General features: G+C 59.8%; 5 protein-coding genes across 5 annotated transcripts; 3 read left to right on the plus strand and 2 right to left on the minus strand.

The window, feature by feature from the left end:
• The first annotated feature begins 3,170 nt into the window (after positions 1–3,170).
• Positions 3,171–8,820, plus strand: C1QL1 (complement C1q like 1). Its single transcript, XM_008495345.2, has 2 exons — positions 3,171–3,737; positions 8,346–8,820. Exons 1-2 carry the CDS (start codon positions 3,171–3,173, stop codon positions 8,523–8,525), a joined length of 747 nt encoding a protein of 248 aa, XP_008493567.2. The 3' UTR covers positions 8,526–8,820.
• Positions 8,821–10,436: 1,616 nt separating this feature from the next.
• On the plus strand, positions 10,437–20,068 carry KIF18B (kinesin family member 18B). Its single transcript, XM_030465745.1, has 15 exons — positions 10,437–10,755; positions 12,578–12,735; positions 13,013–13,117; positions 13,398–13,508; positions 14,173–14,370; positions 14,458–14,634; positions 15,341–15,415; positions 15,531–15,637; positions 16,174–16,300; positions 16,515–16,633; positions 17,325–17,479; positions 18,200–18,701; positions 19,392–19,487; positions 19,600–19,679; positions 19,903–20,068. Exons 1-15 carry the CDS (start codon positions 10,437–10,439, stop codon positions 20,007–20,009), a joined length of 2,436 nt encoding a protein of 811 aa, XP_030321605.1. The 3' UTR covers positions 20,010–20,068.
• Positions 20,069–24,306: 4,238 nt separating this feature from the next.
• Positions 24,307–25,551, minus strand: FAM187A (family with sequence similarity 187 member A). Its single transcript, XM_008495347.1, has one exon. It carries the CDS (start codon positions 25,549–25,551, stop codon positions 24,307–24,309), a length of 1,245 nt encoding a protein of 414 aa, XP_008493569.1.
• A 1,617-nt stretch (positions 25,552–27,168) lies between these two features.
• On the minus strand, positions 27,169–31,835 carry CCDC103 (coiled-coil domain containing 103). The gene is made up of 3 exons (XM_030465746.1): positions 31,696–31,835; positions 29,754–29,886; positions 27,169–27,654 (listed from the first exon to the last, which is right to left on the minus strand). The coding sequence occupies exons 1-3, from the start codon at positions 31,833–31,835 to the stop codon at positions 27,178–27,180; spliced, it is 750 nt and encodes a 249-aa protein (XP_030321606.1). The 3' UTR covers positions 27,169–27,177.
• An 877-nt stretch (positions 31,836–32,712) lies between these two features.
• EFTUD2 (elongation factor Tu GTP binding domain containing 2) lies at positions 32,713–57,132 on the plus strand. Its single transcript, XM_030465994.1, is given in 31 exon segments — positions 32,713–32,826; positions 33,053–33,158; positions 34,036–34,201; positions 34,624–34,702; positions 36,608–36,683; positions 36,925–36,990; positions 37,653–37,688; positions 38,835–38,925; positions 39,971–40,020; positions 40,022–40,057; positions 40,506–40,672; positions 41,804–41,928; positions 43,504–43,520; positions 43,522–43,568; positions 44,461–44,551; positions 45,697–45,832; positions 46,109–46,236; positions 47,331–47,544; positions 47,640–47,695; positions 47,697–47,759; positions 48,371–48,511; positions 48,830–48,931; positions 49,884–49,966; positions 51,476–51,562; positions 51,834–51,960; positions 52,629–52,716; positions 53,169–53,287; positions 53,841–53,935; positions 54,726–54,879; positions 56,042–56,149; positions 56,681–57,132. Coding segments are annotated over 30 exon segments (2,949 nt in total). The 5' UTR covers positions 32,713–32,826; position 33,053; the 3' UTR covers positions 56,777–57,132.
• The last annotated feature ends 1,026 nt before the right edge of the window (positions 57,133–58,158 follow it).

Consider the following 58,158-nt stretch of genomic DNA (forward strand, 5'->3'; position numbering starts at 1 on the left):
CAGGACACACCCCAATGCCACCCCCTGCACATCCTCTGGGCTGTCACCCCGTGTCACCGCGCATCCCTCAGCTGTGTCACACCATCTGCTGTCACCCAGTGTCACTGTGCACCCACGGCTGTGTCACACCATGGGCTGTCACCATGTGTCACCTCCGGCTGTGTCACCCCCTGTCCCCACCATCCATTTGCACCCCGAGGACCCCGCAGCAGGTCCCGGCAGCCCCGGTCCCCTGGGGGACACATCCCCACCCCTGTCCCCTCCTCGTCCCCAGACGGGTCCTGAGCAGCCGCTTCCCGTCCCTCTGCGCTGTCCCTGTCACCCGCGCTGTCCCTGTCACCCGGGCTCTTATTAAGCCGCGCTGTCTGCAGCCCTTAATTGCCGCGCGGCGGGAGGGTGGCGGGTCCCGCGGTGGCCCTAATGAGGGACAGGGACAGGGACAGGGACAGGGACAGGGACAGGGACAGGGGGGAGGTGCCACCCCTGGTTTGTCCCCTCCTGCAGCTGGGCTACCCCGTGGGACAAGGGACGGTGCCCGGTGCTGGGCTGGGAAGTGCCTGCACTAACCCAGCTGGCCAGCTAGCCACCGGGCCACCACTGGCCAGCCAGAGAGCCCCCAGGGCAGCGGGCTAGCCACCAGCCAACGGGGCAACTGCTCGGCCAGCCAGCTAGCCAAGCAGGAAATGAAGCAGCCAACTGGCCAGCCAGCTGACCCACCACCTAGCCAGCTAGCCAAGCAGCTAGTCCCCTGCCAGCTAGGCAATCAGCTGCCAACCACCCAGCTAGCCAACTGGCCAGCTAGGTAGCCAACCGGCCAGGGAAGCTGCGGAGCGGGCACCAACCTGCCAGGCACCCAGCTCTCTAGCCCAGTGGCCAGCCACACATCCAACTTCCCAAGAAGCCATCCCAGTGCCACACCAGCCAGCTAGCCACCTGGCCACCAGCCTGGCCCCCAGCCCTGTCCTGCAGCTCTGTCCCCATGGGTTCCTGTGGTGTGTCCGTGTCACCTCCCTGCTGCCCCGCTGAGCCCTGGCACACTCAGCACAGCCCAGAGGAAGCCCCCAGCCCACCCTGCCCAGAGTCACCCCCGGGGGCTCGGGGTGTCCCCTGGATTGTCCCCACCCGGGCACCAGGAGCTGGGGGTTCCCTCCTGCTGGAATCATCTCCACCTCCGGATGCTCCGGGGGGGCTCCCCCTGCTCCCCTCCTCCAGTCCTCCCAGTGACCGTCACTGTCCCCACCCCGTGCTCGGGGTGTCCCTTCTCAGAGCTGGAGGGGACACAGGGCTGGGGTGGCTGATGGCCCCAGAGGACAGGCTGGTCCTGGACAGGGACCCCCGGACACCCGGAGGGACTCCTGGACAGCGGCCACCACGGTGCCGGGCAGCAGCAGAGGGACCCCTGACCACCTCCCCCCCCCCTTCTCCAGCCCAGGCTGCCCCCACCCCTGGGTGCTCTGCCCACCCCGGGGGGCACAAGGACCCGGCCCTGGATCCCCTCCCAAGCCCCACCTTGGGGACACGGGGGGGCTTTGGGGGACAGGACCCATCCCCACCAGGGACAGCCCGTGGTCCCCAGCCCCCCCCCGCCTCATCTCCAGCTCTGAGCATCAGCACTGACCCCGGGGTGGGGCACGGTGTCCCTGTCCCTGTCACACGGGGTCCGCCGGGCAGAGAGGGGAAACTGAGGCAGTGGGGTGGCCTGGGCTGTGGCACCACCATCAGGACGCAGTGGCCGGGACCGGGGATGTCCCCTGATGCACCCAGGGGGGTGTCCCCTGTGTCCCCACTGGAGCCACCACGGATTCCCCCGGGGTGACCTCTCCGGGTGGGTTTTGAGGCTCTCGTTAATGAAGAAAGATAATGAGGGGGGGACAGTGACAGGGGAGAGGACCAGGGAAGGAGCCGGTGACAGGCCGGTGACAGCATGGGGGGACAGGAGGGGTGGCAGCTCCCCCACCCCGGAATAATCCCCCTTCCCCAGCAGTACTTGTCGCTTTGTCACCAGTTAATTGATTTTCCCACGCTGATTAAATTAGAGCCTCGGCGGGGGGACACACGGGGACAATCGATGGGCGGCCAAGTGTCCCCTGGTCCCCTCTTTTCTGTGCTGGGGGCTGTCCCCTGGGTGTGGGGACACGTGTGTGGCACCGCACGGGGACACACGCCCAGCGTGGGGGGTTCTGGGTGGGGACAACGAACCCCTGGACCCCACAGGGGTGTGACAACCCGAGGCCACCAAACCGCTGGGGCAGGCGGCACTGGGGTGGGTGGCACTATGACCGTATGTCCCCCCCCTGCCCCCGCCGTGTCCCCTTCCCCCTACCCCCGTTGTGTCCCCTCCCCCCCAGCCCCGTTGTGTCCCCCCCGGCCCCGCGTCCCTCGCTCACCCCCGGTGCTGGCGGCGGCTGTCACTTGCCATCGCGTCCCGCTGTCCCCAACGCGGGTGACACAGATGGCAGGCGACAGCGGGCGCAGCCGCGCGGCCCCGTGTCACGAGCCCTTTTTGGGGCTGCTACCCCAAAGCGGGGCCCCGCTGTCCCTGAGGTGGCCCCGGTGTCCCACGGAGGTGCCATCTGGTCCTGTCACCTCGCGGTTAACGCCAGCGGGTGCTTGGTGTCACCTGGGCTGTCCCCAAGCCTGCGCCCTGCGGGAGGGGAAACTGAGGCACGGGGGAGGGAAGGGCCTGGAGGTGCTGCCGGGACCCTCCCCACGAGGACACGGGTGGCAGTGCCGGGGGTGTCCCCAGCCCCACGGGGACACGGGTGGCAGTGCCGGCCGAACAGGGCGGGGCTGGGGGAGACCCCGGGGGTCCCAGCCAGGGGGGAGGGGCGAGCCCCCGCTGGGGGCATGGTCACGGTGTGTGGGCGTGGCATCCCGGATGGGCGTGTTCTGTGACTTGTGGGCGTGGTTCTCGGTGGAGCCGGGGGGCGTGCCCGCCGCTTGGAGGGCGTGGCCTGTGCCGAGGGGCGTGTCTGGGGGCGTGGCCCGGGCGCGGGGCGCTCGGAGCCGGCGGAGCGCAGCGGAGCGGAGCCGCCGCCAGCCCCGGTTCCCCCCGCCCCGGTCCCCCCCCAACCGGCACCATTCCCACCCCCGGGGGGCAGCGCGGCCCGGCCGGGCGGCGGCTCAGCCTGGGCCGCAAAACTTTACTGGCGGCGGCGGCGGGGGTGGTGATGGTGCTGGGGCTGGTGGTGCTCATCCCGGTGCTGGTGAGCTCCGCCGGTACCGACGGCCGGTACGAGATGCTGGGAACCTGCCGGATGGTTTGCGAACCCTACGGCCCCGCCGCCGCCCCCCCGCCGCAACCGGCCGACCGCGGCCCCCTCCCGCCGCCCTCCACCCTGGTGCAAGGTCCCCAAGGCAAACCGGGGCGAGCGGGGAAACCGGGACCGCCGGGACCGCCGGGAGAACCGGGACCCCCGGGACCGGCGGGGGCGCGGGGCGAAGCGGGACGACCGGGACCCCCGGGATTACCGGGACCGGGGGCTACGGGTGCCGTGAGCGCGGCCACCTACAGCACGGTACCGCGCGTCGCCTTCTACGCCGGCCTCAAGAACCCCCACGAGGGCTACGAGGTCCTCAAGTTCGACGACGTGGTCACCAACCTGGGCAACAGCTACGACGCCGCCTCCGGCAAGTTCACCTGCGCCATCCCCGGCACCTACTTCTTCACCTACCACGTCCTCATGCGCGGCGGCGACGGCACCAGCATGTGGGCCGATCTCTGCAAGAACGGGCAGGTAAGGGCTGGTCATCCCCGAGGCTACCTGATCATCCCCGAGGCTACCTGGCCATCCCCGGGGCTACCTGGCCATCCCGGCTACCGGCCCCACTGCGGGGACAGGAGCTGTCGCTGACCCCCAGGCACCGCAGAAGGGCTCTGCGTGCTCCCTCTGGGTGCCCCATCCTTTTCCCAGGGTGCTGGTGGGCTCTGGATGCTCCCTCCGGGTGTTCCAGCCTTTTCCTGGAGGTGACGATGGGCTCTGGGTGCTGTCCCGTCCTTTTCTCAGCCTCAGGGATGCATCCCCAGGATGCTCCATCCTTTTCCCGGTGGTGCTGTTGAGCTCTGGGTGCGTTCCTGGGATGCTTCATCTGTCTCCTACACCCCGAGATGCACCCCCAGAGTGCTCCATCTTTCTCCTGGCCCTGGAGATGCCCTCCTCTAGGGTGCTCCATCCTCCTCCCAGTGGTGCTGATGGGCTCTGGGATGTCACATCCTTCTCCCTGCTGCACAGATGCACCCCTGGGGTGCTCCATCCTTCTCCTGGCCTCAGGAATGCACCCCCAAGATGCTCCATCCTTTTCCCAGAGGCGATGGTAGGCTCTGGGTGCATCCCTGGGGTGCTCCATCCTATTCCCATCCCTAGGGATGTATCCCAGGACACTCTGTACCTCTCCTCGTGGGGATTATGAGCTCTGGGTGTATCCCCAGGGTGCCACATCCTTCTCCTGGTCACGGTGATGCACCACGAGGTGCCCTGTCCTGCTCCCAGTGACATGATGGGCTCTGGGTGCAGCCCCGGGGTGCCCTGTCCTGCTCCCAGCTCCGGAGATGTTCCCCCAGGATGCTCGATCCTTCTCCTGGTGACAATGATGGGCTCGGGTGGGTCCGCAGGGAGCCCCATCCTTCTCCTGGTGACAGTGACAGGCTTGGGGTGTGTCTCCGGGGTGCCCCATTCTTCTGGTGACAGTGACAGGCTTGGGGTGCATCCCTGGAGTGTCCCCTCCTTCTTCTGTTCCCAGAGATGCCCCCACCGCGTGCCCTGTCCCCCGGCCACCTCTGGGGAAATTCTCTGCAGCCATTGCCGTGCTGCCCTGATGTGTCCCCTGGGGTCCCCTCCGTCCTTTCCTTGGCCCCCCTGTGCCTTCGGGGAGACTTGCAGTGTCTCCTCCGTGTTCCCGAGGTGCCCTGCCCTCCCCGGCCGTGCCGTTGTCCCCTCTGGGACTCTCCGGGGGGGTGGGCACAGGGGACAGTGTCTGCGGTGGCCTGGGGGACACCCACAGCCCCTCCCCTGCCGCTGGGGTGCTGCACCCCCAGCCCGGGGACAGCTCTGCTGCTGTGTCAGGAGAGATGTCCCCATCCTGGGCCGGGCTGCGAGGGGACATTGCTGGGGGGACACTGTGGGGTGGGCACCTCGGGGCTGGCTCTATCCTCCTCCCCCCCCAGCTCCAGCATCCCTCTGGAAATCCTCCCCATCCCAAGCCGCAGCCCCTCAATCCCGGCGGCTTTCGGTGTCCCTTCCCCACGCCGTGTCCCCCTCCCCGGCCACCACTCCAGGCACGAGCCACGACCCCCGGAATGTCACCCCGGCTCAGTCCCCTGGGGTGGTACCACAACCGGGATTCATCCCGCTCCTCATCCCGTTGTCCCGGCACCGAGCCCCGCGTCCCCATCCCGAGGACTTCGAATTAACCCACAACTGAGTTATCAACCCCAAAACTCGGCCGGGGGCAGGGGGGGGGTGCGGGGGCACCGCGCTTCACCCCTCAGCTCCGCAGCCCCTGAGCCGGCAGCGCCGCGGGGGGGGCAGGAGCCGCTCACTGGGATTTTCCATCCCAGCACTTCGAATTTTCTTTTATTGGGTTTTTTTTTTCTTTTTTTTTTTTTTTTTTTTTTTTTAATGTGGTTTGGGGTTTTTTGTTTGGGTTTTTTGTGTTTTTTTTCCTACCTCCAGCCCTAAATCGGGGGGGGGGGGAGGTGTTGTGTCCCGGTGTCGCTTGTCCCCACCACCTCTTTCTCTCAAGCACCCTCCTCCTAACTCCGGACCGAACACCCCCCCAAAACCACCCACCCACTGTTTCCTCCCCCCAGATTTTTGGAGACCCCCAAAACCATTTTTGGGGACCCCTCCCCACCCTTCCCAGCTCCGGCCCCCCTGGCTCCGCGGGGGATCTCGCACCCGGATAAATTTCCAGCAGCTCCGGAGAGAGGAACCGCACTGGGTCGGGCTCGCCATGCAGCTTCATTAACCGGTGGTTAATTACCACCCAGCTCTCCGGGCTGCGGGAGCGGCTCAGGAGAGCGGGGAGCGGGCCAGCCCAGGTTCAAAAAGGTCCCCCCTAAATTGCCCCAAATCGTTCAAAAATGGGGTTAATTAAGGCTTTGTTACCAAAAATAGCCCATCGCCGGCAAGGCTGGGGGGTCCGGGGGGGTCCCCGCGGATCAGCGGCGATCCCGGCATCGCCTGAGGGAATGGTGGCTTCGGGGGGATCCTTCTGCCCCCCCTCTACCTCTGGGCGATGCAGGGTTGGGTGCAGCCCATCACCGCTGCATCGGGGCTGGAGTTAATGAGAGCCTGGGGAGGGCCTGGCTCCTGTCGGGTAATTAGCATTAATTATTATTTGTATTGAGCGGGGCGGAGGTGGAATGCTGGACGGAGGGAGAGGCGGGGGGGTCAGAGCAAGGAGGTTCTGGGGTCCCCGAAGTGGGGGTGACAGCGGAGCTGGGGGGGCCCCACTCGGGAGGGGGGTGTGTGTGTGTGTTTGTGCCTGGGGACGGTCCCCAAGGGACTCATCTGCAGGGACACCGGGACCTGCTGGGGGGAGGGGCGCCTGCCATTGTTTCGGGGGGTCCTGGGGGGCTCTCGCTGCTATGCCTGGGGGTCCTGGTGACACGTGGGGCACATGGTGTCCCCGAGGCGCCGAGTGTCACTGTGAGCGGCTCAGCCTGGACAGGGGACCACCCCACTATCCCCCTCTGTCCTCTCTCCCCCCGACCCCCTTGGGTGCAGCCAGCCACCCTAACCCCATCCCGCGGGGTCCCCGGGTTGGTGACACCCCCAGTGGTGCCGCTGGGATGGGTGACAGTGGCTTCATCATGGCTGTATCCCACACACACACTGTCCTCACCTCCTGCTCTGGCATGGGGAAACTGAGGCAGGGAGGGGCCGAGGCCATCAGGGGGGGTGCAGTGGCCCAAGATGGTTCCCCCCCCCCCTCCGCTGTGCGGCGGTGCCGGCCCTGGCGCTGCCATTTGTCTTCCCCGGTCAGCTCCAGGGCCGGCGGGTGCGCGGTGACGAGGCGGCTCCTTAACGAGGGAAGACGGATGGCACCGGGTGGCAGTGGCCGCGGGGGGGGGGACGGTGGCGGCAGAGCCCGGCGCCAAACAGCTTCTCCTGGTGCTTCTTCCCCGCTGCTTCTCCTCCCCCCCCTCCTTTTCCTCGGCAAAACCTCTGGGGATCGGGGCCTTGGGACCCCCTGAGATTCGCCCACGGGGAGGGGACCCCCGATGCGGTGTCAGGGTGGGCAGCGGGTGGGTGTTCGGGGGGTGCTGGTGATGGCAGAGGGTGATGGGGGACAGGCAGCCCAGCAGGACCACCGGCTGGGCCGTCGGGAGGTGCCAGAGCGAGCGGTGCCTGAGCTCCTGGCAGCTGCAGAGCCATTCCCGAGGGGCACAGGAGCCCTGGGACCCCTGTCAGGGTGGGTAAAGGACAGGGATACATGGGGACAATCCCCCCTCCCCTTCCCTGCCGGCTCCGGGGCCCTGCAGCAGCTCGGCGGTGCCTCCCCACCCACCGTGAGCCAATTAAGAGCCCATCCTCCTCAGCGGTAATTAGGAGCAGCTTCTCCCCGCCGCCTCGCTTGTGCCTTTTCGCTGGGGATTGTACCTGCCGGCTTGTCCCTGTCACCCAGCGCCATCTCCCCGTGAGGCGCCGGCCTTGATTTGATTCCCCAAATTATCTCGCAGCTCCAGCCGGGGCGGCTCCGGCACCGTCGCTTTTCCACGCACCTCCCTGCCCCGCTGCTCCCCGCCCCGGAGTGAGCATCCCCCCCAGAACCGGGTTTGGGTTGGGGGGATTTGGGCTCAGCCCTCCCCAAATGCTCCTGGTCCCCGGGGAGCTCCTGGGAAGAAGGGGGGGGGGACGGACGTGTTGGGTGCATTGGGGCTGGGCTGGGAGATGGGTCCTGGGTCCTGTGTCCTGGTCCTGCATCCCAGACCAGAGCTGGGGTCCTGGGTCTGGGTCAGGGTCTCACATCTGAACCCAGGCTCAGGATCCCATGTCTAAATCCTGCACCCAAATCCAGAGGGGAAGTCCCAAACCTCACCATGGTCCTGCACCCCAACCCAGAGCTGTTGTCCCACGTCTGAGCTGTGATCCCACCTCCAAGTCTCGGTCCTACACCTGAGCTCCCCAGGTCCTGGAGAGGCCCTGGGTGACACTTGGAGAAGCCACCTCCATCCACGGGACATTTCTGCGGGGTGGGGACCCAGGGCACCCCGCACTGCCCAAGCTGGCAGGTGTCCCCCTGCCTGCAGGGGAGTGGGGATGTCCCCAGGGATCTGAGGGCCAGGCTGTCCCCTGAGCCCCCGGGGCCCAACCAGGGTGACACGGGTGTCCCCTGCGCAGGTCCGGGCCAGCGCCATCGCGCAGGATGCCGACCAGAACTACGACTACGCCAGCAACAGCGTCATCCTGCACCTGGATGCGGGGGACGAGGTCTTCATCAAGCTGGACGGGGGAAAGGCCCACGGGGGCAACAACAACAAATACAGCACCTTCTCTGGCTTCATCATCTACTCGGACTGAGCCCAGGCCCACGGCATCGCCCCACAGTGCTCCAGCCCCACGGCATTGTCCTGTGGTCCCCCAGCCCCCCAGCATCCCTCTGCAGCCCCCCACGGCATCACCCCACAGATGTCCAACCCCACGGTGTCCCCCAGTGACTGTCAGCTCTATCCCTCTGCCACGGTTTGGCCCCATAGAAACCCCCCAGAGGTTTCCAACCCCACAGCAACCCCCCCCTCCCACCCCAGTGATCTCCAGTGACCTCCCAGCCCCACGGCATCCCCCATGCTGGTCCAGACCATCTGTGGTGCCCTGACCCCCCCTTTCCCATCGGCTCACCCCACGGCTGCCGATTTGGGGCTGGGGGTTCCACAGGGGACTGCTCCCCCCCCTCCTTGTGCTGCCCCCCCATGCCCTGGCTCCCCGCTGCCCCCCACCCCAGGGCGATGCTGGGGGTCCCCCTGCCAGGTGTCGTTGTCCCCCGGCCCCGTGCTGGGGGGGTTGTGCTGGGGGTGCCCAGCCCCGGGTGACCCCACAGTAAATCAGAGCTGTGCCCTCTCCCTGTGTCTGTGTCCCTGCGAGGGGCAGAGCCCGTGTCCCCCACCCCGGGGACAGGGTCCTCCTGCCACCCCCCGGCCGACCCCACTTGGTCTCATGAATCGCCCAGACTGGGGGTGCCGGGAGGGGCTCCCGTGTCCCCCAGTGCTGACGTCCCTTCTGCCATCTCCAGAGGGGACACTGGGGGTGCCCCCTGTCGCCATGTCCCTGTCACCAGAGCCCAGGGGTCCCCACGGGAGGGTGGGAGGGGTGTCCCCTCGGGGACACGTAACGGGGAGGGTGGTGGGGCCAGGCAGGGCCATGGGGACCCCCTGGCACACGGCCCCATCCCCGCTGCCTCGTTGCGGGCAGGACGTGTCCCAGTTTGCGGTGACAGCGAATGCCCGGGGCCACCATCCGCCTGCAGACCGCTGCGGCAGGGTCAGGGGACAGGGGACAGGAGGCCCTGGGGAGGTGCGGGTGGCCCTGGGACAAGGCGCAGGGTTCGTTTCTCGGCAGTACCGGAGGGAGAGGCAGCGGGCGGGCAGCGGGGGCTCGGTGGGGCCGGGGCTGCCAGCCCTCAGCTGTGGGGGGAATGCGGCCATTCGGGGCTGGTGTGGCTGCAGCCATCACCCGGGCTGGCACCGGGCGGACCCTCCGCGTCCCCGGGGCCCTTGGCCGGGCTCTCCCCGCCGGGCAGCGCTTGTGCCGCCGGTGTCCCCCGTGGGCACGACGGGGAGGGGACGGGGCAGGGGAAAGATGGCGGCCAGCGCGGGGACAAAGGGACTACAACTCCCATGGGGCACCGCGTGGGGCGGGCCCGCGTGGGGCGGGGCTTCGGTGGGAGGGACCAATCAGGATAGGGGGCGGGGCCTGAGCGTCCGTTTGAAAGGGCGAGCGGCGGCGGCAGCGGTGAGAGAGGCGGCGGGACCGGGGGCAGCGGAGGGGCCGGGAATGGGGATCCAGGAACCGGGGGAGCACCGCAAGGGATGGGAGGGGACACCGCGGTGCTCGGGGGGGCCCTGGCACCGGGGAGGCGGGAGGGGTCTGGGGGGGAGGATGTGTGCCAGGGGGCTGAAGGGCAGGGGACAGTCTGGGGGAGGCTGCGGGGGCACCGAGGGGGGTGCGGGATCCTTGTGGGTGGGGGCAGAGCTGTGGGAAGGGGCTGTGGGGGCTCCGGTGGGACACAGCCCCGGGGTGCTGCGGGGGGTGCTAAGGGCGGCTGTAGGGGCACCGGGGGGGTTACGGGGGTCCTTTCCCCCCTCTCTCCGGCTGAGCCTTTCCTCCTCCCCAGAGCTCTTGAGACCCTCGGGACCTTTGAGCCCAGAGCCGTGTTCTTTCTCCGTGTTCTCCGTGTTCTTTCTCCGTGTTCTCCGTGTTTGCCTCCCGGTTGCCATGGCCCCCAGCACCCCCCTCCCCGAGGAGGGCACCGTGGCCGTTGTGGTGCGCGTGCGGCCCCCCGCCCTCAGCGAGCGGGACCGGCCCGGACCCCCCCTCCTGCACCTGCGGGACCAGAACATCATCGTCTTCGACCCCGAGGAGCCCAGCGGCCTCCCCGGCAGCCTGCAGCCCCCCCGGGGGCCCAAGCACCACGGCAAGGACCTCACGTTTGTCTTTGACCGCGTGTTCGGGGAGGGGGCCACGCAGGAGGAGGTTTTCCAGCACACGACCCGGGGGCTCCTGGACAGCGTCCTCAGCGGCTACAACTGCTCCGGTGAGAGCCAGCAGAGCCCTCGGCTCTGGAACAACCGCCCCGGGGGTGTGAGTTGGGAAGCTGGGAAGGGAAGGAGGACACAGCAGCAGGGAAACGTGGGGACACCAAGTTGTGGTGATTGCAGTTGTGATCAGGATGGAGATGTACCTGGGCTGGAAATGTCATCTCCCCCGGGCAGATGGGTGAGGGAAGGAAAAGGGAAAGTGTTTCTGTAGAACCACAGGACTGGTGTGGGTTGGAGGGACCTTAGAGCCACAGTGCCACAGCTCCTCTGGGCAGCCTGGCCCAGGGGCTCAGCACCCCCAGTTCAAACCATCACCCCTTGTCCTGGCACTGCAGGCTCTGGTGAGAACTTGCTCAGACTTTTTTCAAGTCCTTTTCTACATGCAGAGAGGCATATAGAGAATTTTTTTTTTTTTTAATGTGAAAACAATCACTTATTCATTAGGAAGAAATTCTGAGCCCCTGGGTGCCCAGGTTGCCCCCAGAAGCTGTGGCTGCCCCATCCCTGGCAGTGTTGAAGGTTGGATGGGGCTTGGATGGGAGGTGTCCCTGCCCATGGCAGGGGTGGCACTGGGGGGGCTTTAAGGTCCCTTCCCACCCAACCCATTGATTCACTGGAACAGCCTTCCTGAGGTCATGGCAAGTTGTGGTCAAAGTGCTACTGGAGGAGATGATCTTATCCAGGTTCCCTTTCCCATGGAAGGCTGGGCTGGATGACCTCTCCAGGGCCCTTCCAGCTGGTGATGCTTCACAGGGGGTGTTGAAAGGTTGGGATGGAGAATGAGAGGAATTGCAAGGTCTGGAAGAGAAGATCTGTGGGTCTGTGACACTGAGGGTCACAGTGATGCTCAGCAGCCCAGAGATGGGATGTAGAGGATGGAGGTGGCCTTTGGGGCAGGAAATGAGTCTGGGCAGGTGCTTCTTAGGGATTTTGAGAGATGAGGCTCCATTTGCTCCTTGCTTTCCTGGGGTGGGAAGGATAGGAAGAAATCCATGGATCCGTGGCACAATGAGCCCCTGGGTGTTTCCATCATAGCCATTATGGGCAGAGCTGTGGGGAGGGTGCTGGGCTCGGGGGGGTTGCTGTGCTCCTTGTGAGGGTCTCCCTAAGGACAGTTCTGGAGCTCCTCTCTCCGGGTCTGAAAGCTCCTGGCCCATCAGCACCGGGCCCGGTGCCACCGGTGGCTGTCAGCAGAGGAGCAGCTCACCGAGCACACGGCTCCTGTCTCATCACGGGCCGGGAGCTGGGGCTGCAGGATGCTATTCCTGGCTCTCCAGCGCCGCTGTCACCGTGCCCACCTGGCAGGCACAGCTCCTGTCTCGATCTGCATAAAATAACTCTGGGAGCCTCAAATGAGAGAGCAGCAAAAGCACCGAGTGCTGCTAATGGGGAGAAGGGCTGAGGCTCTCCAGATGGGCATGTCCTGAGCTGCTGGTGATGCTTCAGAGAGGGTGTTGAAAGATAGGGGTGGAAAATGAGAGGAATTACAAGGTCTGGAAGAAAAACACCTTCTGGTGAGAGCCAGGGGAACGAGGCTGCTCACCTTGTTAGAGGGAAGGTCTGGGGGGGACCTGAGCACAGCTTCCAAGTGGGTGAGGGTTTGCTGACTGGTTCTGGCTCTGCTAAATTAGAGAGGCTGAAACGAGGGGGAGAAAAAAGAAAAATCTGTCACTAAAGGCCTGTGCAGGCAGCAGGGAGGGTCATTAGCTTTGCTTTGTCTCTGCAAAGCCTGGGAGTGACCCCGCTGCAGGGGCTGCTGTGGGAAGGTTCCCTCCTGTTCCTTACCGAGGTTTCAGCCACCCCCCTGTCTCCTCCCAGTGTTTGCCTACGGTGCAACAGGAGCAGGGAAAACCTACACCATGCTGGGCTCCGAGAAAAACCCCGGCATCATGTACCTGACCATGGTGGAACTCTACAGGAAGATCGAGGCCAGGAAGGAGGAGAAGGGCTGTGAGGTCCTGGTCTCCTACCAGGAGGTAACACTGCAGCCAAACCACGTCCCCTCACGTCCCCTCACATCCCCCCATGTCCCCTGCCATCCCCGGGTCTCTGACACTGAGGGCTGGGGTTGCTCTGGACCCTCCCATGCCCCTCTGGGGACCTCCCTGTGCCTGGTGTCCCCAACCTGGCTGCTTCTGCAGTCAGAGCTCAGGATGTGATGGGGTCCCAGAAGTGTTTTGGGGGGACACCAGGGGGTGTGTGACACCAGGGTACAGAGCTGTCCCCCTGCCTTACACTGAGTTCTTGCTCCAGGTGTACAATGAGCAGATTCATGACTTGCTGGAGCCCAAGGGCCCTCTGACCATCCGGGAGGATCCTGAGAAAGGAGTGGTGGTTCAGGGCCTTTCCTTCCACCAGGTGGGTGCAGAACCAGGCACAAGGGTTGGGTGGGCACTGTGCCGACACCAGTTCTGAAGGAGATGTGGTGCTGAGGGACATGGGGCAGGGGTGGCCTTGGTAGTGCTGGGGGAAGGGTTGGGCTCCATGATCCTAAAGATCTTCTCCAACCAGGAGTATTCCATGTTTGGAAGGCATTGGTGCCATCTGGGGGGCTTCTGCCTGGCAGCACACGAGCCCCTGGGGTTGCCCCAGCCTGGGCTGCTGTGCTGGTTCCAGCTCTCTGCCCCTTCTCTCCCAGCCTGCATCAGCAGAGCAGCTCCTGAAGATGTTGGCTGATGGAAACAAGAACAGGACCCAGCATCCCACGGATGCCAACGCCTCCTCCTCCCGCTCCCACGCCATCTTCCAGGTGAGGGATGGGGCTTGGGCTGGGATCTGTGCAAAGGGCAAACCACAAAAGCCTGGGGAGGACCCAGGACTGACCCCCAGCACCTCCAGGCCATGTGGGAGCTGCTCCTGGGGGCTGAGGCTGGGACAGGGCCCTGGGGAAGTGTTTGCTGCTCCTGGAAGAGATGCAGAGAGGGAGCTGGAGAGCGATGCTGTCACAGGAGACTTGGTGGCTGTGTCCCTCCTTGCCCACACCAGCCAGGAATGGGGATGGGCACCAGCTGCCTGGGCTGGATGTCACCCTGGGGGGTCACAGCCTCCACTGGGGTCTGGGTTTGTGGCAAAATCCGCAGTTGGTGTCTGGGCTGGGGCTGTCACTGTGTGAACACTCCCTGGGTCCCACCAGGGCCTTTCAGGGACCCCTCCAGCTGTGTCTGCTCCTTCCCCACCCCGGGACACCCCAAGTGTCTTCTGTAGCTCTCTCACTTCTTGTGAGATCCCTCTCGTGGCTTTGCTGCTTGTGTCCTCACCAAATTCTCAGCTTGTTCCCCTTGCTGGGCTCCTCTTCCCCAGGCTCCATCCCGTGTCCCAGGTGATCCCTTTGTCCCCCCCTGACAAACGGGGGAGCCGAGGCTGTTGCCCCCCCCAACCCACACACCCACCCCCAGCTCCTGCCCATCCCTCAGGTCCACGTCAAGCAGTGGGACCGCTCCGGTGGCCTCGCTCAGGATCTGCAGGTGGCCAAGATGAGCTTGATCGACCTGGCAGGCTCGGAGAGAGCCTCGGTCACCAACACCAAGGGGCAGAGGCTGCGGGAAGGCGCCAACATCAACCGCTCCCTCCTGGCCCTCATCAACGTCATCAACGCGCTGGCCGACACCAAGGTAACCCCGGGGGGACACGGGTGTCCCGGCAGGGTGCTGAGCACCCCAGGACTGGGACCTGAGCAGAACCTTCCCCTCCTGTCCCAGAGCAAGAAGAGCCACGTGCCGTACAGGGACAGCAAGCTGACCCGGCTGCTGAAGGATTCCCTGGGCGGGAACTGCCGCACCGTGATGGTGGCGGCCGTCAGCCCCGCGGCCCCCGCGTACGAGGACACCTACAACACCCTCAAGTATGCCAGCAGGGCCAAGGAGATCAAACTGCTGGTGAGCAGCTGGGGAGGGCCTGGCGCGGGTGGGGTAGGTTAGAGCCATGGAATCCTTTGGGTTGGAAACATCCAGTCCAACCATTAACCCAGCACCACCCCCCCCATGTCCCTCATCCCCACATCTCCAGGCTCTGAAACCCCTCCAGGGATGATGGGGACTCCAGCCCTGCCCTGGGCAGCCTGGGCCAGGCCCTGACAACCCTTTCCAGGGAGAAATTGTCCCCAAGCTCCAACCTAAACCTCCCCTGGCACAACTTGAGTTGTGCCAAAAGTTCCTCTTGTCCCATCCCTTGTTCCTTGGGAGCAGAGCCCGACCCCCCTGGCTCCAACCTCCTCTCAGGGGGTTGCAGAGAGCCACAAGGTCTCCCCTCAGCCTCCTCTGCTCCAGGATCAGCACCCCCAGGGCCCTCAGCTGCTCCTGCTTTCTAGAGGTTAGGTGCCCCCCACCCCCTTCTCCAACCTGAGTTTTCAAGCCCTGGGAAGAAGTTTTCCCCTCTGGGCAAAAAGCAGCCCCTGAAGCTGCAGACTCTGCTATGTCCTCTGCTCCTCATCCCAGAAGGATTCCTGACTGCAGCTGTGGCTCCCTGAGCCCAGATCATGCCCAGTGCAGCCCCCCTAGGGGTCTCTGGGTGCTGCAGAGCTCCATGCTGGGGAGGTTCTCGTGCTCCCCCCATGCTCTGTAACCTCTCCCTCTGTCTCTGCAGCTGAAGAGCAACGTGGTCAGCCTGGACTGTCACTCCTGCAGGTTTGCTGTGACCTGCGAGCAGCTGAAAGCAGAGGTGAGGTGCTGGGGGGTTGGTGGGGGCTCTGTCCTTTGCTGGGTTTTGCTGGGGACAGGGAGCTGTGAGTCCTGGGGTGGGAGATCCCTCTCAGCAGCAGATGACCCTTCCTCAGGTGGCTGAGCTGCGGGGGAAGCTCCGCACCTACGAGAATGCTGACCAGGAGGTGAAGAACCAAATCCTGCTGCCCCCTGTCAGCTCCAGCCCAGTGGGGCTGCCCAGGTAAGGAAGGGAGGGACAGACCCTGGTGTGTCCCCTGCTATGGAGTCTGCAGGGTTCTAGTGCTGGGTCAGAGCCTGGGATCCATCAGAAAGCAGCTGAGCTGCTCTCCTTGTGGACATCATCATCACCATCATCATCAAGGAGAGCTGGATTGTAAGGCCAAACTTCTCTCTGCTGCATCCCAAAACTTGTTGGGCAGTGCAGTGGCTTCCCAAGAGAATCTCCACTGGCTCAGTGGTTTCTCCTTTGGCTTCTGTGAGAGCACCTGAGGAAATGGCCTCAAGTTGTGCCAGGGGAAGTTTAGGTTGGGGCTTGGGGACAATTTCTCCCTGGAAAGGGTTGTCAGGGCCTGGCCCAGGCTGCCCAGGGCAGGGCTGGAGTCCCCATCATCCCTGGAGGGGTTTCAGAGCCTGGAGATGTGGGGATGAGGGACATGGGGCAGGGGTGGCCTTGGCAGGGATGGGGGAAGGGTTGGACTCCAGGATCCTAAAGATCATTTCTAACCATACCAATTTAATGGATCTCTGGCTCTGTAGGTTTGAGGATGCTGTCCCAAAGACAGGCTCATCTGTGGGTGATCATGAGGAGGGTGATGGAGAGGAGATGGAGCTGGAACTGGAGGCTGGGTGGCCACTTGGACCACAGCTGGAAGCGAAGGAGGAGGTGAGAGGAGGGGTGGGCAGCATGGGGGTCTCAGCATGAGGACTGGGACCTGGTGGGGATTGGATCCCCTCCTGGGGTCAGCTGGAAACACTGGGAGAGAGCAGGAACTCTGCTGGTGTCCTCTCTGTTCTCCCCAGGGATCAGGGAGTGTGGGGACCAAACTCAGCTCAGCTATGGGCCAGGTGGGTAAAGGTTTTTTGTCTGATTGCCCCAGGCTCCAGAGGAGATGCCTCCCAGCAGCTCTGGAGTAACCCAGCAGACAGACATCCCCCAGCTGGAACCAAAGGAGCTGAGCCACCTTCTCCAGGGGTTGTCCAGCAGCCAGATAGAGACGTGAGTGTCCTTGTGATGTCCCCACAGGCCACTTCCTCCTGTGGAGGAGGGATTGTCCACCCTCCTGTTGCACAAAGCCATCCTAGGGGTGGTCTTGATGGACACAGGACCAAGCCTTTGCCTGCAGGTGATTGCCTGCCCTGTAAAATCAGGGATTTGGCTTCTGGGGATTCTAATCCCATGGGATAATTTTTCCTGGAAATGACAGCACTGAAGGTTTCCAGGCACAGCACCCATGTGAGCATTAAGTGTGTGGTGTTGGTCCTGAGCTGAGCTCTGCCATGTCCTTCCTCCCCCCAACCCCAGCTCCCCTGGGAATTCCCTGGGAGAGTTCCTGTGGCACCATCCTCTGCTGTCCCTGCCCCAGCATCTTGGTGGGATCACCCCTGCAGAGGAAGTTCTTGGGAGGGAGGGTGACATCCACGTGTGCCACATGAGCTGATGGGTGCCTGAAGCCCATGGGTGTTATTTGGTCCTTTGCACCCAACAGAACACAGAGCTGTCCCCCCCAGGTCCTCCAGCAAGAGCTTTACAGCTTGGGGATCTCACAGCTTCCAAGTTGGCCTCTTTTCACCCAAAACTCTGCTGATAGGCTCTGCAGGTGTCCCAGAAATGCTGCTGGTGGTGCTGAGCCTCTGGTGCTGGTGGCACTGGCTCCAGCTCAGCTCCTGTTCCTGTCTGTCCCTGCCAGGTTGGTCACCACCCTCCTGTGCCTGGTCCGCAGGCAGTGCTCCCTGCTGAGGGACCACCACCTCCTGACCCCCACCATGGCCCTGGAGCTGCAGGAGCTGGAGAGCCTCATCCATCCTGAGCCTGGGCTGGTGCTGGAGCCAAACACCTCTGCCAGCAGCCCCACGGGGCAGAAGGGAGAGCAGAGCAGTGATGGTGAGGGCTGGGGGTGCCTGGGGGCAGAGATGAGGACAGGACAGGGGGAAATGCTCTAAAACTTGACAAAGGGAGATTTAGATTGGACATCAGGAAGAAATCCTTTGGGGTGAGGGTACTGAGCCCCTGGGTGCCCAGGTTGCCCCCAGAAGCTGTGGCTGCCCCATCCCTGGCAGTGTTGAAGGTTGGATGGGGCTTGGAGCCCGCTGGGCTGGTGGGAGGTGTCCCTGCCCATGGCAGGGGTGGCACTGGGGGGGCTTTGAGGTCCCTTCCAACCCAAACCAGTCTGGGGTTCTATGAAGTTTCTCCTGAGGTGGCCCTGGAGCAGTTTCAGGAGTGGGGGCACAGCAGGAGCTGGGAGCAGAGTCTGTGTCTGCTTCATCCTGGGTGATGCAGAGCAGCTCCGGGTATCCCTGTCCCTTGTCACCTCTCTGGTGCACTTTGCAGCTGGCAGCCTGCTCAGGGCTGAGCTCTCCCTCCTCATCCTCAGCTCCACAGTGACACTGGGGGCTCTGCAGCCCCGGGCCTGGGGACAGCCCCAGGACACTCCCTGGGGATCAGCCAAGGGGGGTGGTGGTTTGTGCTGTGGTTTTGATGGGAACCCCCAGGGGTGGGGACAGAGGGGGCGTCCTGGGGTGCCGGGGAAGGGGAGGTGACTCTGTTTCTCCTCTGGTCCCGCAGCAGCCGTGCCCCTCACCCTGCCCCGCACCACCCCGCACGGCTCCCACCTCCTCCTCCCGCTCTCCGGCTCCACCCCGGTGTCTCTCGGCTCCGTCAAGAGGAGGAGGGGGAGGTCTGAGACCCCCAGCAATTCCCAGCCCGGAACCCCCCACATCCCCAGAGCTCAGAGGAGAAGCCAGCGGGGAGGAGAGGAAGCAGCGGAGTCGCAGGGGCTGAAGCAGAGCCCGGGCAGCCCCTGCCTGGCAGCAGCCGCAGCTCAGCCCCTCGGCCTCTCCCCGGTGCCCTGGTGCTGCCCCCAAACCCTCAGCAAGGCTCGGGGTCCCCTCTCCACCTCGGCCGCCCAGAACGGGGGGACCCAGCCCGTGCCCCCCCCCCGCGTCCTCAACCTCACCTACGAGATCTGCGACTCGCCCCAGCCCCCTGCCCCAAACCTGCCCGGACCCCCGGGCTGGGAGAGCACCCAGAACCTCCGGAACAAGCAGGATGGATCCTTCCCCCCCAGGTCAGTGCTTCTGGGAATGGCTGCCCTAGGGGTCTGGGGATCCAGGGGGATCCTCGGTGGATCTCTGCAGCTCTAGGAGGGGACACCTGGGCTCTCTGTGAGTCACTTCCAAAGATACAGAAAGCACCCCGAGAAAACCCATTTCTCTTTTTTTTCCCTTTGGCCATGGAGGAGCATTCTCCAGGGGGCTGCAGGAGCCCCCAGTGCTGGCTGGGGATCAGAAGGGCATCACTGTGCCTCCCATGGAGGTGGGAGTGAGGGTCAGAGCTCGGCAGTGGGGGATTTGGGGGATTTGGGGGATTTTTATTTATTATTTGTGGTGTTCTGATGAGGCTTTGGCTTTTACAAAGCTGTGTGAGTTGTGTGACCACCCAAAGCGAGAGCTGGGTGCAGCCCTGGTAACCCAGGACCCCCCTGACTCTCAGACTCCTGTAGCTCTGGGAAATGGTTCCTACACCAGGGAAATGGTCCTGGGGAGGGGACCTGGGGGGCTCCTGCTCTCTGGAGGGTTTATCCCTGCGGAAACCATTTCCTTGCCACCCCAGGCAGGTTCCCTCCACCTCCTGTTCCCTGCGGGTGGCTGGAACTGGGGGAAACTGGGTCAGGATCCAGCCTGGACACAGACCCCTCCCTCCCCCCCCTCCCATCCCTCCCCTGGATGCTGATCCCCCCTCCTGTCCCTCTCCCCAGACCCTGCATCCCGCAGTGTGCTCCAAGGTGTCCCAATATCCATGAGCCCCCCACCCTCCCCAAGGACCCTGCACCCAAGCGGAGGCGATTGCAGAGGTGAGAGCCCCGAGCAGGCAGGGGGGGGCTGCCACCCCCTGACCTCTGGGGATGATGTGGGGGTGACCTCGGGGAGCCCCAGGAGCTAAACCAGATCCTTTCTCCTTCCCAGCACCTCATCCCCCTCCCTGGGGTGGCCCCAGAGCCGCATTCCCCAGCTCCAGAGATCTGTGCGGCCTTCCCAGATCCCAGGTGAGCCCCAGGACCCCCCCACAGCCCCCCGGGACCCCCTCTCCCCGCTGCACAGTGGGGTCCCTGCACACTGGTGCTGGGTCAGCCCCCTCCCAGTTCAGAGGGGGGGAGCTGCTGGTGGGAGGTGGAGAGTGGGGGGTGTTTGGTGCTTGGGGGGGTTGGGGTTGGTGCTGTTTCCAGGAGGTTCCTCATCCCCCATCCCTCCTTCCCCCCCACCCCACAGGTTCCATGTCCCAGAGGGGCTGCAGGAGAAGGACCTCCAGGCAGGTGCCAGCCCGAAGCATCGCCCCCCCTGTGCCCACCCCCCAGCCAAGGAAGCTCCTGTGCTGATGGCTGCACCACCCGGGACCCTCCCCCTGTCCCAGCCTTCCACAGCCACCCCTGTCCCCTCCTCAGCCCAAAATTGTTCTTGTACCCCTAAAGTCACCCCCAGCCCCTCCCTGCAGTCCTAGCTCTGTCCCCTTCTTGTACCCCCCTCCTCAGGGCCATCGTTTGTTGTTGCCCCCCCCCTGTTTCTTGTTGTTGTTGCTTCCCCCATTTGTTGTTGTTGTTGTTGTTGTTGCTCCCCCCTGTTGTTTATTGTTGCCCCCTATTTGGGGGTGTGTTGAGCACTGACCCCCCCCATCCCTGTTAATAAACCCAATTGTTGGGAAGCTGAGGGGCTGGGGTGGTTCCTGCTTCCCACTCCCTCTTGGGGGGGGGGAGGGAGCGGGGGATGGGGTTGGGACAAAGCCCCCATTTCAAGGGAGGGGCCCTGAGCTGCTTTACTTGTGGGGAGGGGGAAACTTCTGCCCTCTTTCCTCCTAAAATCCCATTTCCCCCCCACCCCCCCTTTTATTTTTCTCCCTCCTCCTCCTTTCTTTTTCTTCCCTCCCCTCCTTTTCTCCCGGGGGGGTTGGGGAAGTCTGAGCATCCCTGAGCTGCCCATCCAGGCTGGGAGGGGGACAGAGGTGGGGGGGGTGGGGATGGTCCCAGGGGTCTGGGGGCTGAACCCCCCCCTCCCGCTTCCCCCTTGGCAGTCGCTGCTCCCGCCTTTGTCTTCCCGAGCTGCTAATTAAAACCTCCCGTTCGTTTGTCTCATTAAGAGGTGGGGGGGGAGCCCAGCGCTGCATCCCCCCCCCCTACCTCCCCCCCAGGGCCCCTTCCCCGCTTTGATCGCGGCTGCGGGGGAGCGGCACAAAATCGATCCTCGGGGAGCGGTGCGGGGGGGTGGCGTGACCGTGACCGTGGGCGGGCGATGTTCCCCGCGTGTCCCTGCTCAGCGGGATGGGGACACCACGTGCACCCCCACCCCAAACCCGGGGGTCACAGGGGGCTGGCTGGGGACAAGAGGGTCTGGGGACTGAAGGGGGATGTGGCAGCACGGGGTGATGCTGAGCCCTGCCCCAGTCCCACCACTATGACCAGTGTGGGCCCCGCGGGTGGCACCGATAGGGACATGGCTGTCACCACAACCCCCTGTGCTGGCCCTGTCAATGGCCCAGCGACTGTTGCCGTGGCCCTGCTGTGTGTCCCTGTCCCCAAGCCTTTCCCGGACATCGGCTGCCACCTAGCTGCCACCCGGCGAGGCCCGTCCCCAAAGTGTCCCCAGCCCTGTCCCCAAAGTGTCCCCAGCCCTGTCCCCAGGGTGCCCCCACCCCAGGGACCACCCATCCCCCGCTGCCTCTCGGGGCACCCACCCTGTCCCTTATGTCCCCAAAACACCCGTGTCCCTTGGCAGGGCTGTCCCCATGGCTGGGAGGGGACAGGGCTGGTGGTGGCCCCATGCCCACCCCCCATTTCCCGGCAGCGCTGGGCACGAACCCACCCGGGACCGGCCCTGGGGGACCACCAGGGAGCTCCTTCCAGTGGCCAGGGACAGCCCCCAGCCCAGGGGTATCCTGGCCCCCCCTCCCCATCCCCTCCAGCAGGGCCCGGTGTGGGCAGAGCACCCACAAACTCAGTGCAGGGATGAGCAGAACCCCAGGAGGGACCTGGGAGGCTGTGGCTGCTTCATTAGCGGCACGGCCTTAATTAGTGCTCTGTGTAATTAGCTGGGCACTGCCCAGCCCTGAGCTGGGGGCGGGGGGAAGGACAGGGGGCACAGGTGTGTGTGTGTGTGTGTGTGTGTGTGTACAAGTGTGAGTACAGGGGTGTGTGTACGGGTGTGTGTGTGTGTACAGGTGTATGTACATGTGCATTTGTACCCGTGTGTGTGTGTGTACACGGGTGTATGTACATGCATGTGTCCATGTGTATGTGTACATACACGTGTGTGTGCACACGTGTGTGTGCCTGTGGGTGTGCACACAGGGGTGCATCACTCGGGCCCCTCGTGTGCTGTGTGCCTGGGCTGAGCCTGTGTGTGCACACGTGTGCAGAGAGGGCAGCACACCCGTGTGTGTCTGTGCACGTGGATGTGCAAGGAGAGGGGCACCCAGATGTGCTGCACAAAGGACAGGATTGAGAGTGGCCACAGGGATGGGTGATGGGTGTCAGGGTGAGCACCAGGGTGGTGACCAGGGCTGTCCTCACTGTCCCCCAGGAGCTGCTGGGGCTGCAGGAGCCCCTGTCCTGGCAGGAGGTGCAGGTGGAGTTGGATGTCCCCAAGCCAGACCTGGTGGCCACCCCGTGCCATGTCTGTCATCAGTCCAGGCCATGGCCACCAGCAGGGTGGGGACACCCAGCAGTGGCACAGGGACAAGGTGCTGTGGTGGCCTGGATGTTCCCTCCTGGATGTCACCTTCTCAGGGCTGGGGTTGACCCCTGGGGTTGAGTGGCTCTGTGGTGGTGGGACATGGTGTTTGTCATCCCTGCTGTCCCCACTCATGCTCCATGTCCTGGTTTGGTCTCCATGGGGAGCAGGGATGTGTCCCCAGGGGCACAGGGACATGTTCCATGTGCACCATCCCACCACACTGCAGCAGCAGGAATATGTCCCTGAGGACACATGGCACTGGGGACACGTCCCACACACCCTGTCCCACCACCCTGCAGCACCAGGGACATTTCTCCATGCCACATCCTACTGGGGCCATGTCCCTCCCTGGAGCAGAACCAGGAGGTGTCCCCAAGCTGTGTCCCGCTGGGACACCCCCCATGGCCCGTGTCCCCTGGCAGTCTGTGGACCCGAGGGACAGGGCCACCCAGCAGGAGCCCTGCCCCTGGCCAGGCAGGAGGGACACGAGTGACAAATCCAGACCCTCCCCTGTGAGCTGGAGCTCTTTGGGGGTGGGTGGGTGACAGCCCTGGGGAGCTGCCATCCCCCTGCTCCCCTCTGTCCCCTTCACCCCCCTGGTGTCCCCATCTCCTCTATCCCTGGGTCCCCCCACTCAGGTGCTGAGCACCCTTTGCACCCCCCAGCTCTGGAGGGGCCATTCCCAGGAGATGTCCCAGGGGAGGTGGGACCTGGGCAGGGTTTGTTCACCAGGGTGGGAGAGGTGGCCCAGGTGGTGGCCCCAGGCTCAGACCTCCCAGGGGACACCAGCTCAGGGCACAGCCACCACCTCAGGGGGCAACACCCCCAGGGGGCTGCAGGGGAGGGATCCCTTCCTGGGGGGACACACAGGGGGTCCCTGGGGGGGCTTCACCCCAACCCCAGCTCCACCCCCACCTGTGGGTGCAGCCCTGGGGACTGGTGGTGGCTTTGAGATCCCCTGAGGATTCCCCTTGGGAAAATGGACATTCCCAAGTTGTGTCCTTGGGAAAGAGCAGAGCTGAGAGTGGGGGGGTGGGGGTCCTGCTCTGTGCTGAGGAGAGACCAAGCAGCCACCTGAACCCTGCAGAGATGCCCTCCTTGGAGCACAGCTTTTGTCATGCAGAAATATAGAACCTCAGACTCATTTGGGGTTGAGGGACCTCAAAGCCCCCCCAGTGCCACCCCTGCCATGGGCAGGGACACCTCCCACCAGCCCAGGGGGCTCCAGGCCCCATCCAACCTTCAACACTGCCAGGGATGGGGCAGCCACAGCTCCTGGGGGCAACCTGGGCACCCAGGGGCTCAGCACCCTCACCCCAAACAATTTTCTCCTCATGTCCAACCTAAATCTCCCTCTTCCAGTTTTAAGCCATTCTCTGCTGAGCTGGGCAAATTAAAAAACAAACAAACCCAAATCAGAGAAACTTCTGAAGCAACCCACCACAGTCATTTCAAAATGTCTTTTTTTTTTTTCCCTTCAAAGTAAAAAATGTTTAGACCAAAATTTAAAAAAAAAAAATAAAAGTCAGCTCCATCTAAGGAGCTTAAAGGCACATGAATGGATTGGAAGGTTGGGCCTCAGAGTTCTCAGCAATGAGAAGGAGTTTAAAAACAAGCTTAGAAAATCAAGAACTAATTGGATTAATGTTGTTTGCTGCATCTTTTTAGCAGCTTCTTAGAAAAACAGCTCTGATCAACCCCTGGTGTAGTTTGAGGGCTCTGTAAAGCTTGGCCAGAAAACCCTGAGATATCCAAGGGTTTGTTTGGAAAGGGCTGTATTGAGCTTGACCCCCAGCCTGGACCAACCCCGGTGCTGTGGATCCCCACGGAGCTGCTTCCCGTGCCCGTCCTCCCCGGGGGGCCGAGCAGTGCCGGGGGGGGGTTCGGTCAGAAAACGAGGAATTTCCAACAGGAAGGATCCGGGATGCGGAGGCACCCGAGGGGGGGTCGCTATGTTCTGGCAGGGCCCTTCAGCAGCCGCCACCAGTAGAGGCAGAGGTGGATGAAGATGAAGATGGAGCCAATGATGAGGAAGCCGATGCCGATGGTCCGCAGGGCGTAGATGGTCTCGGGGTCGTGGAGCGTGCGGCGGCGCCGGGAGATTTGGGTGACCCTGAGCCGGAACCCGGCCACCATCTTCCCCTCCCTCCAGCAGAAGTAGGTGCCTCCATCCCTGGCCCGGAGCCCCTGGATGTGCAGGTGGTTCCCATGGTCTATGAAGACCCTCATGCTCTTGTTGACCCCGATGAGGTATTGGGAGCGGTAGAGCCGGGTCTGGTCCTTGTCCCAGGCCACGGCGTGCTCGGGGCGGGCGCCGGGACAGGCGATGGTGAGGGCGGTGCCCGCGTCCTGCCTGTGGAACTGCGTGGGGACGCGGGGCAGCCAGGGCTTGCGGCCCAGCTTGGCGATGACGTTGGAGATGGCCAGGACCCCTTCCTTGGGCACCTCCGTCCTGGGGCAGGGCGTCAGGCAGCTCCTGATGGCCACCTCGGGCCTGTGGAGGCTGAGGGGGTCGTGGAGAGGGGGCAGCACGGCCCTGGAGCCGCAGGAGGTGACGTTGGGCAGGGCCGTGCGGTAGCGGGGGTGCAGCCGGGGGCTGTGGAGGTAACAGAGCCCGATCCGGCGCTGCTCCCCCCGCACCCCGCAGCGGTCGCACCGCGTCCAGTCCCAGAAGGTGGTGAAGAGGTTGAAGAAGTCCCCCGCGTAGTCGTTCTGGACGTATTGGCCTCTGTCCACAAAAGCCACCGTGATGTCCCTGCTGGGCTGCACGTCCACGTCGTAGCCGTAGAAGAAGTCCCCGTCCTTGGTGCCGCAGAGGTAGTGACCCGAGTCGCTCACCTGAGCTTTGAACACGATGAGGCTGAACATGCGGATGCTGAAACGCTTCAGGACGTCGCTGCCCGCCCGCACCTGGCCCGAGTCCACAACCACCGTGCCGGCAAAGTCGGTCAGGACCCTGGTTTGTTGGCTGCCCATGGTCTTCTGGAAGTACCAGATGACAGAGGAGACCTCCTGGGGTTTGCAGTTGCAGGGCAGCTCGAAGGTCATGTCAGCCAGGTAGGCAGTGTTGACAAAGAGCAGGAAGGCGGGACAGGGCGTCCTCTTGAACACATCCCCCTTCTCCTCGATGGCGAAAGCATGGAGAGCATCCACCAGGCAGAGCAGAGCAGCAGCTCCCAGCACCCTGCTCCCCATCGCCCGCAGAGCCCCCAGCAGGGACAGCCCTGGGCAGGGATGGTGCCACACACCGGTCTGGTCACCAGGGATGGGGTCTGTGAGTGAGCCCGGCCCAGCAGCAGCTGAAATGTCTCATCCCAGGCAGGAACCTGCTGGGAGCAGTGGGTGTCCCCTGGGACACGGGTTCCAGAACTTCTCCTCTCTGTCCCTGCTCCCAGCATTGTTGTCCCAGCTGTGTGTGCAGGACACTGGTGCAGAGCAGCCCCAGAGGGAAGGTTCAGCCACAGGAAGCGTGGTGGGAACAGGGAACTGCCAATGTCCTCTTGGTGTGCACAATTGTTCAATTATTTGTCTGGCTCTGAGCACAAGGAGCCCGGAGCAGCCCCAGCTCTGGTGGCAGTGATGATTGTAGCCCAGAAGAGTTTTCAAACACTGTATTTAGACTTCTACATCCCTCCTCTTGGGGTCCCAAGGGTTTGTGTGCTGAAGCCCTCCCCCCAGGTTATGTCTGAGACCCCCCAAGGGATCAAGTGAGGATTTTTGTTCCTGTCACCCCTGCCTGAGATGAGGCTGGGGGTTGTGTGAGGGCCACCAGCATCTTGGCTACTGTCAGCACTGGTGTGGCCAGCAGGAGCAGGGCAGGGATCATCCCCTGTGCTGGGCACTGCTGAGGCTGCACCTCCAATCCTGGGGTCAGTTTTGGGTCAGAAAAGGGACACTGAGGGGCTGGAGTGTGTCCAGGGAAGGGAAAGAGAGGTGGGGAAGGGTCTGGAGCAGAAGTCTGCCCAGGAGCAGCTGAGGGCCCTGGGGGTGTTGATCCTGGAGCAGAGGAGGCTGAGGGGAGACCTTGTGGCTCTCTGCAACCCCCTGAGAGGAGGTTGGAGCCAGGGGGGGTCGGGCTCTGCTCCCAAGGAACAAGGGATGGGACAAGAGGAACTTTTGGCACAACTCAAGTTGTGCCAGGGGAGGTTTAGGTTGGGGCTTGGGGACAATTTCTCCCTGGAAAGGGTTGTCAGGGCCTGGCCCAGGCTGCCCAGGGCAGGGCTGGAGTCCCCATCATCCCTGGAGGGGTTTCAGAGCCTGGAGATGTGGGGATGAGGGACATGGGGAGATTTAGGTTAGACATTAAGAAAAAAATCTTTGCTGTGAGGTTGCTGAGATGCTGGATCAGGTTTCCCAAGGAAGCTGTGGCTGCCCCATCCCTGGCAGTGCTGAAGGTTGGATGGGGTTTGGAGCACCCTGGGCTGGGGAGGGGTCCCTGCCCATGGCAGGGAGGTTGGGACTGGATGAGCTTTCAGGTCCCTTCCAACCCAACCCGTTCCATGATTCTGAAACTCTAAGGGGCAGTGGTGGCCTTGGCAGTGGTGAGTTAATGGTTGGACTGGATGACCCTAAAGGTCTTTTACAACCAAAAGATTCCATGAATCTGTGACACCTCCCCCAGAGATCACCACAGAACTCTCAGTAACTCTGAAATCTTTACTTGTGCTCAGCAGTTGCTCTGGGTGGCTCCCAGGTACAGAGAAATGTGTAGCAACATTCCAGAAGGATCTGATTCAGCCATCTCACACCATGAGGCCAAAATCAAGCTTTTTGAGCCCCTTTTGCACTCTGTTTCTGCACAGCCATGGTGCTTCTGCTCCTTCAGCTGACCTGGTACCGTTTCATCAGCTCCATCACCAGCCTTTCCTCCTCAGATTCCTCTTGCAGGCTGGTGCCCACCAGGTGGGTTTCACTCTCTGCTTCACAGATGGTGGGGCTGCCGGGGTGGCCAGCAGTGGTCCAGGAACCCCTGCTCATGGTCTGCAGCTTCCTGAACACCTCCCTGCTGCTCTCCTTCTCCGACTGACTCAGGAGATCCAGGTTTAACCCAAAGCGCTTGGTGCCCGAGAGGCTCTGTAAGACCTGCAGGACACCTGCTCTGTCTGCAGGACAGATGTGCTCTGCCAGCACTGCAAGGAACTCACCCAGGAGGCCAAAGCCCAAATCAACCTGAAAGATTCTGCCCAAGGCTTCCCCTCCAAGCCTCAGCAAAAACTGGTATTTTTCTTTTCCGCTTTTCAAGCATCTGCGCCAATCTCTGTAGAACTCAGCAGAGGTCCCGGGCAGCTGATCCATCTCCTGAAGGAAAAAACAGGTACCCTGTTCCCTGAATCTTCCCACTTGAAGTTATTTATCCCCCCTCCCCAATCAACCTCTGGAGAGTTGGGCTGTTTTTAACACAGGCTTTGATAGCACAGGTTGCTGCAGGAAGCTTGGGAGGTGGTAAAACAGATAGACAAAAAATCCCAGGTTGCTCAAGCCCCACAGAAACCAGAGAACTTCAGGGGGAAATGGTGGAAATCTGGGTAAGACATGAAAACTTGTGGATGAGCACAGAGCAGGAGTGGAGTAACCCCAACCCGAGCCAGCAGCAGGCACAGTGCCCAGCCTGGCTCCATCACTGCCTCTTAGGAGCTGCTCTGGTTGATGGTTGCTCAGCTCAAGATGGTAACAGGTTCTGAAACCCCAGAAACCCCCCCAGTCCTGGGCTGCACCCCAGAGTGTGAGCAGCAGGGACAGGAGGGGACTGTCCCCTCTGGGGAGACCCCCCTGGGGTAAAGCTGTGTCCAGCCCTGGGGTCCCCATCAGCAGAAGGACACGGAGCTGCTGGAGCCATTCCAGAGGAGGCCCTGGAGCTGCTGGGAGGGCTGGAGCAGCTCTGGAGCAGCTCTGGAGCCAGGGGGAGAGAGTTGGGGGTGTTGAGGCTGGAGAAGAGAAGGATCCCATGGGGAGACCTTAGAGCACCTTCCAGTGCCTGAAGGGGCTCCAGGAAAGCTGGGGAGGGACTTGGGACAAGGGCCTGGAGGGATGGGACCCTCTGAGGGGGAAGGGTTTGGAGCTGGGAGAGGGGAGATGGAGAGGAGATCTTGGGCAGGGAGGGAGGGAGGGAGAAATGATTTGGGGTGAGGGTGCTGAGCCCCTGGGTGCCCAGGTTGCCCCCAGAAGCTGTGGCTGCCCCATCCCTGGCAGTGTTGAAGGTTGGATGGGGCTTGGAGCCCCCTGGGCTGGTGGGAGGTGTCCCTGCCCATGGCAGGGGTGGCACTGGGGGGGCTTTAAGGTCCCTTCCAACCCAAACCAGTCTGGGATTCTTTGAAGGGATCTCCTGAAGGTTGGAGAGCTCAGTGGAGACCTCTACTCCATCTCAAGCACCATGAGGCAAATCAGAGGAGTCTGGAGATAAAAGACAGAAGGTGTAAAGCCCAGGGAATACACAGAGGGCCCTAATGCAGCATCTCCTGACGCAGCCGTGGCACAGGGATTGTGCCAGGAGAGCTCCAGGCTCCGTGTGGCATCTCCAGATAAATGAAATCCTGTTTCACAGGAGGTGTAATTGACCCACGGAGCTGAGCTGAGGTGCAGGCTGAAGGGAGATTAACACAGTGAGGCTTTTGTACCAGGAGGGAGAACAAGCAGAGCAACATCAGCCCGTGTCTAGACAAGGAATGGAGGAGCCCTGGAGATCAGAGCCCGGGCACTAATGGGATTAGGGACAGACTTTGCTCTGGGGAGAACATTGCTCACTCCAAGTAAACACAAGGCTGCTAAGGAGAGCTGCAAAAAGAGCTCAAAATAAACAGGCAAAGGAAACACAGTGTCAAAGAAATCCAGGAGAAACATCCACAAGAAATATCCCTGGCTACAGGTCCAGTGACCAGGACCCTCCTGCCTGGGCAGAGTCCACTGGAAGGGCAGGACAGATGTCCCTCAAATCACCAAGAACCTGGATAGAAAATGTTTTAGTCACTGTTTCCCACAGGTGAAGCCCTCAGGAGCATCCATCACCCTCCACCAAACCAGCTGTGTCTGGAGTGGTGGGAGAGGCAGCTCCAGATGCACCAGCCTGGCTCTTGGCCTCCAAACCACAGCCAGCTGGAAGCTCTTGGGCAAGGGGGGACACTCCTGCCCCAGCCCCTGGTGCTGTCCCCTGCTCTGGAATGGTGCTCCTGCTCTTGGCTTCCCAGAGGGCTGGAGCAGAAGCTCCTGAGGCAGCTGGTGCAGGCTCTGCACGGATGCACAGATGGGGTGAACCTCATGGTGATCCAAATGTTCCCAGGGACTCTGAGGCCTTGCTCATGAGGAGAAATATTTCTGAACAGCTCTCACACTTTCCCAGAATCCCCAAATGATTCTGGAATCATTTCAGGTGTGGACAAAGTCCCAGGCAGTGTCTCTCTCACCTGGGGTATCTCCACCTCAGTGGTGTGTGGGGCCTTGGTGCGGGCTGCACAGGGGTTCCACAGCACTGTCCTCCTGTCACCCATCTTGTCCTTCTTCTCCAGGGGCTTCAGGTGTGATGCCAGCACCATGTTCCTGCAGGGAGCAAGGAAGGGGGGGGATATTTCACAAGATTAAATCCTCTGAGGCTGTCAGGAGATTTCTGAGTTTGGGTTACATGTGTCACCCAGAGGGACCGGGACAGGGCTGGGGGAGAGAGCCCATGGGAACATCATGAGGTCCAACAAGGCCAAGTGCAGGGTCCTGCACCCAGGGTGGGACAATCTCCAACATCAGGAGGGGTGAGGAATGAGGAGCTGGGGACTGGCTGGGCACATCCACCCCATGGATCTTCCAGAGCCCGAGACACTGCCAGGACATTGTGTCCTCCTGCCTTATGCTGACTCTTGGTGGCTTTGGGGTTTCCAGGGGAAAGCCCCTAAACTCCTACAGGGACCAGGGACCAGCTTTTGGGTCACACCCACTGCCAGGGAGGGTTTTATGGGTTCATTGGGATTCAGCACCTTATGCCACCAACCCCTGTGACTCTGCAGTCCCAGTGGGGTGAGTCCCCTGGTCACACCTGACACCAGTGGGCAGAAGGGTTCCAGGTCTCTGCCCTTCTGCACCCACAGAGAGCAGCTGCTCCCTTGGGTCACCCCTCCCACTGCCAATGCACAAAACAGCTTAAAATGCCCCCTTGTGCAGGCCTGGCCTGAAGGTTGGGGGAAAAACCCATTTGTAAGAGTTCTCCTGTGTAAGAGTTCTCCTGTCCTCCAGGGATCGGGTGACACCAAAGTGGAGATGAGGCCATGGATGGAATTTGCTCCCCCCAAGTCTGCAAAGGGACAGGACGCACCCACAGCCGTGTGGGTGTCAGGGATGGGACCCCCACCCTGCAGGGAGATCCCGTGTTGGGTGGGTGCTGGGAGCTCTGCCCCAGGAGCACCCGGGCTGTGCCTGGGCCCCACGCAGCTCCCACAGCACCGTGGGCAAAGTGGTGACGGGAGCAGGAAGGTGCTGGGTGGGGTGCCCGGGTGTCACCCTCTTCTTCTGCACCCCCAGGGCACGGGGGGAGGAAAGGGTGGGCAGGAGGGGGGTGCTGTGCGTGGGGACAGCGAGCCCTCCCCCCACTCGTCCCCCACGGGGACCGGTGCTGGCGTGGCCATTCCCGCCTGGAGCAGCGGGATGCCCCCACACCTCACCCCTTCCTGGGGAGTTTCTGTCCCACAGGGACCCACTGGGCTCCGGGCCCCCCGGAACCAGAACGTGGTCACTGTCACCAGGCACGGGGTGAGCGGTGACACCCCCACACCCCCCCAAGTCCCCGGGGGCTCCGATCCTGTCCCGGGAGCTCCGGACCGGGGGGATGGGGGGATGTGGGGATGGGGGGATGTTGGACTGTGGGGGGGTCTGTGTGGGGTCTGTGTGTGGTCTGTGTGGGGTCTATGTGGGGTCTGTGGGTCTATGTGGGGTCTGTGGGTCTATGTGGGGTCTGTGTGGGGTCTGTGTGGATCTGTGTGGGGTCTGTGTGGGGTCTGTGGGTCTGTGTGGGGTCTGTGTGGGGTCTGTGTGGGGTCTGTGTGTGGGGTCTGTGGGGTCTGTGTGGGGTCTGTGTGTGGGTCTGTGTGGGGTCTGTGTGGGTCTGTGTGGGGTCTGTGTGGATCTGTGTGGGGTCTGTGTGGGGTCTGTGGGTCTGTGTGGGGTCTGTGTGGGGTCTGTGTGGGGTCTGTGTGGGGTCTGTGTGGGGTCTGTGTGGGTCTGTGTGGGGTCTGTGTGTGGGGTCTGTGTGTGGGGTCTGTGTGTGGGGTCTGTGTGGTTTGTGTGGGGTCTGTGTGGTGTGTGTGGGGTCTGTGGGGTCTGTGTGGGGTCTGTGGGGTGTCCCCGTGCCGGGTCTCTCCGCACCTGAACTCCCGGTAGCTCACGCGCTGTCCCACTGCCCGCACTTTCGCCGCCTCCTCCCGCGCGTGCCGCTCATCTCCCGCCACCGCCTCGCGCAGCTCCCGCGCCAGCAGCGGGGACACGGCGGACCCCAAGGCCCCCATCCCGCACCCCCCCGTCCCGCACCCCCGGGCCTGGGACGGCTCTGAGGATCCCGCTTCTATCGTCACAGCCCCGCTCTCACCGCCACAACCCCCGTCCTGTCGTGACAAACCCACTCGTGTCGTGACAGCCCCGACAGGGCCGGCCCCAGAGGCTCCGCTCCTATCGCGTGTCCTACCAGCGCTCCCCCTGGGAGCTATCGCGATAGTCCTACCGGGCCATACACACCATCACCTCCAGAGATCCTCACTCCTGTCGTGACAGGAGTGCTCAGGGATGGCAAATGGGAAACCTGCGATTATCACGACATGAGGCCTTGGCCTTTCACTCTACTGCAACTGCCCCACCAGGGGCCTGGGTCCCGCACTCCCGCAACAGCCTGACCAGACCTCGACACACTACTGGCCCCGGGCCTCTATCGCGACAGCCCCGCCGGCCCCTCTCTCTCTCTCTCTATCGCGACAGCCCCGCCGGGCCCCCCTCTCTCTCTCTCTCTCTCTCTCTCTATCGCGACAGCCCCGCCGGGCCCCTCTCTCTCTTTCTCTCTATCGCGACAGCCCCGCCGGGCCCCTCTCTCTCTCTGTCGCGACAGCCCCGCCGGGCCCCTCTCTCTCTCTCTCTCTCTCTCTCTCTATCGCGATAGTTCCCGCCGCTGCCCCAGCCCCGCTCCCGCCGCGCGCTCCTCAGCCGTTGCCATAGCGACGGGACAGCGCACGCGAGGCCCCGGCGGGGCTGCCCGCTCCGCGCCTGACAGAACCGGCCCCGCCACCCCGACCCGCCCGGCCCGCGGAACCGGAACCCCCTGCGGTTCTCGTCCGCTCCCCCTCCACATTCCCCTGCGGGCGCGGAGCTCTCGGTGGGCGCGGGGCTCTCTGTCGCGACAGGCAGCGTGGGCAGCCCCGGGACCTTCCGCGGCGGTGTCGACGGCGGCGAGGGCAGCGCGAGGGGAGAGCGGGACCGGAACCGGGACCGGAACCGGGAGAGAGAGAGAGAGTGGGCCCGGGGGAGAGGGGAAGGGAGGGCGAGGGCGGGAGCAGGGCCGCGGTACCGGGGGAGGGCACGGGGCGGGGCGGGGCCCCGGGGCGGGCGGGCCTGGGGGTCGCGCACGGTTCGGGCCGGGGTGAGGGTCAGGGTCAGGGCTCCCGGTGCGGGGCAGCCGAGGGCTCTGCGGGGCTTCCTGAGTGCGCGGGGCAGAACCGGAGCCTCCCCGCTGCCCCAGGATGGACACGGATCTGTACGACGAGTTCGGGAACTACATCGGGCCCGAGCTGGACTCGGACGATGATGACGACGAATTGGGCCGGGAGTCCAAGGACCTGGACGAGGTGAGCGGGGGGGTCCGGGGGGCTCATCCTGCCCCGTGCCCCGCGGGAGCCGGTGCTGAGCTCCAGAAGGCTCCAGCGGTTCCGTTCCCGGGCTCCGGGGGGAATTGGGCAGCTGAGGGGCAGAGGGGGTTCGGTTTCTGAGGATGCAGCGATCCCACGGTTCTGTTCCTGTCACACGAAGCCTTTGCTGGAGCCGGGGTTGGTCACTCGGGGGTGGGGCAGGGGGGGTCCCAGGCCTTGGGGTGGCATGGCAAGGGGGTAGGGGAGACCCCCCCAGACCCCCAAAGGGGCACTTGGGGAAGGAGGGAGAGCAGAGGCTGCTGCTCCATGGGAGGCTCTGGAGCCCCTTCCAGCCCCCTCCCCTGGTGCTGGGGGTCTGTCTGTGCTGGGGGGGCTGCCTGGCTCAGCCTCCAGGCAGTGGCAGTTCTGGCAGGAGGAGGGGGGGTGCTCACCAAGTGCCCCCTGGCTCTGCTGATGGTTCCCTGCCCGGGTCTGTGGCTCTGAGCCTGAAGCACCTGAGGGGCAGCTGAGGGAACTGGGGGGGGTTCAGTCTGAAGAGGAGGGGGCTGAGGGGACCTCATCACTCTGAGAGCTGCCTGAGGGGGGATCTGGTGACAGGAGGAGGGGAAGTGGCTTCAGGTTGCACCAGGGGAGGGTGAGGTTGGATGTCAGGAAAAACATCCTGACAAAAAGGGTGATTAGGCACCAAAAGGGGCTGCCCGGGGCTGTGCTGGAGTCCCCATCCCTGGGGTGGTGCTGAGGTCTGGCAGGGGGGGCAGAGCTGGGGTCAGGGCTGGGGTGGGGGTGGTGTCACCACTGGGAATGGTTCTGAGGCTCCTGAGGTGCTGCAGTGGCTGAGTGTGAGTGTTGGCTGCAGCTGGAGGATGATGAGGATGATGATGAGATGGGGGACCATGATGAGGAGCACCCGGGGATGGAGGTGGTGCTGCATGAGGACAAGAAGTATTACCCCACTGCTGAGGAGGTGTACGGGCCTGAGGTGGAGACCATAGTGCAGGAGGAGGACACTCAGCCCCTCACAGGTAAGGGGGCTCTGGAGGGAGGAGGGGGCTCTGGGGATCCTTGGAACATTGCACCCCCCCCCTCAGCCCCTGGGGTTTGAGTTCCCTCTCAGCCCCAGGAGTGTGCAGGCTCTGGGGGGGTTTTGGTGCCTGGGATTGTTATGGGATGTGCTGGGGAGCAGACAGCAGCAGGCACTGGGGAGATGCTGAAGGAGTAATAAAAAAGTGTTTCAAGTTCTCTCCTTTGATCCTTCTCTGTCAGAAGAGGAGAGTTCAGCCCGTGGGGATCAGCTGGTCCAGCTGCTGTTATAAAACTGTGAAAGAATCTCAGCTTGAGACCTGTGGCTTTGGCTGCAAAATCCCCTTCTCCCTGTGCCTGATCCAGAGCCTGCTGGGTGCAGGGCCTCAGGTGCACAGAGCTTTCTTCTCTCTCTTGTTTCCAGAGCCCATCATTAAACCTGTGAAAACCAAGAAGTTCTCCCTGATGGAGCAGACGTTGCCTGTCACTGTCTATGAGATGGAGTGAGTGTGCTGGGTACTGCAGCCCAGGGCTGCCCTTCCCTGGGGTTTGAGGCACAAAAAGAGGAAGGAAGTAGAAAAGTGTTGGTTGTACAGATGTTCTCCCCTCCACAGAGGGTCTCCTGCTCTGGTCAGTGTCCTGATCTCAGCTCGAGGCTCAGGAACCCTCCTGCTGCTCTTGGCTGACCCAAGAAATACTGACAGGGTCGGTGTGTGGCACACCTCATACTGGGACACTGGCACACCTCATACTGGGACACTGGCACACCTCATACTGGGACCCTTTGTGTGGATCCCAGTGACTCTCAGTGCCTCAAATTAATTCCCATCTCTCCTGGAGGAGTTTCTGGGGGAGGTTTTGATGCCACTGATCTGTTTGGAGCTGTGGGGTAGTTCTGGGGTCCCACAAAGCAGCCCCAAAGAGCTGAGAGAAAACCCTGGGGCAAAATGCAGAAGAGTTTAAAAGCTGAGGTCCAGTTCCTGATCCCCCTGTGTGGGGTCAGCAGCAGCTCCTGCTGTGTCAGAACTGCAGCTCTGGCACCAGTGCCACTTGGTCTGCTCTCCTGGGGTGCTTCCCTCTGCTTGTTCTATTTGTGGGTGAGCAGATTGAGCTGTGCTGGTGCCTGGTGAGGCTCAGCTCCCCACACACCACTCCCTGGCTCATCAGAGCTGCTCCCAGATCCAAGGAGTTGTCTCCAGGCACAGGCTGAGCAGCCACTCCCCCTCCTGCTGAGCCAGCCCCAGCCTGAGCAGTCCCTGGGGCAGCACCCAGGATCCTGCTCCTTTCCCTGGAGTTTCTGTTCAGTGCATTGGTCACTTGGATGCCCAGAACCTTCCTGAGTGGCCACTCTGGGGCTGCCCCAGCCCTCCCGTGCTCAGGGTGGGGTTTGGCACAGCCAAGGAGCTGCTGGGGCTGGTATTTCCAAGCAGTCCCTTTTGCTCATTGACCTCTGCTCTTCATCTGCCCCTCTCCTGGTCCCTGTGTCCTCTGCTTGTCCTGCCTGTCACGGACTCCTCCTGATTCTGTTGGTACAAATGGACAGGATGGAGCCAGGAGAAATTCCCCCTGGGGCTCAGCCAGCAACCTGCAAGCTTGCTATTGATTTCCCATTTACCCTTATTTTAAGACCAATAAGCAAGCTTTTAATCAGTATTGTTATTGATTTTTCTATTTTTTTAGCTCTTAATCAAAATGTTGTGTGTTAAGAAGTCGACTGCACTGGTGGTAATTACACCTGTTTAAAAGGAGATCATTTAGCAGCACTTATTGTCTGCAGAGCTGCAGCAAGGGACATGTGCTTTACAGTCTCCTATTATGTTTTTAGAGGAGTTGGTAATTTAGGAGCTCAATTGTATTTTGGCCAAGATCCACCCAGAAGTGACCAGCCCAGCACTGCCCAGCTCAGCTGCTGAGTTAAAAAGGTTTCAATTCCCCCACAGAGTCCCTGGGAACGTTTCTGTTCTAAGCCCTGAACTCACAGTTAATGATCTGAGGAGCCCTGGGGCCACCTCTCCAACTGCCTGGGGGGCTCTGTACCCCCCTCTCTCTGCTTTACTTGGGTGCCTGCCACTGTTTGAGAGGAATCATCTCATCACCAGGGTGCATGGGTGTGACTTTTGCTCTAATACTGAGGAGAAGAGAAGAAAAACACTCAGTGATGTGAGTGTGCCATCCCTGGCAGCTCCTCCAGCTCCGTATCCTCCCGCCCACTGCCATCTGCCTGGGACTCCAACTCTTGTCCTCCCCATCTGGGAAGTGGGATTCTGCTTCCGCAGGGCACTGCCAGGAGGGAAGTTTGGAGAGGATTCAGGGGGCACCTTGGATTTCAGCATAGCTGAAATGGCACCTGCTTTTCTTAGACACACCAGGAGCCTCCCAACAGCCTTTTGTGTTTGATTCCTCTCCAGTTTCCTGGCGGATCTGATGGACAACTCGGAGCTCATTCGGAACGTGACGCTGTGTGGGCACCTGCACCATGGCAAGGTGGGGACAGTACCTGACAGACAAGTGACAACAATCACTCTGTTGTCCCTTTGTGCTGCTGCTCCTCACCCCTTGGTCTCTGCAGCCCCCACCTCCCTCTGCTCCTCTGCCCACTGCCTTCTTTGTGCCTTTCAGCCACGTGGGAAGGGAAACGTGCCCAGCTTCCCCTGTGCTGGGGGCAGGGCTTGACTCTGACTTGTCCATCTCACCGTGGTCACCTCCTTGTTGTGCTGTTTTTCAGACTTGTTTTGTTGACTGCCTGATCGAGCAGACACACCCAGAGATCCGCAAGCGCTACGACCAGGACGTGAGTGAACCTTAGAGACTCCTTGGGCTGGAACAGAACTGACAGCATCAATTCCAACCACCAACCCAACACTGCCAGACAACCAGACCATGGCCCAAAGTGTATCCATGTGTTTTGAACCCCTCCAGGGATGATGGGGACTCCAGCCCTGCCCTGGGCAGCCTGGGCCAGGCCCTGACAACCCTTTCCAGGGAGAAATTGTCCCCAAGCCCCAACCTAAATCTCCCAAAAGTTCCTCTTGTCCCATCCCTTGTTCCTTGGGAGCAGAGCCCAACCCCCCCTGGCTCCAACCTCCTCTCAGGGGGTTGCAGAGAGCCACAAGGTCTCCCCTCAGCCTCCTCTGCTCCAGGATCAACACCCCCAGGGCCCTCAGCTGCTCCTGGGCAGACTTCTGCTCCAGACCCTTCCCCACCTCTCTTTCCCTTCCCTGGACACCTCCAGCCCCTCAGTGTCCTGGTTGTGAGGGGCACTTTTGGTGCCATGGCTGTAGGTGGGGTGAATGTGGTTGAGTGAAGAGGGTGTGGGATTGGAGCCAGAGCTTTGTCCTGGTTCTGCCCCTGTCACTCTCTTGCCACCTTAAGCATCTAGAAAGAGTTCCTGTGTGCTGCTTCAGATGTCATATTTCATACCAAAATGTGACATTCTTGTTTTTGTTTTTGCAGCTTTGCTACACTGATATATTGTTCACAGAGCAAGAGGTGAGTCTTGCAGAACAGGCAGTGATTTTTATCCAGTTGGCTCATGCTTTACTCACAGTTACTGTAGGCAGTTTCCTCTTCCATTTTAACATCTTTTTGTGCCTTCCACATTTTGTTTATTTTCTTAGCAATCAAAGGAGCTGCTCCTCTAGTTTGCCTCAGTAAGATCCCTGCTCCAACTTTTCTCCATTTCATAGAATCACAGAATTTAAGGTTGGGAGGGACCTCAAGGCTCATCTGCTCCAACCCTCCTCAGGTTAAAGTCTGTTTGAGATTTCTCAGCACTCTGTTGAGCTGAGACTTCCAACTTTCCAGAGTGGGGGAATCCACCCCTTCCTCTGGGAGACCATTCCAGGGTCTGACTGTCCCCATAAGGAACAATTTTCCTTCTGTGTCCAATGGGAATCTCCCCAGGAGCACCTTGTGCCCATTGCCCCTTGTCTTGTCCATGGGACTCCTTGTACACAGGGAGTCTCCATCTTCTCTGTGTCCCCCTTTTAGCACTGGAACATGGGGGGGTCTCTCCTGAGCATTCCCCAGGCTGAGGATCCTGCAGTCCTCATCTCCCCACCTGACCCTGACCCCTGTGCTGATGAACACCCACAGCAGAGCTGTCCCAGCACATGGGGATCTCCTGTCTGCTTGGAGGAAAAGAGGTGGAAGGGGTTTGCAGTGATGATGGATGGGGAGGAAAAACATGATTTCAAAATAAACCTGTTTCTCCTCAGTTTCCTCTGAGGGGAACTCTCAGCTGCCTGCTCTGACTCCCCAGGTTGGGTGTGAATGGGAATCTTAATTTGTCCCACTCACTAAGCATGGTCATGACCAGAGCCTTCCTGTGAAGCATTCCTTTCTCTCCATCTTAATGCTCTACTTTATACTCTGGGTGCTCTGAGGTGTAACTTGATAGCACCACAGAAAGCACAGACAAATCTTCATCTTCTCTGCTGCTGCATGTTGCTCACCAGGCTGAGCCAGTCTGGATGGGAGCAGTGAGCTGAGGTTGTCACTCCCTCCCTGGGGGTAACAGGGTGTCCTGGAGAGATGTTTACTTCTTTCCATCTTCTTCATTTCCTTTGATCATCTTTTTACACAGCAATGTATTTTTTTTCTTGTTACTGCTAATCCTGATTTCCTGCCTTCCAGAGGGGAGTAGGGATCAAGAGCACACCAGTGACCATTGTTCTGCCTGACACCAAAGGAAAATCTTTCCTCTTCAACATCATTGACACTCCAGGTGATTTTGTAATCCTGAAATCCTGGCTTGGGATGCACTTAGCTGAAGGCAGCTTGATGTGAGGAGCAGATGCGTGACCATGTGAAGCAAGGTTTCTCTCATCAATAAACCTCTGGTCCTCTGGATTGTGCTATTGACAGGAGCAGAGCAGTGAAAAACATGTAGGGGGATGGTTGGTGAGGGTCTGCACAGAGCTTGTGTGTTGGATTGGGCAGCTTTGGCTCTTGGGGGGGGGAGGAAAGTAAGAGTCTATCCTGAAACCTCAGTGGGTGATCGGGGAGGGTCCCTGGGACCTTTCACAGGTGGCAACCCAGGGGTTTTTGTGGTTTTGGGGGATGATTCCAGCCTGGTCCTAAGCCTTCAGCTGATTCATTCTCCCCAGATGGCTGCCAGCAGCAGTGCCTGTGCAGCTGGCTGTCACTCAGGCTGGTGTTAATGATTAGCTGGGCTAATTGGGGGCTGATGGGGCTGGGAACCTGGGTCACACCAGGGTATGAGGAGCAGGGGTGGGATTGGGTTGTCCAGGTGCCACCCTGCTCGTCTCAAACACTGTTCAGACTCTCAGCCACTTCCTCCCAGCCTTTGACAAGCTCCTGGGCGGGGGGGAACGTAACCATGGATCAACGTGTTGAAAGAAACCAAGGGCAGAAGTTAGGGAAGGGTCCCTGGGACACATCTGCTGAGTTGCAGCTTGAGATGAGGGAGGTCAGAGCGCAGGAGGAGGCTGGAGGGAGAGGCATCTGTTGTTCTTTGGTGAGAAGTAATCTTCCTCCTTTTTCCTGAAGTACATGCACAGAGCTGTGAGAAAAACAGCAACAAATGTGAGGAAAAGTGTCTGTTAAACAAGTTGTTGGGTTTATTCTCAAAAAATAGCATTAAAGCTGAAGCAAAAGCCTACATGGAGCTCTGGCAGCCACTGCTGGGTCCCTGTTAGAAGAGGAATCCATGTTATGCCTCGCTGGATAGCAGTGCCCAGCATGGGCAGGGGGATGGGGGGTCCCTCAGGGCTCACTTTGGGTCTCCTGAATGTTTTGTCTTTTTGAAGGCCATGTCAACTTCTCTGATGAGGTGACAGCAGGGCTGAGGATCTCGGATGGGTGTCGTGCTCTTCATCGATGCAGCTGAGGGGTGAGTGCCCTGTGCTCCAGGGCTTCCTGCCAGAATCTCTTCCTCTGGAGTCTTGGATTCTGCCTGAGCAGGAAGGCCTGGGATGGGTTCTGATTTCCAGGCTAGAGGGTTTTGGAGGATGTTTTTGGAAGTGAGGATGTTTTCCAGCCTGAGGAGGGTACTGGGGCTTTGGGTTCTCTGTCCAGGGCTGGTGTGGGACACGTGGGTTGGTTACGAGCTTTTGCATTTCTGTCCCCATGACAGCTCAAACTGAGCAGGTTATTTGTATCTGAGATGTCCATGGGGTAGAATTCAAGGAATTTAGTTGAGTTAGCACCTAAATTTCAGGAAGATTGGCTGGTGGCTTTTCTGCAGCCTGGCAGCCCTGGGTGACTGGGCTGCTGTCACCTCTTTGGTGGTGACATTTCATGGAGGGCTTTTGCTGAGGGTGTTTGTGGTGGTTGCTCCCTCAGGTGATGCTGAACACAGAGAGGCTGATCAAGCATGCAGTGCAGGAGAGGCTGGCAGTGACTGTCTGCATCAACAAGATAGACAGACTGATCCTGGAGCTGAAGCTGCCCCCAACAGATGCCTACTATAAACTCAGACACATTGTGGATGAAGTTAATGGGCTGATCAGGTATGGGGGGTGGGATGGTGCTTGTCCCTGCTCTCTGGCAGCTGCTTTTGTCTGCCAGCCCTTTGTGTGCCTAAAAACTTGTGAGGAAAATTCATCTCAGGCAATATATTGAATTCTACAGGAAGAGCTGATCCTGCCTGAATTCCAGCAGCTTCATGGGATCAGCTCTTTTTGCCCCATTAACAAGGAAGCAGAGTGGACATAGGACTGGAGCAGGAGCTTCTGTGCTCCCAAACACACTGAGGTTGTCCAGGCTGTGTCCTAGATTGTCTGCTGGGATCTCTCAAGGCTCCTAAATATTTCTTTAATAGGAATAGGCTGTCCCAACCCCTACTCAGGGCCTGTGGTATTACTGTGCCCAAACCTCCCTGCAAAGCCCTGCCCTGAGGAGGCAGGGACATCTCCAGCTGTAAGTGCAGCTGTGGACCATTCCTCTGGGTTCTGCTGTGCCCAGGTGGTGTTCTTCACACTGTTCCTCAGTCTGTATGTGTCTGCATCCCAGGCTGTGCAGCCCCAAACTGGGTTTCCAGAGGAGCTCACTCACTGTGTCGCTTTGTTCAGCTCCACTGGCACCAAGCAGGTTGGAGCAGGCCCAGCTCTCCTGTCCTGTGCTTGTGAACTTGCCAGACTCCCTACAATTCAGTTCTGTCTCTGTTATTTATCACAGAATCATGGAATAATTTGGGTTGGAAGGGCCCCCCAAAGGTCCCCCAGTCCCAGCCCTGCAGTCTCAGGGACACCCCCACCCAGATCAGGGTGCTCAGAGCCTCCCCAGACCTCACCTTCAATATTTACCCTGTGTTATCCTTTCCCTGGCTTGGTTGACCACCTTTACTGCCTTTTTTTTTTTAAGGAAAGAAAACTCAACCTGACAAAAAATATGAAGCACTTGTGCTGGTAACTTTTTATTTTTAGGTCTTGCAATATTTTTGTACACTAATGCTCTGAAATTCATAGTCATGAGGTGACCCTGTCCCTGACATTCTGATGGCAGGCATGTTGTAAGCTGCTGTGCAGAGTCCTGGCCTCTCACACACTGCTCTTTGCTGGGGGAGGTGGGTTTAAGCATCTTCTGTGGTTCATAACATTGATTTATTTTTTTTCTTTTCTCTACAAACTGTCTCCTCTCAGCATGTATTCCACCGATGAGAACCTGGTTCTGTCTCCCCTTCTGGGGAATGTGTGTTTCTCCAGTTCACAGTACAGCATCTGCTTCACCCTGGGATCTTTTGCAAAGATTTATGCAGACACATATGGTGAGGATTATCCAGAAACCTTGTACACTTCTACAGCTCATCTGCTAACCTTTCCTGTTGAGGCTTTCTGAGCCCTTCAGCTTTGGCTCTCACTGCACATGGATGGGCAGGACGTGCAGTCTGGAGTTTCTAGGAGTTGAGAGTTATTGCAGATCTGAGCCCTGGGTGGCAAAGAGCAAAAATAAGGCCCCAGCTTATTTTTAGCTAGGGAGTTTCTCCCAATAAATATTTTCTTGGGTCAGAAGCCAATGTTTTACATGTAACATACCCTGAGCAGAAAAACCAAGTTCTGCTCTGGCAGTGGAAGGCAAGTGCCTGCCTTGTGCTCTGCCTCCATCCCAGGCCAGCTCAGGAGCCAGGCAGTTTTCACAAGAATCTCCAGAGCCTGAGACTCAGCTGCAGCCAGGCACAAGCTTGGCCCACAAGGTTTTGCACTCTTGCCCTCTTTTCTTTTTTAAGAAACTGTCTTTTTCTGCCTTGATTTCATTTTCTGTTCCCCAGGTGCCCACTGAGGCAAATCTGCTGCTGGTACAAGTGGGCCTTGTGCTCCCCTCTGCCACCTGCCCCTCCAGGCTGGTGAAGTCTCCCAGTGGGGAGCAGGGGGCGGATGTGGGAGCAGGGGGGATGTGGAGCAGGGGGGATTGTGGGAGCAGGGGGGGGATGCTGGCCCAGCTCATGCAGAGGAGCTGCCTGGGGGGGGATGAAGTGGTGGAGGTCAGGGGCTGCAGTGCCAGGACTGCCAGCTTGTCCTGGTGAGGAATAAAGGAGCTCCGCTGGGCAGCAGCAGCAGCAGCTCAGTGCTGCCAGGATGAGCCCCTGCTCTGGGGGCTGTGGGGGAGATGCCCCCCATGTGGGGCAGGCAGGAGCTGATTCTGTGATGCAAGCACTTGAGGCAGCAGGAGCTGCAGCAGTTTAGCTGTCAGGGACCACAGCCACTGTGACACTTCTTATGGTTGCACATCTGCCCACAGCAAAAACTTGTTTGGAAACTGCTGTAAATTATCACCCCTGTCTCATCCTTTGTAAATCCATCCTGACAGCCACACACTGAGCTCCTCCTGCAGCCCTGGGGTGTCTGGCTGTGCACTTAGTGCAAGGAGAAGAGGACCTGGAGGTGTTCAGCAGGCAGGAAGGGTCGCTGCTCAGCCTGTGGGCGTTGGGGTGTCAGGCACCCACACCCTGGCTCTGCACTGCCAGGCTGCAGCCTTCACCTCCACAAAAGTGAAGCAGATGTGAGCAGGCTCCTGCAGCAAGGCCACCAGCTGCAACCTTGTGTGTAACTGAGAGGTGAAACGTTCCTTGAGGAGCAGGGCTGGGAGGCTGGATGGTGATGGAGCTGGGCTGCTGCTGCTGCAGTGAATTGTTTTCTGCCCCCTCCCTCCCTGCTCCTCCCCAACTCGGGGCTTAATCCTTCTGAATTGGGAACAATTGGTTCTGAAGTGTTCACTCATCTGCACTGCTCTGTTAAGTGAAATCCTCAGGCTCGTTTTAAAAGGAAAAAATAAAAATATTTCCCAGGTGGGAGACATTCAGTGTCAGCTGGACAGACTTTTGGTCCTTTGCTTTTCCCTGCAGGAGACATCAATTACCAGGGAGTTTGCAAAGAGGCTTTGGGGTGACATCTACTTCAACCCCAAGACGTAAGAAACCTCTTGAAATGTCCCTGAGTTCACTTGCTGGTTTTCCCTCCTTGCTGTGTCAGGACATGGGTTAGATGGCCACTCATGGACCTTCCAAACCTGAGGTGGAGCCTGGGAAGGGCTAAGTCAGGCTCCTGCTTGATGTGGGTCTGTGCACTCCCCTGGTCCCTGTTCAGAGTCACCGTGACTCCCATGTCCCCGAGACCTCCCCAGGAGGATCGGGAGGGGAAGATGAAAGAAAGAAGTGTAGCCCCCAGCCAGAGGGAGGGGATTGTCCTCTGCTCTGCTCCTGTCAGACCCCACCTGGAGTCCTGTGTCCAGTCTGGAGTCCCCAGCACCAGAAGGACACAGAGCTCCTGGGAGGTGTCCAGAGGAGCCACTGAAATGCCTCAGAGGGCTGAGCAGCTCCCTGGGAAGCCAGGCTGAGGGATTGGGGTTGTTCAGCCTGGAGCAGAGGAGGCTCCCAGGGGAGCTCAGAGCAACCTTCCAATATCTGAAGGGCTCCAAGAAAGCTGGGGGAGGGCTTTGACACGGGGGGTAGGGAGAGGACAAGGGGAATGGGTTAAAACTTGGAGAGGGGAGATTGAGGTTGGAGATGGAGGAAGAAATTGTTTGGGGTGAGGGTGCTGAGCCCCTGTGTGCCCAGGTGCCCCAGAAGCTGTGGCTGCCCCATCCCTGGCAGTGTTGAAGGTTGGATGGGCCTTGGACCCCCTGGGCTGGTGGGAGGTGTCCCTGCCCATGGCAGGGGTGGCACTGGGGGGGCTTTGAGGTCCCTCCCAACCCAAAGCAGTCTGTGTCTCCAGGATGAGGTGGGAGCAGCAGGAGCTGTGTGTGCAGCAGGGGCTGTCAGGCTGCAGGATTTGCTGCCCTTGTGTCTCCTCTCCCCCCACAGCCGGAAGTTCACTAAAAAGGCTCCAACCAGCAGCTCCCAGCGCAGTTTTGTGGAGTTCATTCTGGAGCCCCTCTACAAGATCTTGGCTCAGGTATGTGGTGTTCATTCTCCTTCCCACACTTCCAGACAGGAGCATCCTGGGTCTCAGCACCACAAGGGGGTTGTCTGGTTCCTGTGGACTCGCCTGTCCTGTTCTGCTCTGGGATTTTCACAGATTTCTGGGGTTTGGGGTTGCAGAGCAGTGCTGAGCAAAACTCCTTTACAGCTGCTCATTGCAAACAGTCCTCTGTGTTTGCACAGAGCTGCTTTGGTCTTCCCAGTTTGCTCTAATATGCCGGGTCCTGCACTTTGGCCACAACAACCCCATGGGGAGCTCCAGGCTGGGCACAGAGTGGCAAGAAAGGGACCTGGGAGTCTGGATTGCCAGAAAAGCTGAACAGAGCCAGCAGTGTGCCCAGGTGGCCAAGAGGCCAATGGCATCCTGGGCTGGCTCAGGAACAGCGTGGCCAGCAGGTCCAGGGAAGGGATTCTGCCCCTGTGCTCAGCTCTGGTGAGGCCACAGCTTGAGTCCTGTGGTCCAGTTCTGGGGCCCCTCAGCTCAGGAAGGAGATTGAGGTGCTGGAGCAGGTCCAGAGAAGAGCAAGGAGGCTGTGGAAGGGATCCAGCAGAATTCCTGTGAGGAAGGGCTGAGGGAGCTGGGGGTGTTGAGGCTGGAGAAGAGGAGGCTCAGGGGAGACCTCATCACTCTCTGCAACTCCCTGAAAGGAGGTTGGAGCCAGGGGGGGGTTGGGCTCTTTTCCCAGGCAACTCTCAGCAAGACAAGAGGGCAGGGTCTCAAGTTGTGCCAGGGGAGGTTTAGGTTGGAGATGAGAAAGAATTTCTTTCTGGAGAGGGTGATCAGGCATTGGAATGGGCTGCCCAGGGAAGTAGTGGATTCTCCGTGTCTGGAGATATTTCCAAAGAGCCTGGATGTGGCACTGAGTGCCATGGGCTGGGAACTGCAGTGGGAGTGGATCAAGGCTTGGACTTGATGAGCTCTGAGGTCCCTTCCAACCCAGCCAATTCTATGATTCTAAGATTCTATGATATTGAGGATTGGTGACTTGATGCAGCCAAACAGTCCTGTGAGCTCTGGACCTGAGCAGCTCAGAGCTCTGTGGGGGTGTGAAGCCAGACCTGGGAGCTACTGGCTTGGACCCTGCAGCTAAGCTGAGAGCTCTGTTTGTTTTCCTGCAGGTGGTGGGAGATGTGGACACAACCCTGCCCAGGACCCTGGATGAACTTGGCATCCACTTGACCAAGGAGGAATTAAAACTGAACATTCGGCCCCTCCTGCGGCTCGTCTGCAAGAAGTTCTTTGGGGAATTCACAGGTAAAATGCTTCTCATCTGCCCCTCCCCACCCCTGACACCCTGCTCTGGCATGGACAGAGTCAGGGGCTGTGTTGCAGCCATGGAATGCTGGAGTGCACTGATCCCTTCTCAGCTTTAGAACTATAAAATATTAAGCCCAGAGGACACTACTGACACCTTCCCTCTCCCGTGGCTGCTCTGGGAGTGGATGTTTGGACATCCCAAAGTTGGAATGGCTTTGCATTTCTTTCCTCCACACTGCTGAGTCCTGTTCTCATCAAGTGTTGCTTTTCCAGGCTTTGTGGACATGTGTGTGCAGCACATCCCCTCTCCAAAGGTGGGGGCCAAGACAAAAATCGAGCACACCTACACCGGGGGAGTCGACTCAGACCTTGGGGAGGCCATGAGTGAATGTGACCCCGATGTAAGGAAACTTCTGCTTTGTCCCCAGTGCCCAAACCCGTGGTGAATCTGCCCTCCCCCCCCCTGCTGCCTCCCAGACAGCCATCTGCACAGATTTGACTCCCAGCATTTTGAAACCTCTCATCCGATACCAAAACAAATCTCTTTGCTCTGGGAAGCTTCAGCTGCCTGCCAGGGCAGTCCCTGAGAGAGAGAATTGTCTGACAGTGTTGGAAGGGAACAGGACCAGGTCAGGGCTTCAGAGCACACGAGAACTGCAGAGTGGTTTTGTTTCCTTTTGCTGCCTTCTTATCCCTTTTCCTTGAAGTTTGATTTTCTCTCCAAATGCTGAGGGAGCTGATCTGAACTCTACTGATAAAAATAACCCTGCATTAGTTATTCAGCACCTTTCCTATCAGAGCCTTGCAAAAACCTTCCTCCTCAAACAGCTTGTGCTGAACTGTCAGTCAGAGTTGTCTGAAGCCACCAACGCCAGGCAACAGCTCACAAGAAATCTGCCCCTGACTTTTGCTCTGTTGTCTGGAGAGAAAATGAATCACTTGCTTTACTGAGCTGTGATTACCCACACAAAACTCTATAGAGTGGTGGCTGTCACCAGATCACCAGCTGTGGAGTGACCTTATGGTGCAGAGAGCAGGGGGGCTCAGATGCTCTGCCCTGAGCTGGTTCCTAGGCCAGCAGATGACATTTCCTCTCATGGCCCCATCCCAGTAACTGTTCACTGCTCCACAAGAGGAGGGAGCAGAGCAGCAACAGCAAGAGGTTGTTGATGCTCCATCCCTGGAGGTGTTGAAGGCCCCAGGTTGGATGAAGCCCTGTGCAGCCTGGTCCAGTGGGAGGTGTCCCTGTCCATGCAGAGAGGTTGGATCTTGATGATCTCTGAGGTCCCTTCCAAACCAAAACCATTCTATGAAATCATTCCAGGGATCTGTGATGGGGCAAGGAGATGTAAGGCTTCCAGGGCAAGGGAAAATGAAAGATTTGGCAAGTCACAAGAAAATTTCTAAATCCCTTTGCATCCATGAATCCTACCAGGTCTGTGTCTGTGTCTTGACTGAGTTCTGAAGGTTTATTTCTCTGCCTTTCTCCTGGCAGGGCCCACTGATGTGTCACACAACAAAGATGTACAGCACAGATGATGGTGTGCAGTTCCATGCCTTTGGCAGGGTGCTCAGTGGGACCATCCATGCTGGGCAGCCTGTGAAGGTCCTGGGAGAAAACTACACCCTGGAAGATGAGGAGGATTCCCAGATCTGCACCGTCGGGCGCCTCTGGATCTCAGTTGCAAGGTGGGAAAAGCTCTGGCAGAGTTCAGCTGGGAGGGGGAGGTACCTGGGGCTGGGAAGAAAAGAGCTGTGGGGACCCAGTGATGGCAGTGGCCACTGCTGCAGTTACATTCCCCAGCATTCCAGTACCACATCGAGGTGAACAGGGTCCCTGCTGGCAACTGGGTGCTGATTTGAAGGAGTGGACCAGCCCATAGTGAAGACAGCGACTGTCACAGAGCCTCGGGGCAATGAGGAGGTACTGAGCATAGAATCACAGAGTCCCAGAGGGCTTTGGGTTGGAAGAGACCCTAAAGATCATGATTCAAACTATAAACTGGGCCCTGGGCCCTGGAGGACTTCAGGGGCTTTCCTCTGGAAAGGGAAAAAAACCCTTCCCCCTCATCCCATCCCTCCAGGCCCCTTGTCCCAAGTCCCTCCCCAGCTTTCCTGGAGCCCCTTCAGGCACTGGAAGGTGCTCTAAGGTCTCCCCATGGGATCCTTCTCTTCTCCAGCCTCAACACCCCCAACTCTCTCCCCCTGGCTCCAGAGCTGCTCCAGCCCTCCCAGCAGCTCCAGGGCCTCCTCTGGAATGGCTCCAGCAGCTCCGTGTCCTTCTGCTGATGGGGACCCCAGGGCTGGACACAGCCTTACCCCAGGGGGGTCTCAGCAGAGCAGAGGGGGACTGTCCCCTCCTGCCTTACAGGGAGTCCAGGTGTCAGAGTGCACCCCAAAAGCTCTTGGGGTCACAGCCACTTTGTCTCCTTGAGCCAGGGAGCAGGAGCCACTAAGGGAACAACTTGAGTGCTGTGTCCAGCTCCAGGGGCCATCTGCTGATACCTTCAGCTCTTTATCCTTCTCTGTTTTCAGGCTCAGATCTTTCGTCCCTTGAAGTTCAACACCACATCTGTCATCAAGATAGCTGTGGAACCTGTCAACCCCTCCGAGCTCCCCAAAATGTTGGATGGGCTCCGAAAAGTCAACAAGAGTTACCCCTCACTGACCACCAAGGTACCTCTGGCTCTTGCAGCTCGTGCTGAGGGCTGCCTTCAGGATTTTGTTGTGGGTTGTTTTCTTGGTGGGTTGTTGTTTTTTTTTTCCTGCTGTTGCAGTTGATGTCATAAATCATGGAAAACTGTAAATCCAGCAGAAAAAAACCTCAACAGTTTTCTGTGCTGGGAAGGCAGCAGCACATCAGCACTTTCTGCTGGGAAAGGCTGGGGGAGCTTTCCTTGGGGTGTTGTGATCCCAGCTGGTTTATTCACAGCTGGTACTTGCCCCAGCTGGGAGCAGCAGTGCTGGGAGCTGGAGCCCTTTCTCCTTTTTCAGGTGGAAGAGTCTGGGGAACACGTGATCCTGGGCACTGGGGAGCTGTACCTGGACTGTGTGATGCACGATCTGCGCAAGATGTACTCAGAGATTGATATCAAGGTGAGGAGAGCAGAGGGCATTGTCCCAGCTGGGAGGAGGAGGTTTTGCTCCCCTTCCTTAAGAGAATGGGAAAATAAACGAGATGTGCAGTTTTGTCACATTACTTTAAAAGGAAAAAGAAAAGGAGTGATAGAATCACAGAATGGTTTCAATTGGAAGGGACCTTAAAGCCCCCCCAGTGCCACCCCTGCCATGGGCAGGGACACCTCCCACCAGCCCAGGGGGCTCCAAGCCCCATCCAACCTTCAGCACTGCCAGGGATGGGGCAGCCACAGCTTCTGGGGGCAACCTGACATAAAATAATTTGTTCCTAATATCCAACCTCAATCTCCTCTTTTTAAGTTTTAACCCATTTCCCTTCTCCTCTCCCTACCCCCCCGTGTCCAAAGCCCTCCCTCAGCTTTCTTGGAGCCCCTTCAGATATTGGAAGGTTGCTCTGAGCTCCCCTGGGAGCCTCCTCTTCTCCAGGCTGAACAACCCCAATCCCTCAGCCTGGCTTCCCAGGGAGCTGCTCAGCCCTCTGAGCATTTCAGTGGCTCCTCTGGACACCTCCCAGGAGCTCTGTGTCCTTCTGGTGTTGGGGACTCCAGAACTGGACACAATTAGGATGTTAGGATTCAAAGGTGACTTGTAGAGCCTGAGTGTGTCACACTGTGACTGACAGGCTGAGAACTGGCTTGCAGAGGGATACATGGCCCTGTTCTAGTCTTGTCCTGTGCTTCAGCCCTTGCCTGGCTAGCATCAAATAAATGCACCATGCAGAATTTGTTTCATATGTAGGAGCAGGTTTAAATGTTCCTCTCTTGGCTGCATGAAGGAATTAGTGCAGTGGTTTGTACAGAGGCTGATTGGATGAGGGAGCTTTTTCTCAGAGATGCTCAAAGGTTTCAACAGCCTCTTTAAAAACAGAAAAGTACTTGAAAACCTTACAGACCTGTTGCTGTCACTCCAGGTTGCTGATCCTGTTGTGACATTCTGTGAGACAGTAGTGGAAACATCCTCCCTGAAGTGCTTTGCTGAGACACCCAACAAGAAGTAAGAGCTCGTGGGTGGGTGGGTGGGTGGAGTGGTTCCCTGGGATTCACCCTCACCCCCCAGGAGGGTCTGGGCTCAGACAAGCAGCAGCCCTGTGGTGCAGCAGCTCTGCTGAACTCCTCAGGGACATACTGCAGTCCCAGGGACGTTTCTGTGCTTTGTAGGAACTCTCAGAGCAGAGGGAACAAAGTTCTCCCTCCTCCCTTTTACCTAAACCTGCTCAGCAGTTTTGTGGTATCTCCAAAACTGGGAGGTGTGTTGGGATCCCTGAGCAGAGGCCAAAGAGCCCAGTGCTGCCTTCACTAACTCCCAAAATGTTTCATGAGCAAAAGCTTTATCTTCTCTTAATAATTCTTAATCCTAAAACAATTTTTCCTTCCTGGTGGTGCACTGGAGTGTTGCAGCCTCATCTCTTCTTCCTCCAGCAATTCACTGTCAGATACTGAAGTCTGAGAGGAATTCCCTGAGAGGGAATGCAGGCTGGATAACCAGGATGAATCCAGCAGCACAGGATGTTTCAGTGCCTGAATTTTGGGGAAATCATGCTGAAGATAGCTTGCATCTGTTCCCTTGGGGTTTCTGGTTCTTCTCACCTGCTTTATTCTGTTACAGTCTCTTTATGGTTGGCAGCCTTATTCTGGGGGACAGAAAGGTTCCAGTCTTAGGTCAGTCCTTGACCTGTTCAGTTTTGGGCCCCTCACTACAAGGAAGACATTTTGAGGCTGGAGCAAGTTCAGGGCAGGACAACCAGGCTGGGGAAGGGTCTGGAGAACAAGTCCTGTGAGGAGAGGCTGAGGGAACTGGGAATGTTCAGTTTGGAGAAGAGGAGGCTGAGAGGAGACCTTAACCCTGAGGGGAGGGGGCAGGGAGGTGGTGACAGTGACAGGACCAGAGGACATGGCCTGAAGTTGTCCCAGGGGAGGTTTAGATGGGACCTGAGGAAGAATTTCTGTCCTGAGAGAGCAGTCGGGTGCTGAAGGGGCTGCCCAGGGAGGTGGTGGAGTCACCAGCCCTGGAGGGACTGAAAACCTGTGGAGCTGAGGCCCTTCAGGAGCTGCTGTGGTGGATGATGCAGATACTGACACAGATATTTTATTGGAGGGGATGCTGACTCTTGGATGTGATGATCTCAGGTGGTTCTGTGGCTGTTGGGCCAATGGGGTGACCCACTGGGGGGGCAGGGGATGGTGTTGGTGGGGTTCTCTGTGCATCCAGCACAGCCAGTGCTGGCTCTGAGTGAGCCCGTGGGCTTCCTGCTGCAGCCTGGGTGAGTGCTGGGCATCTGGGCAGAGGGAAGGGGCTGCAATCTGCTGCTGGGGACCAGGCAGGAGCCTTGGGAGGGGCTGTTCAGCTCCTGGGCTGAATTTACAAACAAGGCAGTGACAGCAAAGGACACGGATGGCTTCCCCTCCCTAGCTGTGTTCCAGGCAGTCTGCAGTCCCTGAGGTCCTGCCAATTACTCCCATTTCCATCATTCTGTGGGCTAATTGCAGCTGTCTCTCTGCTCAGGAACAAGATCACAATGATTGCTGAGCCTCTGGAGAAGGGACTCGCAGAGGACATTGAAAACGAAGTGGTGCAAATAACATGGAACAGGTATGGCCCATCTGGGGAGAGGAGGGGGCCATCCAGAAGCAAGTAGTTGGGGGAAAAAAAGGGAATGCTGGAATCTGCAAGGTGCACAGCATCAGCCAGCAGCCTCTGGCTGGGTTCTGGGTCCAGTATGGCTACCAGCTCCCCTGGCAAGAGATGCTCCTGGTAAAACGTTGAGACCACTTTATGCCTGAGGGGAGCAGGGCCATAAATATGTTCTGAGTGCAGGTCAGATACTTGTTTCTGAAAGTTTCTTCTGTTTTTCTTCTACCAGGAAGAAGCTGGGGGAATTCTTCCAGACCAAATATGACTGGGATTTGCTGGCTGCCCGTTCCATCTGGGCTTTTGGTCCAGATGCCACTGGCCCCAATATCCTGGTAGATGACACACTGCCCTCTGAGGTGAGAGGCACAGGCAGGGGTTATGTGGCAGTGTGACATTGCTCCTGGGCTGCCAAGAGGTGGCTGCTCCTTCCAGAGCCTACAGCAGGGTCCAGGTGCTGCTTCAATGCTCGTTGGTTTGCCTGATCTCAAATAACAGAATCCCAGATTCATTTTGGCTGGAAAGGACCTTAAAAACCATCCAGTCCCAACCTCCTGCATGGTCAGGGACACCTCCCACCAGCCCAGGGTGCTCCAAGCCCCATCCAACCTTCAGCACTGCCAGGGATGGGGCAGCTTGGGCCGGGGGCTCAGCACCCTTACAGCACTGAGGGTCTCCAGACCCTCTCCAGATCTCTTCCCTCATCATCCCACACTGCCTACCAAGCCACCATTACTTTGCAGGCATTGCTGTTTGGCCCAGCATCTTCAAATTGGGTGACTAAGTGTTCTACCTTTTAGGAATACCAAAATACAGACTCTCTGAATTTATGGCTCTAGCTGCCAAACTCTGAAGATGACCCTCCTGAGCTGGAGGAGGGACACTGGGGGTACAGGGGGACAGTGCTGCTCTTCTAGGAACCAGCTTTTAACCACTGGGGCCTGTCTGACACTGGCTGCTGCCCTGTGAGGCAGATTTGCAACTCTGAAATCTGTCTCTGTCTGTCTGTCTGTCTGTCTGTCTGTAGGTGGACAAGTCGCTGCTGGGCTCAGTGAAGGACAGCATTGTGCAGGGGTTTCAGTGGGGCACCAGGGAAGGGCCTCTCTGTGATGAATGTAAGTGGAGCTGAGAAGATCCATGGGGTTCTTCCACCTCAGCACTAAAGTGGTTTTGCTGGGCAGTCCCTCAGGGCTCAGTTCCCTGGGGACTGGTGACAAAGGAGGTCGTGGAACCTTCCCCTGGCTGCAGGGGCCACCCAGGCACTGGGATTTGCCCTTTAGTGAGTGAGGTGGCTCCCAGAACCTGGCTCCACTCCTGCAGTTGAGGTGCAGCCCCCCGAGCACCCTGCAAGAGAAGCTGCTGAGCTGTTTGTGTTTGAAATGCAGGGTCAGGCACCTGCCAGGGTTTCCCTGATGGAACCAAATTTAGGAGAACTTCTCCTGGTGGCACTGGGGCTTTGCCTGGATGTCTGCCACATGCCCGGGATCTCTGGGGACACATGGTACGTGTTGGTACAGCAGAGAACATCCCCCTGGAGTCACTTTCTGTCATTTCTGCCCTTCCTCAGTGATCCGCAACGTGAAGTTTAAGATCCTGGATGCAGTGATTGCTCAGGAGCCCTTGCACAGGGGTGGAGGTCAGATCATCCCCACAGCCCGCAGGGTGGTCTACTCAGCCTTCCTGATGGTGAGACCCCCACCTCCTGCTGGGCCTTCTCCTTGGCAGCACCACTGGTGCCCTCTTGCAGGGGTGATCACCAGGAGGAACGTGACAGTTCTGCTGTGCCAGGGGAGCAGAGGGGGGGGGGGAGTCCCAGCCGGGCTGGGGGTGTCTGCAGGGCCTGAGGGTGTTCCCTGTGCTGGCTCCTGGGGGCTCTGGGGGGTTGGGTTGTGCCTGTGCTGTGGTGTCTGCCCCAGGGACCTTGGTTTCTGTTCACTCCTTCAGCCCTCAGCGTTCCCAGCACCCTTTTGGGTGGGTTTTACAAGTGATCCCATTCCTGTCTGGCTGGAAACCTCTGTGGATCTGCTCCATCTCCCCTTTCTGCTGCTGGGAAGAGGGGTGGTGGGGCAGAGGGAAGCTGATGACTCGTGGCCAGGAAGAGAAAAGCTCATCTTGGTGTTGGCTGGGGGGCAGCAGGAGCTCTTTTGTCCCCAGCCAGGTGCATGCCAGCCTCTGGCTCTTGTTTGATCCCTCTGCTGCTGCTGGAGGCTCAGTGCCTGGTGTCCCTTTGTCCCCACAGGCCACCCCTCGCCTGATGGAGCCGTACTACTTCGTGGAGGTGCAGGCTCCTGCTGACTGTGTCTCTGCTGTCTACACTGTGCTGGCCAGGAGGAGGTGAGGGGCTCTCCACAGGGCTCTCACCCTGCTGCTCCCTTGGGATTCTGGTTGCCAGAGACCTTCCCAGGTCTCTCACTGCTTGTGAAGAGAGGGTGGGATCTGTATGAAGGGGGAGCTGGATGCTTCCTGACTGCATCCTGGGTGGGATGGGGGTGTCCAGGATCACAGCCTTTGGTTTGGGCCTGATTCTTCCTGAGCATCAGAGAGGAGGATGCATAAAGGGACATGAGACCCCCTGGTGTTCAGCTCCAGGCCCCCCAACACCAGGACATGGACTTCCTTGAGTTATTCCAGAGGAGGCCCTGGAGCTGCTGGGAGGGCTGGAGCAGCTCTGGAGCCAGGGGGAGAGAGTTGGGGGTGTTGAGGCTGGAGAAGAGAAGGATCCCATGGGGAGACCTTAGAGCACCTTCCAGTGCCTGAAGGGGCTCCAGGAAAGCTGGGGAGGGACTTGGGACAAGGGCCTGGAGGGATGGGACCCTGCGAGGGGGAAGGGTTTGCAGCTGGGAGAGGGGAGATGGAGAGGAGATCTTGGGCAGGGAGGGAGGGAGGGAGAAATTGTTTGGGGTGAGGGTGCTGAGCCCCTGGGTGCCCAGGTTGCCCCCAGAAGCTGTGGCTGCCCCATCCCTGGCAGTGTTGAAGGTTGGATGGGGCTTGGAGCCCCCTGGGCTGGTGGGAGGTGTCCCTGCCCATGGCAGGGGTGGCACTGGGGGGGCCTTGAGGTCTCTTCCCACCCAAAGCAGTCTGGGATTCCATGACATAGATGACAGCTGATCTGATGTGTTGGCAGAGGCCACGTCACACAAGATGCTCCAATCCCAGGCTCCCCTCTCTACACCATCAAAGCTTTCATCCCAGCCATTGATTCCTTTGGGTTTGAGACAGACTTGAGGACCCACACTCAGGGACAAGCCTTCTCACTCTCTGTCTTCCACCACTGGCAGGTGAGTTCATTCCCTGGTGGGATGGGGAAGGAAGATCTGGTGGGATCTGGAAGCATTTGGGTGTTTTCAGCAGAGCTCAGTGAGTGCCATAGCTCACACAGGGAGGGACAGTGTCTCTGGGGAATGTCCTCAGGGGCTCTCAAGTCGGGGTGGCCTCGTGTGTCAGTTGTTAAGTATCTGCCAGAAGCCCACAGGTTTGCTCCATGTCCCCACTGAGGGAGCACTGGATGCTGCTGCTTGCTGAGTGCCAGGAACCTCCTGCTCCAGAAGAAGGGAAGCTCCGTGGTTGCTCTGCAGCTTGGGGAGCAGAAGGCTTGGAGCAGGGCTCAGACTTGTCAGTCTGCTTTAAGACATGAGGTGCTGCACTTGGCCTCTTGGAGGAAGCTTCTAAAGCTGTGGCAGATGGGGTTTGGGACAAAATGCTGTCCTCTGGCCACTTCCCTGTCTGGGACAAGCCAGGTCATGGGAGCCACTGCCCTGAGGTGCAGAGCTGTGTGTGACACAGCCAGGTGGAAGCAGGAGCTGAAAGCCTCAGGGTTGGCTCTGAAGCAAATAAATGTGCCTGAGTTCTGGAGAGGGTTGTGGGACCCCCATGGGTTGCCCTGGTTAGCAGGTTTGTTGAGGTCTTTGGAGCACAGAGGCATGAGGGGGGTGGGATGAGGTCTTGGCTTGGGACAGCAACACAGGGATGGTGACTCCTCACAGCAGGGATCTCCAGCAGGGACAGGGCAGATTTTCTGTGCCAGGAGAGCAGATGGGGTGGTGGGGCTGGGGGTGTCTGCAGGGCCCAGGGCTGTGTCCTGTTGCAGTTGAGGCTCTCCTGGAGGTTGAGCCAGCCCCAGCACTGCTCTCAGGTCCTGGCTCTGTGGGTTTTTTTTTGTTGGTCTCTTCTCCCAAGTAACAAGTGATAGGGTGAGAGCAAATGGCCTCGAGTTGTGCCAGGAGGGGTTTAGATTGGAGACTGGGGACAATTTATTTACTAGAGAAGTGACCAAGCACTGGAACAGGCTGCCCAGGGCAGGGGTGGAGACCCTATCCCTGGAGTGTCCCAAAAACCTGTGGATGTGTCCCTTCCAAACGTGGCTTGGTAGGCATGGAGGTGCTGAGCTGACAGTTGGATTTGATGATCCTAAGAGATCTTTTCCATGGTTTTGTGTTTCAGATTGTGCCTGGTGACCCCTTGGACAAGAGCATTGTCATCAGGCCCCTGGAGCCCCAGCCAGCCCCACACCTGGCCAGGGAGTTCATGATCAAGACGAGGCGCAGGAAGGTGAGGCTGGGGGCAGCCCCCATCCCTGACACCCCCTGAGCCCTGGCTGGGGTGTCCCTTGGGGGTGGCATGTCCCCTCTGTGTTCCCAGCACTGACCACTGTGCCTTGGGACTCTTGGTCCCCCCAGTGCTGCTTCTGGGTGCCACTGGTGGCCCATGGGCAACTCCAGCCTGAGGGGAGGTCCTGTGGTGTGAGACCCCAGCCCCTCACACCCATCCAGCCCATTCCTCCTGCAGCAGCTGCTCCTCTGCTGCTTTAGGGAGCTGAGCTGAGGGGACTGCAGGGAGCCAAGGTCCCTGGTGGGTGGGCAGGGAGCTGCTGGACGTGCTCAGCAGCAGCAGCTTCCTGAGGAGCTCTTGGATGTCCTGGAATCTTTGGATGTCCTTGGATCCCTGGAAAATTCCCCTCACTTCCTCTGGAGCCTGAAAATCTGACCTTGCTGTGGGACAGGGGGCTGTTTGGTGGGATCTGTGCCGGGGTCTGGCAGGGGCTGCCCAGGGGTGACCTCTGGTGCTCTGCTCCCCCCACAGGGCCTGAGCGAGGACGTCAGCATCAGCAAGTTCTTTGATGACCCCATGCTGCTGGAGCTGGCCAAGCAGGACGTCGTCCTCAACTACCCCATGTGAACCTCCTGACCCCTCTGCCCATCCCTGCCTCCAGGGCTCCTCTGCCTGCTCCTCCATGGCTCTGGAACCTCCCTGGGCAGTCCTGGACCTGGAGCAGCCCCCAGCCCTGATGCTTTTTGTGTCCTGAGCCTTCAGCAGCCACTGTGGCCCCCAGGAGGATTTTTTTTTTCCCCTCTGGATCAGCTCCCCAGCACCCGGGTCAGCCCTGGCTGCAGCAGGAATCCTGACATTGGGATGAGGAAGGAGAGAGCCCGAACCCTCCTCAAATGTTTGAGGGTTCCTGGCTGGGGGAGGGGAAATGTTGGGGGGGGAGGTTTACCTTTTTTTACACCTTTTGTGACCCCTCATAAACATTTCATACAAAATTCCTGCTGGGATTTGGTGTGATGGTGCCCAGAGGAGGGGAGGCCTGGCTGTCACCAGAGCTTGGAGCAGGCACAGCTCCTGTCCGCCCCTTCTCAGCCTTGGTGTCCCCTGTCCCCAGCAGGAACCAGGTGTCCAGGCAGCCCAGCACCATCCTGTCCTACACCAGGGTTTCCTGCCCTCCTTGTGCTGTCCTGCCATCTTTCCAGGGATGCTGCTCCTGCTCAGGAAGGCTTCAGGGCTCCTGCTCCAGGGGCTGGGCGACACCTGGGGACATTTGCACCTTGTGTCCCCTCGCCCAGGAGCAGGGATGGATTTGGTCACAGCAGCCCCAGGTTCCCCTCTGAGGAGCTGGGGGGGCAGCTTGAGCTCCCCCTAAACCTCCACTGGTGGAAACTGGGAGGCACTGGGCTGGTGTAGGGAGGGGAAGCAGCATCCAGCTGTCCCGGGGTGCCCCAGGTTTTGGTGGAAATGGGAAATTGTTTGGATCATTCCAAAAGCTTGGGCCGTGGGGAGGGGGAAGGATTTCCTGTGTGGGCTTTGCCTCCCCACTTCCCACTCACTCCCAACAGCTCCCAGGGCATTGCTGATCCCCCAGGACTGGGGGATGGATCCCCAGGGACTGGGCCCTGGCCCCGGTGTCACCCCGGGAGGGCTGTGGGGCCGTGGGAAGGGGCAGGTTCCCAGGAGCTGGAACACGGACCCGGCTGAGCCCAAAGCCGGGCGGGGAATTTTCCATGGCTGGGGCTCTGCCCCAGGACTCTGCAGCCCCCCCGGACCCCCGGCCCTGCCCGGCCCCTGGAACTGTCCCCTCATGCTCTGGATGTGGCTGCCTGGGGTGGCAGAGCAGGGAAACTGAGGCACAGCACACCAGGAGCAGGATGGGGACATGGGACAGGTGAGGTGCCAGGTACAAGGACACTGCAAGCAGGACAAGGATGGGGACATGGGGAGCAGGGCAGGGGCAGTTTGGGGACACTGGAAGCAGGATGGGGACAGGGACACCAGGGACACAGTGG

This window comes from Calypte anna, chromosome 27, assembly GCF_003957555.1.
Source record: "Calypte anna isolate BGI_N300 chromosome 27, bCalAnn1_v1.p, whole genome shotgun sequence".
NCBI classification, from domain to species: Eukaryota; Metazoa; Chordata; class Aves; order Apodiformes; family Trochilidae; genus Calypte; species Calypte anna.

What these genes read in the sequence shown, in the direction of transcription:
- C1QL1 (XM_008495345.2), top strand. Translation starts at nt 3,171, where the DNA reads ATGGTGCTGGGGCTGGTGGTGCTCATCCCGGTGCTGGTGAGCTCCGCC. An exon ending in ATCTCTGCAAGAACGGGCAG is followed by an intron (nt 3,738 to 8,345) that starts GTAAGGGCTGGT and finishes TCCCCTGCGCAG; the next exon opens with GTCCGGGCCAGCGCCATCGC.
- KIF18B (XM_030465745.1), top strand. Translation starts at nt 10,437, where the DNA reads ATGGCCCCCAGCACCCCCCTCCCCGAGGAGGGCACCGTGGCCGTTGTG. An exon ending in CAGCGGCTACAACTGCTCCG is followed by an intron (nt 10,756 to 12,577) that starts GTGAGAGCCAGC and finishes GTCTCCTCCCAG; the next exon opens with TGTTTGCCTACGGTGCAACA. An exon ending in GGAGCCAAACACCTCTGCCA is followed by an intron (nt 17,480 to 18,199) that starts GCAGCCCCACGG and finishes CTGGTCCCGCAG; the next exon opens with CAGCCGTGCCCCTCACCCTG.
- CCDC103 (XM_030465746.1), bottom strand. Translation starts at nt 31,835, where the DNA reads ATGGGGGCCTTGGGGTCCGCCGTGTCCCCGCTGCTGGCGCGGGAGCTG. An exon ending in GTGAGCTACCGGGAGTTCAG is followed by an intron (nt 29,887 to 31,695) that starts GTGCGGAGAGAC and finishes TGCTCCCTGCAG; the next exon opens with GAACATGGTGCTGGCATCAC. An exon ending in CTGAGGTGGAGATACCCCAG is followed by an intron (nt 27,655 to 29,753) that starts GTGAGAGAGACA and finishes TTTTTCCTTCAG; the next exon opens with GAGATGGATCAGCTGCCCGG.
- FAM187A (XM_008495347.1), bottom strand. Translation starts at nt 25,551, where the DNA reads ATGGGGAGCAGGGTGCTGGGAGCTGCTGCTCTGCTCTGCCTGGTGGAT.